The 72,089-nt window shown below is 47.5% G+C and overlaps 1 long non-coding RNA gene across 1 annotated transcript; it reads right to left on the minus strand.

Moving 5' to 3' along the window:
* Window positions 1-3,271: 3,271 nt before the first annotated feature.
* Window positions 3,272-31,223, minus strand: LOC147114116 (uncharacterized). Its single transcript, XR_015079357.1, has 3 exons — window positions 31,021-31,223; window positions 21,993-22,115; window positions 3,272-5,870 (listed from the first exon to the last, which is right to left on the minus strand). It is a non-coding gene; the product is annotated as an uncharacterized LOC147114116 (long non-coding RNA).
* Window positions 31,224-72,089: the final 40,866 nt, after the last annotated feature.

A 72,089-nucleotide genomic window follows, 5' to 3' on the forward strand; every position in this document is an offset into this window, starting at 1 on the left:
TTTACCTTGGCACAGACCGAGACCGGGGAGTATGGGATCTCATGACTCCCAGTCCCTCCCCCACCCGTCTTCCCTCGACTGGCTGCAGAAAATGATGGGTGCCTGTGTGGCGGCACTCTCTGGCCCCACACTGATCCGGCCACCCACTCATCCTTCCCAGCCACAACTTCTCTTCTTTGCCCGTGGGCCCCCGGGTGAGTTCCTCCCTCCCCCGACCGCACCCACGCGACTCTTGGGTCTCCCCCTCCTCTATACAATCATTCCCGGGCCATCACCACCCACCCCCGGGGAACGCGTCCCTATGACCAGGCGCCCGCGCTTCCCCATCGTGACTCCTCAACAGCGAGGTCTCCCGCACGTGAACTTCAGTCAGGATAGTGCTGGGTTGGGGGCCATGCCCCACCCAGCTGGGGCCATCTCCTCCCCGTAGGAGGAGTAGGCAAGTTCCTCCAGACTCTGTCCGGTTTCCCCGAAGATCGCTGCAGGGTCTCCTGGATTCGTCCAGTGGCGAGGTGATCCCCAACATTCCGTATCTTCATTCGATGTCCAGCTCGGGCTGGGCGAACATGGCTGCTTCATTTTCCCATCTCCTGCAAAAACTTAAAAGGGACATGCAGCCAGGTCTCACTGACCTGCTGCCTTAGGTAGAGACATGGTCGGGTCCCTCGACCTCGGACCAAAATACAAACATTCGGCACACATGTAAACTTAAACTCTTTAAACATACCTAATAAACTAGTTAAATCAACAAAACTTAAAATACACCTTAAAGCAAGCTATATACACACACATACCTATAATACAAATGCCGCCCGTCTCCGGACGGCCAGTCTAATCTCTGGCACTGTCGCAGATTGCTGCTGACTGCAGCGAAGCTGGACTGCCTCCTGTCTCTGGTCCCTCGCAGCTTATGGCTGTTGAGTGGGGGCCTCTGTTCTCTGGCTTTTCTCGGGAGACCGCCCTACTCCACTGTAAAGTGGGTGACCATGCTTTCTTAGGCTGGGGCACCCGCTGAGACCTTCTGAGGGGTGTCTCTCTGGGGGAAACTTTGGCTGGCAGACCCTGAGCTTGGGTCACAGCCCCAGCTGGCTGGGAACCTTCTCCCCCATGTCCAAATAGCCCGCACTGTATAATGTACCTGGCAACCTGCCGGTGCAAATCTCTCTCTGGGTTTGTCTGCTTTTCCCTGGAAACAAGTCACAGTTCCTGTTTTTGTAGGCTGTGAACTTGAACTTGCATGGACAACAAACTCATGTTCCCTCACCCAGGTGGCTTTAACTGGGGAATTTTGGACCTGCCTTTTTCCTGAGGCCAAAACTATCCCCTGCGTGCCTCCCTTGTCCTGGATTTCTGCTACTGGGCCTGCTCTACAGGGGTCCGAGAACTCTCCTCTCCTGTTCCCTGGCTTGAACAGGTTATAAGAACATAAGAACATAAGAAATAGGAGCAGGAGTAGGCCAATAGGCCCCTCGAGCCTGCTCCACCATTCAATAAGATCATGGCTGATCTGATCCTAACCTCAAATCTTCTATCACTCTGCATCCACCCGAACCCATGTGATCTCCCGGGAGAGGCGAAAAACCAGATAAAGACCCAATGGCCAATTTGGGAGAAAAAAATCTGGGAAATTCCTCTCCGACCCATCTAGGCGATCGAAATTCTTCCAGGAGATCACTCTGTCCCTATATTTTCTACAGTACTTACCTTCTGTAAAGGCGATCTCTACCCCAGCCAGGAACAGGAATAAAACCATCTCCTGAAATCTAACAGAATTAGAACACAGTAGGAGCAGAACAAGGCTACACGGCCCCTGGGCCCGCTCCACTACCCACAGGGCCATGACCATTCCGAACCCAGACTCATGTCCAATTTCCTGCCCGCTCCCCGTAACCCTTTATTCCCTTTACTTCTAGGAAACTATCTATTTCTGTTTTAAATTTATTTAATGATGTAGCTTCCACAGCTTTCTGGGGCAGCAAATTCCACAAACCTACCACCCTCTGAGTGAAGAAGTTTCTCCTCATCTCAGTTTTGAATGAGCAGCCCCTTATTTTAAGATTATGCCCCCTAGTTCTAGTTTCACCCATCATTGGGAACATCCTCACCGCATCCACCCGATCAAGCCCCTTCACAATCTTATATGTTTCAATAAGATCGCCTCTCATTCTTCTGAACTCCAATGAGTAGAGTCCCAATCTACTCAACCTCTCCTCATATGACCACCCCCTCATCCCCGGGATTAACCGAGTGAACCTTCTTTGTACTGACTCGAGAGCAAGTATGTCTTTTCTTAAGTATGGACACCAAAACTGTATGCAGTATTCCAGGTGCGGCCTCACCAATACCTTGTACAACTGCAGCAATACCTCCCTGTTTTTATATTCCAACCCCCCCCTAGCAATAAAAGCCAACATTCCATTGGCCTTCTTAATCACTTGCTGCACCTGCATACTAACTTTTTGAGTTTCGTGCACCAGGACCCCCAGATCCCTTTGTACTTCAGTACTTTCCAGTTTCTTGCCATTAAGATAATAACTTGCTCTATGATTTTTCCTGCCAAAGTGCATAACCTCACACTTTCCAGTATTGTATTCCATCTGCCAAATCTCTGCCCACTTACTTAGCCTGTCTATGTCCCTTTGCAGGTTTTTTATGTCCTCCTCACTCACTACTTTCCCTCCCATCTTTGTATCATCTGCAAACTTTGATATGTTACACTCGGTCCCCTCCTCCAAATCGTTAATATAGATTGTAAAGAGTTGGGGACCCAGCACTGACCCCTGCGGAACACCACTAGTTACTGGTTGCCAATCTGAGAACGAACCATTTATCCCAACTCTCTGCTTTCTGTTAGAGAGCCAATCCTCCACCCACGCCAGAATATTACCCCCAATCCCATGATTTTTTATCTTGAGCAATAATCTTTTGTGTGGCACCTTGTCAAATGCCTTTTGGAAGTCTAAATACACTACGTCCACTGGTTCCCCTTTATCCACCCTGTATGTTACTTCCTCAAAAAACTCAAGCAAATTTGTTAAACATGACTTCCCCTTCATGAAACCATGCTGAGTTTGCCCTATTAAATTATGTTTATCCAAATGTCCCGTTACTGTCTCCTTAATAATGGACTCTAACATTTTACCAACCACAGATGTTAGGCTAACAGGTCTATAGTTTCCAGCCTTCTGCCTACTACCCTTTTTAAATAAGGGTGTTACATTAGCAGTTTTCCAATCTGCTGGGACCTTTGCTGAGTCCAGTGAGTTTTGGAAAATTATTACCAATGCATCCACAATCCCTACCGCTACTTCCCTCAAGACCCTGGGATGCAAGCCATCAGGTCCAGGGGATTTATCCGCCTTGAGTCCCATTATTTTACCAAGTACCACTTCCTTAGTGATTTTAATCGTATTTAGTTCCTCCCCCCCTAGAGCCCCCTGTTTGTCCAGTGTTGGGATATTCTTAGTGTCCTCTACTGTAAAGACTGATACAAAATAATTGTTCAGTGTTTTTGCCATCTCCATGTTTCCCACCATTAATTTCCCGGTCTCATCCTCTAAGGGACCAACATTTACTTTAGCCACCCTTTTTCTTTTTATATAACTATAGAAACTTTTACTGTCTGTTTTTATATTTTTTGCTAATTTACTTTCATAATCTATCTTCCCTTTCTTAATCAATCTTTTTGTTATTTTTTGCTGTCTTTTAAAGACTTCCCAATCTTCCATCCTCCCACTAGATTTGGCTACCTTATATGCCCTTGTTTTTAGTCGGATACTATCCTTAATTACTTTACTTAGCCACGGATGGCTATCTTTTCTTTTACACCCTTTTTTCCTCAGTGGAATATATTTTTTTTGGAAGTTGTAAAATAACTCCTTAAATGTACACCACTGGTCATGTACCGTCTTACCCTTTAATCTATTTTCCCAGTCCACTCTAATTAATTCCGCTCTCATACCTTCATAGTCTCCTTTATTCAAGCTCAGCACACTTGTTTGAGATCCAACCTTCTCACCCTCTAATTGAATATGGAACTCAACCATGTTATGGTCACTCATTCCAAGGGGATCCTTTACTAGGACATTTTTAATTAATCCTGTCTCATTACACAGGACCAAATCTAAGGTTGCTTGCCCCCTGGTCGGTTCAGTTACATACTGCTCAAGAAACCCATCCCTAATACACTCAATGAACTCTTCCTCAAGGCTGCTCTGCCCAATTTGATTTGTCCAGTTAATATGATAATTAAAATCCCCCATAATTATAGCTGTTCCCTTATTACAAGCTTATTCTGAATATGAATGGCTCCTCCCCCCACACAAGCCACAGTGCTTGCCTGTGAACTCGAACTTGCTGTGGGCTGAGGATTCCTATTCTCAGGCTCACTCCTCACGGGCGGACCGTACCTCCGTTGTTGGAGGGGGTACACTGGTCCTGGTCCCCGCCTGCCTAGCGGGACCTGCTGGTGTTCTCCTACCACCCCATTGTCCACCTCTCCTCGCTGCCAGAGCTCCTCAAGACCCGGAGCTGTGGGCTGCTGTCTTGGGATCTCTAATTCCCTAGCCAGCCTTTCCCTGGGTGTTGCCTGTGGGGTGGTTTGATTTGGGCTGCTAGTAAAATCCAGCTGACCTGCCTTCGGGCTGATCAGACAAATCATCCCCCTTGATGCATTTAAAGCCATGTTAAGGCTTTCTATCTCTGCACTACAGGGGCCATGATTTGCTTCCTCATACCTTAGGGCACAGGCCAGCTTATAAGCTGCCTTTGCTTCCCTAAACCTTTCCTCCTGCTCTCTCTTCACAACCTTCCGAACCCAGCCACCTATACCCCGATAGGTCAGCCTACACGCTGCTGCTAACATCCGCAGGGCTACCCACGTACTGAAAACAACGAGAGAAACAAGAGCTGATGCTTTCTCCAGATCCAGACCACTTATTAAATCAAAAACTGCCTCCACTCCTGGCTGGCTCGCCATTGTAAGGATTTCGGGGGCTTCATTTAAACTGGTTTAAGGTAATTTACCTGGCCAGCAGTCTTTTTGCTGCTGCACTCTAAACCAATTTCGCTACCCCTCCTTTAGTTCTGAGTGGAGGAACTTATAATTAATGATATTAAAACAGAACACGTGGTTTGGATGAGAGAAAATTATCAAGCTTTATTAACTAAAAGAAACTACAATCACAATATCAAACTATCCCACACGAACACAGTAAAATTGTAAAACTATATATCAAGGGGGTACACACGGCAAAAACGAGGGGTACAATGGCTACAATGTTATTTAAACAATCTTAGCAATTCCCTTAAATCACCATCCCCCTTTAACTCCTGCTAGGTTGCCTTGTTGAGAGTCAGAAAATCTCTGCTCACATGGTCCAGTGAAGAGAGAGAGAGAGAGAGAGAGAGAGAGCTCACCTTATCGTCCCAGGAAGTCAAGAGTCAAGAGCCAAGAGCCAAGAGAGCGAGTTGGCTGCTCAGCCCTTTTTTTTATACCTGGTGAGCCCCTCACATCCGTGCCTTGCAAGGGCTGTGTGCAAAATTAACCCCAAAGCTGTGATAGGCTAACTCAAAGTGGTTAGATTGAGTTAATGTGATTTTCAGAGCTCCCTTTGCTGAAACAAAAGGGAGGTACATCTGCTCTATAGTCCAGTACTGGGTGATTGGAAACCCATTTAAAGTTAACGCTTCCCATTCAAGGTGCAAAGTCTCTTCTGCAGTTTCAGGTGTATCTAAACAAATGCTAATAGCATTCAGTTGCTTTGTAAACAAAGCATTGTCCTTTGTCTTCATCGAACCTTACTTCCAGACACAGAAAGCTGCATTCCAAGCCTTTTTGTCTCGGCCATGTGGTGACTGCCATTTTATCCCTGGAAATTTAAAAAGCACATTGCCCAAGAATACTTTAATCAAAAAACATGAATCTTCAGAACTGTAAATCATTGCGAATTCTTACACTATTGCAGTCCTACGGACCATTTTTGCCAGGAACGGCTTGCCAGAGCAGATTTGCTCTGATAACGGACCACAGTTTGTGTCCGAAGAGTTTCGAAGATTTATGAAAAGGAATGGGGTAAGGCATTACACATCCGCCCCGTATCTTCCAGCCACAAATGGATTGGCTGAGAGGTTCGTACAAACCTTTAAAAAAGCAGTAAAGGCCATGTGTGATGACGACATTCTACTGCAGCATAAGGTGGACAATTTTCTGTTAGCCTACAGAAATGCGACACATGCAGTCACCAACCAGGCCCCAGCCATGATGTTCTTTAACCGAAGGTTGAGATCTCGTCTGGATTTGCTCAGACCAAATGTATGAAGAGATGTTGAGAATAAGCAATTCCAGCACATCAATGAGAAGCCGACAAGGAGCTTCAATGTAGGGCAACCAGTCTTGGCCCGTGACTACCGAACAGAGAAATGGCAACCAGGAACGATATGCACACGGCAGGGGCCACTAATGTACACAGTGGATGTTGGGGAGAACATTGTGAGACGCCATGCTGACCAGATCCTAGAGTCACAGGAACGAGTCAACCCCATGTCTCGGCCATACGTACCTGGTGAGGAACCCAACGTACAGGTCGCATCTACCTCAGAAACAGTAGCATCGGAAGCAGATGAACCAACCGATGACAGGGGGCCAGAATCGCCTCCGCACCAAGAGCAAGACACTCGGGAAAGGCGCTATCCAGAAAGGATCAGGAAGCCTCCCCAAAGACTGAATTTATAAATAGACTATTTTCAGCTAATGTTGCTGATATACCTATCAATTCGTCCAATGAAAAGCGACGAGTTAGGAAAGTAACTATAGGTTTTTATTGACTAAATAACAGAGCCCACCCTCATGGGTGATCGGATCCAACAAGGAGGAATACCAGCCAGTCGACTACCTTTATACCTGGGCAGGTAGGTGGAGCCATGGGCGGAGTCAGTGGTGGTCAGCCCAGGTATAACAGCGTGACAAGAGGCGACCTCGTATAGTGATACAACAGTGAGAACAGTGATAACAATATAACAGTGATAACTATAGTGTAACGATAGTGAACGATAAAAGTGGTTTACCACATTCACCCCTTCTTTAGATTTGAGTCCGGCGGGGTGAAGTGTACTACCAGTTCTGGTATGTAAGTCTGTCCGGAGGCCTCGTAAGCCTCTCCGATCGTCGCAGCGGCGGTGTTGCATTATCCGGTGTTAATGCTGGTGTCTGCGTGGTCGGCGAAGGCTCGTGGGGTTCCGGCGAAGGCTCGTGGGGTTCCGGCATGCCGTCTACCTGGGCTGGGATTGGGGGGGTGGTGGGGGGGGGTGAAGGTGGTGCCTCTGGAGTGCCCGAGGGTGCGAGGTCTCGTAAGGAGACAGTATCCTCCCGCCCGTCTGGGTAGGCCACGTAGGCGTACTGGGGGTTGGCGTGCAGGAGGTTCACCCTCTCTACCAGGGGGTCCGCTTTATGGGCCCTCACATGCTTTCGCAGCAAGACGGGCCCCGGAGAGGTCAGCCAGGTTGGTAGAGTGGTTCCCGTAGTCGACTTCCTGGGGAAAACAAACATTCGTTCATGGGGGGTGGCGTTAATGGCAGTGTAAAGTAGTGACCGGGTGGAATGCAGCGCTGTCGGGAGGACTTCCTGCCAGCGGGAGGTTGGGAGGCCCTTAGACTTTAGGGCTAAGAGGACGGCCTTCCATACCGTCGCGTTCTCTCTTTCCACCTGGCCGTTCCCTCGGGGGTTGTAGCTGGTGGTCCTGCTTGCAGCAATACCTCTCGCTAGCAGGAACTGATGGAGTTCCTCGCTCATGAAGGAGGAGCCCCGGTCACTATGTATATAGTTTGGGAACCCAAACAAGGCGAAGAGGTCGTTCAGGCATTTGATGACCGTGGTACTGGTCATGTCTGGGCAGGGGAAGGCAAAGGGGAAACGGGTGTACTCATCAACGATGTTGAGGAAGTACACATTACGGTCAGAGGACGGGAGGGGCCCCTTAAAGTCGATGCTCAGGCGCTCGAAGGGGCGGGTGGCCTTGATCAGGCTTGCTCTGTCCGGCCTAAAGAAGTGCGGTTTGCACTCGGCACAGATCTGGCAGTTCCTGGTCATGGTCCTGACCTCCTCGATGGAGTATGGCAGGTTGCGGGCCTTAATGAAGTGGTAAAGTCTGGTGACCCCGGGGTGGCAGAGGTCGTTGTGGAGGGTCTGAAGTCTATCACTTTGCGCGCTGGCGCATGTAATTCGTGACAGAGCACCAGGGGGATCGTTCAGCTTACCTGGCCGGTACAAGATATCATAATCATAGGTGGATAGTTCGATTCTCCACCTCAATATCTTGTCATTCTTGATTTTGCCCCTCAGCTTGTTATTAAACATAAAAGCGACTGAACGCTGGTCGGTGAGGAGGGTAAATCGTTTGCCTGCCAGGTAATGCCTCCAGCGTCGTACCGCCTCCACAATCGCTTGGGCCTCCTTCTCGACCGACGAGTGTCGGATCTCAGGGCCCTGTAGGGTCCTTGAGAAGAAGGCCACTGGTCTCCCCTCCTGGTTAAGGGTAGCGGCTAGGGCGAAGTCGGATGCATCGCTCTCCACTTGGAAGGGGATGGACTCGTCCACTGCGTGCATTGTGGCCTTGGCGATGTCTCCCTTAATGAGGGAGAAGGCTGCGCACGCTTCCTCCGTAAGGGGGAAGGATGTGGACTTCATGAGGGGTCTGGCTTTGTCTGCATAATTGGGCACCCATTGGGCATAGTAGGCGAAGAGCCCCAGGGTTCTCTTCAGAGCCTTTGGACAGTGGGGGAGGGGTAGCTCCATGAGGGGACGCATTCTTTCGGGGTCGGGGCCGATGACTCCGTTCTCTACTACACAGCCGAGGATGGAAAGGCGCGAGGTGTTAAACACACATTTCTCCTTATTGTAGGTGAGGTTCAGCCATTGGGCCATACGGAGGAATCTCTCCAGATTAACGTCATGGTCCTGCCGGTCGCGGCCGCAGATGGTGACGTTATCTAGGTAGGGGAACGTGGCATGCAGCCCGTTCTGGTCAACCATCCGGTCCATCTCCCTTTGGAAGACCGAAACCCCGTTGGTGACGCAGAAGGGAACCCTAAGGAAGTGGTAGAGGCGGCCGTTCGCCTTGAAGGCTGTATACTGGCGGTCCTCAGGGCGGATAGGGAGTTGGTGGTAGGCCGACTTAAGGTCGATGGTCGAGAATACTCGGTATTGTGCAATCTGATTGACCATGTCAGATATGCGGGGAAGGGGGTATGCGTCCAGCTGGGTGTACCTGTTTATGGTCTGGCTGTAGTCGATGACCAGGCGATTTTTATCGCCGGCCTTAACGACCACGACCTGGGCACACCAGGGGCTGCTGCTCCCCTCGATAATGCCCTCTTTCAGGAGGCGCCGCACCTCATAGCTAATGAAGGCTCTGTCCCCGGCGCTGTACCACCTGCTCTTGGTAGCGACGGGTTTGCAGTCGGGGGTTAGGTTAGCGAACAGGGAAGGTGGCGGGACCTTGAGGGTGGATAGGCTGCAGGTGTTACGCGGTGGGCGGTTTAACATCCGCTGGTTGTCGACTGTGAGTGGGGGGAGGGGTCCACCTTATGCTAGGGTGACACTTTGGAGGTGGGATTGGAAGTCCAGCCCTAGTAGGACGGCAGCGCAGAGCTGGGGGAGGACGAGGAGTTTAAAGTTTTTATACTCCGTACCCTTAACCGACAGGGCCACCGCACAGTAGCCGCTGATGTCCGTGGCGTGGGACCTCGATGCCATCGAGATTCGGTTGCGCGTTGGCAGGACAGGGAGGGAGTAGTGGCTCACCGTGTCTGGGTGGATGAAGCTCTCCGTGCTTCCGCTGTCGAACAGGCAGGTCGTGGCATGGCCGTTTACTTTGATGTCCATCATCGACTTGGACAGGTGATGCGGGCGGGCTTGATCGAGAGTGACGGAGGCTAGTGTGTAGTTGAGCGAGTCGTTGTCGTCTGCGGGTGAGGCGGTCGTCGGGTCCAGAGGCACGGTGGCAGTCGAGCGTGGTGGGTAAAATGGCGTCTCCCACGAGGTTGGACAAAATGGCTGCCCCCATAACTCACATGAGGCACTATTGGTGTCGGTTGCCTTGATCAAAGATGGCCGCCCCCATGACTCACGTGTGGGGATGCTGGCCTCTGTTGCCTTGAAGGAAGATGGCCGCCCCCACAGTTCGCATGAGGCACTGCTGGCCTCTGAAGATCCACTCCTGCAGGCCTTAGCAAAATGGCCTTTCTCCCTGCAGGTTGAGCAGGTGGAGTTCCTAGCTGGGCAGCGCGGCCTCGGGTGTTTCTCCTGGCCGCAGAAAAAGCAGCAGCGGGGGTCCGATGTCGGAGCCGGTACCGGGGGTGCCGGTCCCGATCGGGTCCGGGACGCCGACGCTGAGGTAGGTCCCGGGGGCGGCGCGGTGAAGGGTATTGTGGTAGGGGTCGTGCCCGAGTCCCAGGGTCGTGAACAGTACCTGGAAAACGCCTCCTGGTCCCGATGGGCCACCTCCAGGGAGAGAGCGAGGGCTGCAGCTTTGTCCAGGTCGAGGTCCCTTGCTTCCAGTAATCGCTGCCGTGAGTAGTCGGACCGTAGGCCTTTCACGAAGGCATCGCGGACGTTGTCTTCCGTATTTTCTGCCGCCGTTACTGCTTTAAAGTTACAGTCTCTGCCGAGTGCTTGTAGCACCCATAAAAATTCCTCCACCGGCTCCCCTGGCAGTTGTGGGCGGGACCTTAGGAGGTGCCTGGTATACATGGGGTTTACCGGGGTTTGGTACTGTCTTTTCAGCCGGTTGATGGCGTCCTCGTATGTTTTAAGGTCCCGGATGAGCGCGAATACTTTAGGGCTCAGTTGGGCGTTCAGGACTCTTAGCTTGGATCTCTGAGGCACGCTGGACTCTTCCAGGTAGGCTTCAAAGCAGCCCAGCCAGTGATCGAAGTCGAGGGCTGAGTTCGCTGCCCGTGGATTTAGATCCAGGTACGGTGGTCTGAGGGCTCGCAGCCAAGCCGGCTGCTGTGACTGTTGTGGCTCGGCATCTGAAGGCTGCTGTGGCTGTTGTGGCTGGGCGTCTGGCTGGTCAAACATCTTAAAATTTAGTCAATAAAATTGATATACCTATCAATTCGTCCAATGAAAAGCGACGAGTTAGGAAAGTAACTATAGGTTTTTATTGACTAAATAACAGAGCCCACCCTCATGGGTGATCGGATCCAACAAGGAGGAATACCAGCCAGTCGACTACCTTTATACCTGGGCAGGTAGGTGGAGCCATGGGCGGAGTCAGTGGTGGTCAGCCCAGGTATAACAGCGTGACAAGAGGCGACCTCGTATAGTGATACAACAGTGAGAACAGTGATAACAATATAACAGTGATAACTATAGTGTAACGATAGTGAACGATAAAAGTGGTTTACCACAGTTGCATGTTAAAAGTGTTAATTGTAATTAGTTTGATATTTAATTGTTAAATGAGTGTTATGGTACTGTTAATCTAAAAGGGGAGGAATTGTAATGTATGTACCTTTAAGGGGAGAACTACTTTTTACAGCTCCTGTATACTGTAGTACCGGCAGTGACCTCACCTGTATGTAAACCCTGAGTAGTGATCTGTACAGTCAGTTGCAGTTTGAACCCTCATTCAGTAAACACCTGTTGATTGTTCCCTGCAGTATATTGTCTGATTATTGAAGGACACAACATTAAGAGACCCGGATCTAACACTTCTCAGCAATTGATCCTTGTGAAAGCAGGAAGCACCATCATTTGCGCCATCCCTTCCAAGCACCAGCAGAGATTGGTACATGGTTACGCATTCAACAACAATAACTTGTATTTATATAGCACCTTTACATAGAAAAACATCCCAAGGCACTTCACAGAAGCATAATTGGACAAAAATTGACACCGAACTAACAAAGAAGATATTAGGGGGGTGTCTAAAAGCTTGGTAAGTTTTAAGGAAGGTTTTAAAGGAGAAGTTTTTGAAAGTAAATTAGCAAGAGACATAAAACAGATGCTAAAAGCTTCTATAGGTATGTAAAAAGGAAGAGATTAGCATAAGTAAATAAAAACAGAAAATGCTGGAAATATTCAGTAGGTCAGGCAGCATCTGTGGAGAGAGAAACAGAGTTAAGGTTTCAGGTCAATGACCCTTCGTCAGAGCTGGAAAAAGCTGGAGATGGAAGAGGTTTCTAAGCAAGTGCAGGGGCAGGGAAAGGGGGGAGGGGAGGGAAGAACAAAAGGGAAGGTCTGTGATAGGATGGAAGGCAGGAGAGATTAAGAGACATTAAGAGAGATTGAGAGATGGTGCAAGGCAAAATGAGATGGTAATGGGACTAGTTAAGAAACAAAAGATGTTCTGAAGAGGATCGGGGGCGGGGACCAACAAGTTTGGGGGGGTCTGAAGTGATCGTGTGTAGGGAACAACATGGCGGGGATGGGGGGGGGAGTCGAAAGGGATTGAGGGCCGGGAGAAGCACGGTGGGGGTGGGAGTCTGAAGGGATCGGGGGGTGCTGGGAGCACCATAGGGGCTGGGGGGGAATCTGAAGAGATTGTGGGCCAGGAGGGGGACCAGAGAAGCGTGGCGGGGGGGGGTATGAATCGGCAGCCTCGTGGGGGGAATCAGAGGCCTGGGGCGGGGGATGATCAGAGGCCTCGTGGGAGGTCTCCAATTGCAGAGGGCAGGTTAGGCAGGGACGCGGGATCCAGGAGGTAAATGTAAAGACACTTGCCTCCTGGATTCTTCAATCCTCGCCTTGCATTAGCTAGGGTTTCATGAGACGTACAAAACCCGACCAGCTAAAGTTAAATTCAAAAGGGTGTTTAAAGTAGAGGCTTCCAGCCTCATTATAATATTTAAATAGACAACCCGCCTCCTGGCAGAGGATTGGCAGCCCATCCTCCCATCCCACGTCGGTTAAAACTGGAAGTGGACGGGTTGGAGGCGGGTTCTGGTTGGGATTCAGATTTTTAACACTTTAACTTCCCACACGCCATCAACCCACCCATTTTTTTTAGGTTAAAATTCCCCCCATTGTGTCCAATTCTGGGCACCACACTTTAGAAAGGATATCAAGGCCTTGGAGAAGGTGGAGAGGAGATTTACTAGAATGGTACCAAGGATGTGCGACTTCAGTTATATGAAGAGACTGGAGAAGCTGGGATTGTTTTCCTTCGAGCAGAGAAGGTTAAGAGGAGATTTAATAGTGGTGTTCAATATCATGCAGGGTTTTGATAGAGTAAATCAGGAGAAACTGTTTCCACTGGCAGAAGGGTTGGTATCCAAAGGACACAGATTTAAAGTAATGGGCAAAAGAACCAAAGTCAATGGCCTAGAAATTGAGTGGGGTTAGCGCCCAATTAGAGGCGCTAGAGGGCCTTGCGCCGGAATTATAGCCGCTTCGGAAATTGATTTGGGCCCTACCATCGGCGTTAGCCGATAGCGCTGCGCCGGCACCGATGACGTCATCGGTGTGCGCAGCGTCCCGGTTGCCGTGGTAACGCGGCCGGACGCCGAAATTCAGTTGGGGCCGCCTCGCCCGTGGCAGCCGCAACCAACGATTTTTCAAAAGTTTCTTGCTGGACTTAGCGCCGGCGCATTAAGGTGGCGCGGCGGCCGGCCGCTTTCCCGGCGGCCGCCTGCCCGCACCTCCCTCCCCGGACTCCTCCACCACCCCCCCCGCGGCACAGATGTGTGTGGGCCTCGAGCCCGGCACTTCTCCGAGGTGCCGGGCTCATTTTTCGTGCGATTCCACCGGCCAGCGGTCGGCTGCAGGCAGCTCCTCCTTAACAGAAGGAGGAGGCCTGCAGTACCCCAGCCTGCCGCACCGCATCGGGTGCCGCAGCGGGGGATTAGCGCCGCAATCCTGCATTCAGCGCCCATTGCGAGGCGCTGACACCCTCCATTAGCGCCCGCAGCCGTCTGGGCGCGGCGCAGCTGAATTTTTGGCGGGCGCAGCGGCAATTAACGCTGGCGCTAAATTTCGGGCGCTACAGCCCTGGCGGAGGCAAACTCAATTTCTAGGCCAATATTTTTATGCAGTGAGTTGTTATGATCGAGAATGTACTGTCTGAATGGATGGTGGAAACAGACTCAATAGTAACTTTCAAAAAGGGAATTGGATAAATTTGCAGGACTATGGGGAAAGAGCAGGGGAGTGGGACTAATTGGATAGCTCTTTCAAAGAGCCAACACAGGCTAACATATAATTTGCTTTCCTAATTGCTTGCTGTACCCATATGTTAACTTTCTGTGATTCATGTACAAAGTCACCGAGGTCCCTCTGAATATCAACATTTTCCAATCTCTCAACATTTAAAAAATATTCTGCATTTTTGATTTTCCTACCAAAGTGGATAACTCCACATTTCTCCATGTTATATTCCACCTGCCATGTTGTTGCCCACTTGCTTAACATGTCTATATACCTTTTGTGGTAAACCACTGTTATCGTTTTCATTGTTGTTCACTACTGCTATCGTTATTACACATTGTTACCTCTTGCTACTCACTGTGTACCTATGCATGCCTCAGCTGGCTCCACCCATGGCTCCGCCTACATGACCTGGTATAAAGGTGGCTGCTCGGCAACCCACTTCCTTCCTGGAACCAGTCATCCACGAGAGGCATGCTCTGTTCTTTAGTTAATAAAAACCTTTTCATTACCATCCTAATTCATTGCTTTTTATGGATTAATTGATAAGCGTATCAATTTTATTAACTAAATTAAAATGTCGGGACCTGAGCAGCAGCAACAGCAACAACAGCAGGCGTTGCTGCGAGCCCTTAGACCAGCATGCCTGGACCTCGACCCTCAAGCGGCGGGTTCAGCTACCAATTTCGAACACTGGCTGAGCTGTTTTGAATCCTTCCTAGAAGCCTCCGCCGTGATAACGGAGGAGAACAAATTAAAAGTTCTGACCGCCCAGGTGAGCCCTCAAGTATATACACTCATCCGGGACGCTACTACGTACACGGCGGCTCTCGACCTGCTAAAAGGGCAATACACGCGCCCAGTGAATACGATTTACGCCAGACACCTCCTGGGATCCCGCAGGCAGCAACCGGGGGAATCGGTAGAGGCATTTTTACGGGTGTTACAGACACTCTACAGGGACTGCGACTGTAAGGCGGTATCGGCTGCGGCGCACGCGGAGGGACTTATCTGTGATGCCTTCGTTAAGGGCCTCCAGTCCGACTACTCCCGGCAGAGACTGCTCGAAAGCAAGGAGCTCGACCTGAAGACGGCCGTAGCCCTCGCACTCTCATTAGATGCGGCCCACCGAAACCTCGAAGCATACTCACGTAACGGTGCCGCGCCATGGTCATCGCAACCTTGGGACATGGGACCGCCGCCCCTGGTACCAACTACTGCAGCGATGTCCCGAAATCAACTGGGGCCGCCGCCCCCGGTACCAACTACTGCAGCGATGTCCCGTAACCAGGCCCAAAAATGCTATTTCTGTGGCCAGTTAAAACACCCTAGAGCGCGCTGCCCGGCGAAGACCGCTACCTGCTCTGGCTGCGGGAAGAAAGGCCATTACGCCAACGCCTGCAGAGGGAAACCCGCGAACGCCAGCAGCGCCGCGTGTGAACCATGGGGGTAGCCATCTTATCCGCCATTTTGTGCACCTCCGGCCGCGTGGGGCTCGGAATCATGGCCGCCGCCATTTTGCCCGCCGCACTCAACCGCCATTTTGTCTCCGGACTCGACCACCGTCTCGTCTGACGACCACATCGGCTCACTCAGCCATACACTGGCCTCCGTTACGCTGGATCAAGCTCTCCCTCATCATCTGTCCAGGTCCATGATGGACATTACGGTAAACGGCCGCGCCACTACTTGCCTGTTTGACAGCGGGAGCACGGAGAGTTTTATTCACCCCGACACGGTGCGTAGCCACTCCCTCACGGTCCTGCCAACGCGCCATCGGATTTCTATGGCGTCCAAGTCCCATTCAACGGACGTCGGCGGCTACTGTGTGGTGACCCTTTCGGTTAGGGGCACGGAATATAAATTTTTTTAACTTCTTGTCCTGCCCCGTCTTTGCGCTGCCGTTCTGCTAGGGTTGGATTTTCAGTGCCACCTTAAAAGTGTCACATTGGCATACGGTGGACCCCTCCCCCCACTCACAGTCTGCAAGCAACAGCTTTTAAATCACCCGCCGCGCACCATTTGCAGTCTTTCCACACTCAAAGTCTCCCCCCCCCTTGTTCGCTAACCTCACCCGCGACTGTAAACCCATCGCTACCAAGAGCAGGCGGTACAGCGCCGGGAACGGAGCTTTTATTAGCTCTGAGGTGGAGTGGCTCCTGAAGGAGGGCATTATCGAAGGGAGCACCAGCCCCTGGCGAGCCCAGGTTGTAGTCGTTAAGACCGGCAATAAAAACTGCCTGGTCATTGACTACAGCCAAACCATAAACCGGTACACTCAGCTGGACGCGTACCCCCTTCCCCACATATCTGATATGGTCAATCAGATTGCGCAATACAGGGTATTCTCCACCATCGACCTTAAGTCAGCATACCACCAACTCCCTATCTGCCCTGAGGACCGCCAGTATACTGCCTTCGAGGCAAACGGCCGCCTCTTAGGGTTCCCTTCGGCATCACCAACGGGGTTTCGGTCTTCCAAAGGGAGATGGACCGGATGGTTGACCAGAACGCGCTGCAGGCCACCTTCCCCTATCTGGATAACGTCACCATCTGCGGCCACGACCAGCAGGACCATGACGTTAATCTAGAGAAATTCCTCCGTACGGCCCAGCTGCTGAATTTAACATACAATAAGGAGAAATGTATGTTTCGCACCATGCGCCTTGCCATTCTCGGCTGCGTAGTGGAGAACGGAGTCATCGACCCCGACCCTGACAGAATGCGCCCCCTTATGGAGCTCCCCCTCCCCCACTGCCAAAAAGCACTGAAGAGATGCCTGGGGTTTTTCTCTTACTATGCTCAGTGGGTGCCCAACTATGCGGACAAAGCCAGACCCCTCATCAAGTCCACCTCCTTCCCCCTGACATCTGAGGCGTGTGCAGCCTTCAGTCTTATTAAGAGTGATATTGCGAAGGCCACAATGCACGCAGTGGATGAGTCCATCCCTTTCCAAGTGGAGAGCGATGCATCCGACTTCGCCCTAGCTGCAACCCTTAACCAGGCGGGGAGACCCGTGGCCTTTTTCTCAAGGACCCTCCAGGGCCCTGAGATTCGACACTCCTCTGTCGAAAAGGAGGCCCAGGCTATTGTGGAAGCGGTGCAACACTGGAGGCATTACCTGGCCGGAAAACGATTTACCCTTCTCACTGACCAGCGTTCAGTTGCTTTTATGTTCAATAATAAGCAGAGGGGCAAAATCAAGAACGACAAGATCTTGAGGTGGAGAATTGAACTCTCCGCCTACAAGTACGATATCTTGTACCGGCCCGGGAAACTCAATGAGCCCCCAGATGCTCTATCACGAGGTACATGCGCCAACGCGCAAGTTGATAGACTGCAGACCCTCCACAATGACCTCTGCCACCCCGGGGTCACCAGATTCTGCCATTTCATTAAGGCCCGCAACCTGCCCTACTCCATCGAGGAGGTCAGGACTATAACCAGGAACTGCCAAATCTGTGCCGACTGCAAACTGCAATTTTATAGGCCAGACAGAGCACGCCTGATCAAGGCCACTCGCCCCTTCGAGCGCTTGAGCATCGACTTTAAGGGGCCTCTCCCTTCCTCTGACCGCAACGTGTACTTCCTCAACATAGTTGATGAGTACTCCCATTTCCCTTTTGCCATCCCTTGCCCAGACATGACCAGTACCACGGTCATCAAATGTCTGAATGACCTCTTCGCCTTGTTTGGGTTCCCTAGCTATATACATAGCGACCGGGGCTCATCTTTCATGAGCGACGAACTTCATCAGTACCTGCTCGCGAGAGGTATTGCTATGAGCAGGACCACCAGCTACAACCCCCGGGGGAACGGCCAGGTGGAAAGAGAGAACGCGACGGTTTGGAACGCCGTCCTCTTAGCCTTAAAATCTAAGGGCCTTCCGACCTCTCGCTGGCAGGAGGTCCTCCCTGCGGCGCTCCACTCCATCCGGTCACTGCTTTGTACTGCCACTAATGCCACCCCTCATGAGCAAATGTTCGTTTTCCCCAGGAAGTCCACATCGGGAACCTCGCTACCGACATGGCTGACTTCTCCTGGGCCCGTCCTACTGCGGAGGCACGTGAGGACCCATAAAATGGACCCCCTGGTCGAGAGGGTGAACCTCCTACATGCCAACCCCCAGTATGCCTACGTGGCATACCCAGACGGGCGGGAGGACACGGTCTCCATACGAGACCTCGCACCCTCGGGCGCCCCTGAATCACCACCATTACTCTCCACAACTACTCCCAACCCAACCCCTGTAGACGGCATGCTGGAGCCCCAGGACCCTTCGTTGACCACTCAGACACCAGATTCGACGTTGGATACTGCACCACCGCCGCCGCTGCTACGACGATCAGGACGGCATACAAGGCCTCCTGATAGACTTACCTACACAAACTTTTAGTACACTTCACCCCGCCGGACTCAATTTTAAACAAGGGGTGAATGTGGTAAACCACTGTTATCATTTTCATTGTTGTTCACTACTGTTATCGTTATTACACATTGTTACCTCTTGCTACTCACTGTGTACCTATGCATGCCTCAGCTGGCTCCACCCATGGCTCCGCCTACATGACCTGGTATAAAGGTGGCTGCTCGGCAACCCACTTCCTTCCTGGAACCAGTCATCCACGAGAGGCATGCTCTGTTTTTTAATTAATAAAAACCTTTTCATTACCATCCTAATTCATCGCTTTTTATGGATTAATTGATAAGCGTATCACCTTTGCAGCCTCTTTGCATCCTCCTCAACTTAATTTCCCACCTAGCTTTGCATCATCAGCAAACTTGAATACATTGCACTCGGTCCCCTCATCTAGGTCATTAATATAGACTGTAAATAGCTGAGGCGCAAGCACTGATCCTTGCGGTACCCTACTTTTTACAGCCTAACAACCCAAAAATGACCCATTTATTCCTACTCTCTGTTTTCTGTCCATTAACCAATCCTCAATTCATGCTAATATATTACCCCAATTCCATGAGCCTTAGTTTTGTGTAATAACCTCTTGTGTGGCACCTTATCGAATGCTTTTTGAAAATCTAAATACACTACATTCACTGGTTCCCCTTATCGACCCTGTTAGTTACAACCTCAAAAAACTCTAATAGATTTGTCAAACATGATTTCCATTTCATAAATTCATAGTGTTGACTCTGCCCAATCATATTATGATTTTCTAAGTGCCCTGTTACCACGTCCCTAATAATATATTCTAGCATTTTCCCTACTACTGATGTCAATCTAACTGGTCTATAGTTTCATGTTTTCTCTCTACCTCCTTTCTTGAATAGCAGGGTTACATTTGCTACCTTCCAATCCAAGGGGACCGTTGTTGGGGATTTGTTGACTTTTTGTCCCATTAATTTCTCCAGTACTATTTCTTTAATAATACTAATTTCTTTAAGTTCCTCATTCTCACTAGATCCTTGGTTCCCCACTATTTCCAGGAAGTTTTTGTGTCTTCTTCCACAAAGACAGATACAAAAGTATTTGTTTAATATCTCCTCCATTTCCTTATTCCCCATTATAATTTCTCCTGTCTCTGCCTGTAAGAGACCCAAGTTTACTTTTGCTAATACAAAAGCAAAATACTGCGGATGCTGGAAATCTGAAATAAAAACAGAAAGTGCTGGAAATACTCAGCAGGTCAAGCAGCATCTGTGGAGAAAGAAACAGAGTTAATATTACAGGTTGATGACCCTTCGGACAACCCTCCGCCCCCCCCCCCCCCCACATGCTCCTCCGGCCAACCCCCGGCTCCCACACCACCTCTCAATCTGGCTGACTGCAGGTGGGAAACAGAGTCTTCCCATGCAAATCAGACCCAGCCGTTAAATTTGGCAGGGCCTGTGGGAAGCTCGTTCTCCCGGGCTTCCCGCTTGTTTCGGAGCCCCCCCCCACCCGCCCCCCCGCACAACGCTCCCAACCTGCCTTCCCCATTAAAATTCAGCCCAATACTACAGCGGGGGCCTAACCAGTGTTTAATAAATGTTTAGCATAACTTCCTTTCTCTTGTACGCTATTCCCCTATTTACAAAGCTAAGGAACCTGTATGCTTTTTTTAACAGCCTTCTGAACCTGCCCTGCCACCCTCAAAGATTTGTGTACATACACCCCCAGTTCTCTCTGTTAAAATTGTACCATTTAGTTTATATTGGCCCTCCTCATTCTTCCTACTAAAATAAATCACTTCACACTTCCCTGCGTTAAATTTTGTCTGTCATGTGCCTGCCCATTTCACCAGTCTGACTATGTCCTCCTGAAGTCTGTTACTATCCTCCTCACTGTTTTACTATATTTCCAAGTTTTGTGTTATCTGCAAACTTTGAAATTATGCCCTGTATTCCCAAATCTAGGTCATTAATATATATCAAAAAGAGCAGTGGTCTGAATACTGACCCCCTGGTGGACACCATTGTATATACTACCCTCCAGTCTGAAAAATGACTGTTCATCACTGCCCTCTGCATTCTGTCCCTTAGACCATTTCGTATCCAGACAGCCACTGCCCCTTTAATCGCATGGGCTTCAATTACCTCCTCCTGCTCCTACTTCAGCTCTTGCTCCTGACGCAATTGTTGCTGCCCAAGTGGTGGTCGGGCTGATCATTCATTATGGCAATGTTGTAGAGCATGCATTAGACATATCTGGCTATCTGTTCAGGGGTGTACTGCAAAGCTCCTCCTTAACAGTACAGGTAGTGAAAGCGTTGCTTGAGCACTGCAGTTGTCTGTGCGGTGACGTTTCTGGTGCCGGCATGGCTCTATTTTCCGATGAAGGGTCATCGACCTGAAGCATTAACTCTGTTTCTCTCTCCACAGATGCTGCCTGACCTGCTGAGTATTTCCAGCAGTTTCTGTTTTAATTTCAGATTTCCAGCTTCTGCAGTATTTTGCTTTTGCTCCAGTTTTAGGCCAGCTCTGCAGCTGTTCCCCAGTTCCTGACAGGAGTCATGACCTATGTCTGGAGGGGATAGCCCTTGTCGCCCAATAGCCAGCCTTAACCTGACAGCCTGGCTGGAATAAAGGCAGCACAGAGGACTGGCACAGCATGAATGATTCATGACTGATGCCAGGAAACCAGGCACAGACCTGCATGGCGCAGTGCCTGTGGTCGCAAATCAGCTAGACGTTGAGGGAGTGGATTCACTTTCTATTGATAAAAGTGCTTGGTTAGTTATAGGGAGCATGCAAGGAAATGTGGGTGCAGTCTTTACCTGATACCCTGGAGAAGCCTGCCATGCGGGCAAAGCCTAGTGCTCTCTCACACTGCTTCGCTCTGTTCATGAGGGACGATATGTAGGTGTTCCTCCTGGTGTAGAGAGCCTCAGTGACCTCCCTGGTACAGCAGTGGACAATGAACTGTAATATGTCACCGATGTCACCTGCTGCAGCCTGAAAGGAGCCCATGGCATAAAAGTTAAGGGCCCTGGTGACCTTGACAGCACAGACAGTGCTGTCCATAGCCTGGTTCAAGGTTCGAGTTGTGGCTGCAGCAGGTGACATCAGCCTCCTTTGTGAAGCAAAAGCACCTCATACACTCCTTCTCCAAAATGTTCATGTAGGAGAAATGGTCCCTGAATACCCGCTGTGGGTATGGCCTCATGTGCAGTGCCCTCCTCCTCGCTCTTGTCGCAGCTTCTCCTGCTCGCTTCCTTGCTGGTTCCCCTCATCATCCAGCCCCAAAAGGCAGCCCGACCAGACCACCCATAACTGCAGTCAAACTGTTTTGAAGGCAACCAGCAAAATCTTCTCAACAGTCAAAATTAAGTTTCTGGAGTCAGAAAACAGGCCAAACATAATGCCCACAAGATGACCCACAGCCTCAAATGACAAACCAACAACTAACCTGTAAGTAGCGGATGATCCCTTTAAATAGTGCTGGTGAAGGTGTCCTTCCTGCCTGTTAGCGCCATGAGTTGATGGGCGAGTTAATCATGTGGCGAGGCAGACTCTGGAGCAGTCAGAGAGCCTGAAAAACAGGCATGGCACCTTTGAATTTTGAGCTCCATATGTACCTGGAGGCATCGAATACCATAAATATTTGAAGAGAGACCCTCTATAGTCCTGATTTAGCAGGTCACCAGATGAATGGTTAAGTATTCACCTCCTTCTTCCCCACCATACATTATGTATCCCATATAAATAATATTTCAATACATTTGATATTTAACAGTGAAATTATATACATACTTAACATGGCTACTCCATTAGAAAGCAATTCCAATTTAAGTGCTATATTGCTCCATATAAAACATATACACACACATACAAATATATAATGTTAACTAATAACAATAATAAATACATACGATATTTATTATTGTTATTATTATTAGTTGACATTAACCAAGAACACAAGCAGCCATTCTGAAGCTATCACTTACAAACACAAAGCTGCTCTGCAACATGACCAATCTGTCGATCTGTTGCCTGATACTAAGTACCAAACGTACCAGTGAAAAGCATAGGATGGGAGAGATATAACAAGACACAGTAGCTCATTGGCATGGCATTCATTAACAATATATCAAGAGATTTGTATCAATGCAGTGCATTGTTGCAAGTACAGTGCAGTGTGGCACAGTAAATAACGAGTACTGATGCCTACTGCCAGAGTAAATAAACGAGTTTACATTTAACATGAGAAGCTGGTACATCTTTCCTTTTTTTGATTTATGGATGCCTTATAATAAGAATCTCAGCCTTTCCGTTGTCTTTCTGTTACCACAGTAATATTATTCCATACATCATTTCAAAAGGATGAACAATACCAGTTGCTTCAGCTTGTCTACTATTTGCTCATGTACTGTGAAAATGAGAAGCACTTAGCTAGAATTTGACAGCTGAGGGTTTTAATGTTGAATTGTTATTCAGTTGTCATTTTGTAAAGAAGTGTGCATACAAATAACTAAATATACGGAAGATCTACAAAGCCTTTGCCTCAACATTGAAAAATGCATCACTGCTAAAATTAGAATGATTAACTTCATGCCAGAGGAACATGAGAAGAATCCAGTCACCCCAGTACTGAATAACCTTATATAATTCAGCCGTTGCTCCCTGGAGCTCCCTCTCTAAATCTCTTTGCCCTGCAACATTTCTGCCCATCTTTAACAGCCTCTACAACACCTATCTTTTTGGCTGGGGATTTGATCACTGTTGTGTATGTAACCTGTTCCACCTTAAGAGAGCTTAAGCCTGTTCCACCTTAAGAGATGTACTACTTTCTCGGGCTGCTGTAGACGTAATACCGGGGGTGAACACACCGGTATATAAGCACTGTGCAGTAATCTTGTATTCAGTATAGTCCCTACCTCCAACCAGTAAAGACCTGTTTTTATTGTTACTCATTAGTCTGTGTTTTAATTAACTAAATAATTCACAGACTTAACACTGGCGACGAGTCAGGTTCTTACCCTGCGGCAGTTATTCCACGGCGGTTGAAGAGAGGTTTCAAACCTCACCACTCACCACCCCACTGGAAGCGACAGGCATTAGGACCCTGAAGCCTCCATCAGCTTGTGAACCGGAGTAGAAGACAGGACTGGGGAAGAGAGAGGTACAGGGCGATAGCGATCGGCAGATAAGGGCCGGGCCGCTTTGAAGTGAGGGGCGTAGCCGGGCCATCGATCGCAAGCACTGATAAGGGCCGGGCCGCTTTCAAGTACGAGGCGCAGCCGGGCCATCGATCGCATCCGCTGATAAGGGCCGCACTCGGGGGCTGAAGGGAGACGGCGTCGGGGGACAGGTGAAGACCGCCAAGCGCGGGAAAACCGCCATTTTGTGGGCGGAGGACGACGGCAAGAGCGGGAAGCCGCCATCTTTGATAACAAGTAAAGAAAATAAAATCTGAGAAATTGCAAATCTACACTGCCTAAACACGGGAATATTAGCACCTTTGATAGTGACCTCGAAGATTGGGCCATATATGTTGAAAGAGTAAAAAATTATTGTAAGGCCAATAAAATTCGTGACCAAGATAAAGCTCTAACATTATTAAATTTAATGGGTGCGAAGACATACGGGCAATTGAAACACCTGTTATCACCAGATGAACCGGCGGATAAGACGTTCGATGAGATTGTTACTGTCCTGAAAGATCATCTAAACCCCACGCCGCTGATGCTAGCGGAACGATTTAAATTTTATGACAGAAGGCAGCTACAGCATGAAAGCAATGCTGAATATTTGCTGGAATTGCGTAAATTAGCTAAATATTGTCAGTTTGGAACGGGACTGACAGATGCACTACGAGACAAATTTGTATGTGGTTTATTTAAACAAGATACACAAAAGCGACTGCTCAAGGAGAATGAGCTGACGCTTGAGAAGGCGGTCACTATGGCAGCAGCACACGAAGCCGCAGCGAGAGGCACGGCAGTAATGCAGCTACGGTCACCGGAGCTCAGTGCACACAAATTGGGTGTGAGTTCTGGCAAATGTTATCGTTGTGGAAAGACAACGTATGATCAGAACCAGTGTTGGTTTAAAAACCAAGAATGTAGAACTTGTGGTAGGCTTGGACATATAGCTAGAGTATGCAGGTCAGCGAAGAAGACCAGCAACAAGAAGTCACCGCAAGGGAAATACGCAAAGGTACACAAGGTGGCCGAACAGGAGTCCGATTCAGACGCAAGCAGTATTGAACTGGCTAGCTTAAGGGTACTCAACGTTGGTAAGGGTGCAGACCTCCAGACAATTTGGGTTACTCTTCAGATAGAAGGAGTCCAAGTAAAAATGGAATTGGACACTGGATCGGCATTGTCGGTCATGAATAAGAAAGATTACAGAAGGTTATTCCAACATATTCCCCTACAGGATACGGAGATTATATTGACAACCTACACGGGGCAGAGAGTGTACCCCATCGGGACAATAAAGGTTGCAGTGGCCAACAAGGGCGAAGGAAGTCAAATAATGGACTTATATGTGCTACCGGAGGGAGGTCCACCACTACTAGGCCGGGAGTGGTTTAGAAACATAAATATGGACTGGCATTCGCTAAAAGCCATAAAGAATGAGAACTCGGTGCAGATAATCAGCCCAGACTCTAGAACTGATGATGGTAAGACCAACCCATGTGCAAAAGACAAAGTTTCAGCACAGAATTCCACTGAGCAACAACAACATAGTTTAACAGAGAATTCTGAGTCTGTCAAGTCTACTGATATGCACATTTTTGAGGGACACTGGGCTCGAACTCAACTCCATTTCAAACTACAACAGCAATTAGAACAAATGATTTGCCGTTTTGAGCAAGAGATGAATGAAATAAAAAAGTTCTTTGTTACAGAGTGGGAGAATCTGGAAAGGCAACAGAAGCAACTGATGGAGAAAATGGAGCAGGAGCACACCAACCATCTGCGCGAGGAGGCCGAACGAATCAAAGCTGATTCAGGTTCTGAAGGTGCATGCCATAATCTGGTGTCAGAAGAGTTAACGGTCAGCCAACTCCTTCATATGCTGAGGGACAAGACTCTGAAATGGGAAAAACTTGAACACGAGCTGCGATCTTCAAAGGAAAAGGGTTCGGAGCTCTCAAAAGTCATTGAGATGGCTGATGTGATGACACAGACTGAAACGACTGCAACAGAGCAGCCATTGGATGCCAAAAGTACGCTGACTCACGTCAATGTAGAACAACAGACCGCTGAAACAGCTGCTCCGGTAGAGGGATTGCATAGTCCGAGCAATCAATCGCCAAAGGAAGTTGAAGTATTAAAATCACAAATGAGGTCACTAGTAAACGACTTGCTGAAAGCCCAGAAAAAGCTGGATGCAGAGGTACACATGAAGAAGTCTCTTCAGGAAAGATGTCTGGATTTGGAACAAGAGCTGGCTAATGTCCAGCTGGGTATGGAGGAAATAGACGACCCTCTCACTGGTCTAGCTCAGGACGACACTGAATATTACTATGACCTGGTGGATGACACCGAATATTACGATGTCCTGTCCTGCCCAGCTTGTAACTTCGACTCCCAAAGTGCAGAAATCATGGAGGAGCACCAAAAGTCTACGGAACATCGGGAGAAGCTGGCTCTACGACGGAAACAGGAGGAAGAGAAGGAGGAACTGCGCATGCAGCTGGCAGCTGTGGCAGTTGACAATGGAGCCCAGAGAGTCTCCAAGAAGCAGAAAAGGAAAAGTAAAAACAAAGATGACCCATCTGAACCATTATCACCTCCACCAGATCACACACGTGGTCCCTCCGAACGGAGCCAAATCAGTTCGGAAGTTCAAGCTGTTAAATCCATGAAAGGACTATTGAATGAGTAACGTGAACCGACTACACCACAGAGATTGAATCTGTGAACTGTTTTCCGCAGAGACTGAATCTGTGATATGTTACGTTAAACATGAAGTTATATATGTATATATGTTATTACGTTATGTTAAATGGGGGATGACTATAAAGCTAAGAAGGGAGGAGTGTTGTGTATGTAACCTGTTCCACCTTAAGAGAGCTTAAGCCTGTTCCACCTTAAGAGATGTACTACTTTCTCGGGCTGCTGTAGACGTAATACCGGGGGTGAACACACCGGTATATAAGCACTGTGCAGTAATCTTGTATTCAGTATAGTCCCTACCTCCAACCAGTAAAGACCTGTTTTTATTGTTACTCATTAGTCTGTGTTTTAATTAACTAAATAATTCACAGACTTAACAATCACGTTCCTATTTTTCTCCTGCTTGCCATCCATTCTCTCCTACATGAAGCATTTTGGGACATTTTATTAAGTGAAAGGTGCTGTATAAGTGCAAGATGTTATTATCAACAAGTGTTGTAGATCTGCACCAAATTGCCACAATAATCTTTCTCTGTAACCCTCTCGGGTATATCAACATGCCAAAACCTCCAGCACCTCTGACACACCAGCACCTCCGACACGCCAGCACCTCTGACACGCCAGCACCTCTGACACGCCAGCACCTCTGACACGCCAGCACCTCCGACACGCCAGCACCTCTGACACGCCAGCACCTCTGACACGCCAGCACCTCCGACACGCCAGCACCTCTGACACGCCAGCACCTCTGACATGCCAGCACCTCTGACACGCCAGCACCTCTGACACGCCAGCACCTCCAACACGCCAGCACCTCCGACACGCCAGCACCTCTGACACGCCAGCACCTCTGATACGCCAAAACCTCCAATATGCATTGCTTATGACAACCTTATTAAAGGTAAGAATAATTATTGGAGTAAATGCTCTGAATGGTATGTATCATAGAGAGGGTGTTATATATATGTTTGTTATTAGAGAGGGATCCATAAGCAATACTTATTATATCAGCAGCTGTGTTATATTATAATATATGATTTTGAGCAGCAAATTGCAAAATGGGTGTTTTATATCAATCCCAATTTTAACTTAACCCACCCGGTGGGAATGGGATGGGATCAGGCAGGATGCCTGTTATACACCCCACCCAATTTAATCCTTCATTGACTTCAATGGGGCATAAAATTAGATGGCACCCGACCCAAACCCACCCTGTTCCCATCAGGCAGATTAGGTTAAAATTGAGGCTATGGTTCCTGTTTGAATGAGGAACCATTCACAGCACTGATTGTCAGAAATGTCCTCCCTTTTTCTTCAGCAGAACCATTCTTTCTGTCCCACTGCATTAGTGACAAAGTTATATAATCTGAATTCTCTATAACACACCCATTACAAAAAGTAATAACTGCTTATTCTATAACATGCCTCTGAGAAAAATTCGGAAGCTATCTGAAAGCCCATCTCAATACCACACCACTGATAGAGAGAAAAAATACTGCATATACTCACACATAAGAGCAGGAATGTGTGTCCCTGTTTGGAACTAAAAATAGGGAGTCACCTTGTAGGTGGGCCATACCGTTCTTTGTAGAGACAGCATAGATAGTGGATGTGAAAGTGAAGTGAAAAAGGAGAGGAGAAAGAAGCGTAGGAGAGACGCTTTTGCTCACTTACTAGTATCAGTTGCAAGAGGAGCATGGGAGGCTGAGAGCTTTTCAATAGGTATTGACCCAAATAAGTTTGACAACTACTGAATTAAATATTTGTTGGTGATATTTATTGTCAAAGATATACACATTGTGTGAACAAACCATGAGTGCAGGCAGCTTGAAAAATAGTAAAGTAAAATATGGAGAGAACAGACAAGTTGATGTTTCAGGAGTGGACCCTTCATCATGCTCTGATGAAGGGTCGCTCCTGGGTTGGCAGCTCCCTAGGGAGCTCCTTTGCTGTGCAACTTTACCCTTGGCCATCCATTGCCATCCTTTGCTCTTTCTCCCCCAGTCTCCTCTCTTCTGCTGTTTAAGTTCCCCTGGCTCTAATAGTGGGTGCATTTTAGCCCACTGCCCAACCCCCCCGACCATGCCTGTTCTTTGTTTTCAAGGGCCAACAGCGAGGCCAGGAGGACCACAATGCATCTTACGAAGCCCAGGCAGAGAGGACCTGCGGGCAGGAGGGAGGAGAACAGTATGTTTGTGTGTGTGTGTGCTAGGCCATTGTAGCAGAGCCTGGTCTCCAATAATCTTGGATTCCCTTGCCATTGGACCAAGACCTTGCTCTGTCAGGCCCGTGTGGTAGCTGGTGTGCAATGGCCACCCCACATTAAAAGAATTCATGCACAGGCATCTTTCACCCTTTAAAATGAAGTTCAGGACCTGGAATAAGCCATATAAACTATTCAGAAAAATACACCATCTTATGAAAGAATTCTGGCCTTATTAAAACAGGACAAACTGGGTTTGGAAATTTAGAAACCTAACGATGAAATAGCTGTGAAAGCATTCTGGCTATTGAGATAAGAAAGTTGTTGACCCTGAATAAATAACCTTATTGAAACAGAAGGTGAAGGGCTCCGAAAGGCTAAACTTTTGGGAATGAAACAATGGTTCACCCTGGATAAGGTGTTCTAATTTACACTTCGTAAATAAGCACATAAGATAAGGAACATCTGCCCTCATAAAGATGACATAAAGTAAGGAACACCTGCCGTCACACCATTTTTATATGGTAAACTTAGAACACCTAGAGATGAGACACGTGTCTGGCTGAGGTGGCAGTAAGAGTTGCAGAGGTCGGCAGACAAATGACAAAAAATAATTAGCTTGCATCAGCAGAAAACCTTAAAAGAAATACCACTGGAAAAGGGTATAAATATTGAACTCTCAAATGGGATAACAGGCTCGCTTTAATTGGGCAAAGCGATTCTCGGCTTCAGAGGCGGCTCTGTAGGTCGCCAACTCTTTGTACCTCAGGGATCAAAGGTATTTGATATTGGTGGATATCCTGTAGAACACTTTAAAGAACTGTAATACTGTCGTGAAGTTAAGATTTAAAAGTAAGATTCTCTGTGATGTAAGAAAACTACTAGGCACTTGGTCTAAGCATTAAACAAAGCTTTAATCAATTGTTTTACAACATGGAGGTCTAGTTGTGTCCTTCACTGTTTCCTGTTAAGAATGTCCTGCGCAAGCTGGGCCCGTGCCCGAGTATTTATACTCTCCCTGGACAGCACCACCCGCAGGCCGCTCAGTTGATTCATGTCACTTTGTTAATAATAAGATAGCATTTTTTCTCTTTTTAAAATTGTTAATGTTGCGATTGACTGATTCACCAACTCTAAATTGCATTAAATCTATATATTTTTAGAATTATCTCACATAAGACTTCTGTATCAGAAACTCTCAAACTCAATCTCTGTACAATCTTTGGTGAGGAGTTGCAGAATTCTGAGGGAGTTTTCTGGACCCTCATAATATCCAGAACATTACAGTCTAGCTAAACTTATTAAAAGTGCTATCTGGAGGATGGTAACATTTTCAGGTTGTTCCTTTCCTTTAGGGAGAGATAGTCCGGACCTTTAGACCCAATTAAGCGTCTTTAGGATTTGGCTACCTCAAACTTTAGTTGAAAGTGAATGTCTGAGAAATACGCCTGATCCGGGCTAGCCCTAAAGGGACTAGGACTAGTAATGATCCCTTCAGTACATCAGGACCCTCATGGACAGAGACTGTAGGTCCCGCATTGGACTTATCAGACACCTGAGAACTCATTTTTAATGCGGAAGCAGGTCATCCTCTTTTTTGAGGGACTGCCTAAGAAGAAGAAGAAGAAAGAAGGAACTTTAAATTGGCTGTCCTTTCCACAGATAATGTTAGATTGCTGAGTGCTTCCAGTATTTTCTGTTTAAGTTTCAGATTTCCGGCTTCCATAGTATTTTGCTTTAGTTCTTAAAATAAAACATGGTGCCCTGCAGTGTGAGGACTTTGCTCACACAATAGGAGGTGTGCCCACCCCGGATCTCCCAAGAGACGTGAGGGCAGATTTTATTCTTCAGTGTCCAATCACTCCACCTCCTCTATTTCTGTTTCTCTTTATCATTTACTGTTGTTTCTTTTGTTTCTCCTGCTTCCTTTCTTTCTCCCTTGCTTTCCTGCTTCACTTCTCACCAAAGCCAGAACATTAGGAGCCCCTCGCATCCCCCACACAACCACCTCCCCCGCACCCTGAATAATTAATGACAAATGTGTAGTAAAATGCAAAAAGAAACAGGCCTGTAGAATATTTACACACTACATTAATAAAAGAACAAATTACATCAAAATATACTGTGCATAAATTAAATTAATCCATCTGCTGTAGGCAGTTTTTCCGCATTATCATGAACTTTGCCAGGGGCCCTATACTTGGCTGGGGCCTATGCATTATTCCACCCCTGCTTCAACTCTCTTTTGCTCTTCCCCTTCACTTAAACACAGCAATGGGCTGGATTTTTCTCCAATTGGCAGGTTAGCGATGGTGCGGGACTTCTACCTGCACACCTGACTCAGTCGCCACACCCGTAACATTTCCTAGATTAGTTGTTATTACTTCTACATGCCGGAGTTCCATCTTCTGTGAAGCCTCACTCTAATTTCCTCAAATCTGGTGTCTTCGATTTCCTTATCTTCCTTTTCATAGCACCGGAAGAGACAGATTCCCATTGGCTTAAATGGAAGAACTGTTTTGTGAACCTGAAAAAAGGAGAAATCACTTTTTTTTAAGATATATTTTAGAATGCTGCAGAAATTTGATCAAAGGTGGCTTCCTCTATATGATATATATACTGTGTTTAGATGAAACTAATCCATCTGTAGTATGCAGTTTTTCTGCATCCTAGTAAACTTTACCAGGGCCCTATATTTGGCTGGGGTCTGTGCACTAATCCACCCCTGCTTTGACTCTCTTTGTCTGTAACCTCCTCCAACCCTCCAATCTGTGCTCCTCCATAATTATAAATTATATAATGGCCCAGAAATTCGGGTCTCCACGGGTGAGTACGCGCTTGCTACTCACCCGTGGGCCCGATGGAAGTGCCGGTTTCCTGCATGAACTGCGCATGCGCGGGAAACCGGCACTTCCGTTCCTCTGAACGAAGAGGTTCAGAGGTCGAATGCGTGCGCGGGCAAGGCTGCGCGTGCGCATCAAACTTAGTTTTTTTTTACAGGTTTTCCCGTGAGGGTAAGCCTGCAGAATTTACACATTTGAAAAGCAGGCGTAAGGCCTGCTTTTTACAAGGTAAGTGGTGAATTAATTAAAATTAAAACATTTTTTCCCACAGGTTTATTATTTTTAAATACTTTAAAGCAAGGTAAGTTTATTTTTAGCCCCGTTAGATTATAAAATTATTTTTTTCAAAAATTTAAATTATTGTTTAAAATAGTTATTTAATGTAATTTATAGTTTATTTTAAAAATGTGATTTAAAAAAAAAATTATTTGACGGTTTAGTGCTATTTTGGGGCCGTAGTATTTATAAGTCTTGACAGCACGTCCTGTCTGACTTATGAATGGAGCATTCCCTGCTCCGATTGGCTGCCCATGGCCCACGTGATCCCAGGGGACACATCGAACTAACTGCATCCCTGGGATATGCAAGCACTGCGCGCCGGCAGCTGGACCAGGCCCCGGATCAGAATTCCACGGGGCCCTACAGCACAACGGCCGGCGTGCAAGGTAAGTGCAGGTCGGGGGCATGCACCCGCGGGAAGCCCCCAACCCGAATTTCTGGGCCAACGTATTTGTGTTACGGGTACTAATTAGGAGAAATTGTAGGAGAGCTTGGCCACACCCATCAACCTGCTCTCATTTACATGCAGCTGTGAGGTTCATGGTAGCTTGTAATGGCAACTGGTTAATGGAAACTGATTAATTAAAAATGTCCTAGTAAAGGATCCCCTTGGAATGAGTGACCATAACATGGTTGAATTCCATATTCAATTAGAGGGTGAGAAGGTTGGATCTCAAACAAGCATGCTAAGCTTGAATAAAGGAGACTATGAAGGTATGAGAGCGGAATTGAGTAGAGTGGATTGGAAAAATACATTAAAGGGTAAGACGATACATGATCAGTGGTGTACATTTAAGGAGTTATTTTACAACTTCCAAAAAAATATATTCCACTGAGAAGAAAAGGGTGTAAAAGAAAAGACAGCCATCCGTGGCTAAGTAAAGAAATTAAGGATAGTATTCGACTAAAAAGAAGGGCATATAAGGTAGCCAAATCTAGTGGGAGGATAGAGGATTGGGAAAACTTTAAAAGACAGCAAAAAGTAACAAAAAGATTGATTAAGAAAGGGAAGATAGATTATGAAAGTAAATTAGCAAAAAATATAAAAACAGATAGTAAGAGTTTTTACAGTTATATAAAAAGAAAAAGTGTGGCTAAAGTAAATGTTGGTCCCTTAGAGGATGAGACCAGGAAATTAATGGTGGGAAATATGGAGATGGCAAAAACACTGAATGAATATTTTGTATCAGTCTTTACGGTAGAAGACACTAAGAATATCCCAACACTGGACAAACAGGGGGCTATAGGGGGGGAGGAGCTAAACACGATCAAAATCACTAAGGAAGTGGTACTCGGTAAAATAATGGGACTCAAGGCGGATAAATCACCTGGACCTGATGGCTTACATCCTAGGGTCTTGAGGGAAGTGGCGGTAGGGATTGTGGATGCATTGGTAATAATTTTCCAAAACTCCCTGGAATCAGCAAAGGTCCCGGCAGACTGGAAAACTACTAATGTAACGCCCTTATTTAAAAAGGGCAGTAGACAGAAGGCTGGAAACTATAGACCGGTTAGCCTAACATCTGTGGTAGGTAAAATATTGGAGTCCATTATTAAGGAGACAGTAACAGGACATTTGGATAATCATAATTTAATAGGACAAAGTCAGCATGGTTTTATGAAGGGGAAGTCATGTTTGACAAATTTGCTGGAGTTCTTTGAGGAAGTAACATATAGGGTGGATAAAGGGGAACCAGTGGACGTAGTGTATTTAGACTTCCAAAAGGCATTTGACAAGGTGCCACACAAAAGATTATTGCTTAAGATAAAAAATCACGGGACTGGGGGTAATATTCTGGCATGGATAGAGGATTGGCTATCTAACAGAAAGCAGAGAGTTGGGATAAATGGTTCATTCTCGGACTGGCAATCAGTAACTAGTGGTGTTCCACAGGGGTCAGTGCTGGGTCCCCAACTCTTTACAATCTATATTAACGATTTGGAGGAGGGGACCGAGTGTAACATATCAAAGTTTGCAGATGATACTAAGATGGGAGGGAAAGTAGTGAGTGAGGAGGACATAAAAAACCTGCAAGGGGACATAGACAGGCTAAGTAAGTGGGCAGAGATTTGGCAGATGGAATATAATACTGGAAAGTGTGAGGTTATGCACTTTGGCAGGAAAAATCGTAGAGCAAGTTATTATCTTAATGGCAAGAAACTGGAAAGTACTGAAGTACAAAGGGATCTGGGGGTCCTGGTGCACGAAACTCAAAAGGTTAGTATGCAGGTGCAGCAAGTGATTAAGAAGGCCAATGGAATGTTGGCTTTCATTGCTAGGGGGATAGAATATAAAAATAGGGAGGTATTGCTTCAGTTGTACAAGGTATTGGTGAGACCGCACCTGGAATACTGCATACAGTTTTGGTGTCCATACTTAAGAAAAGACATACTTGCTCTCGAGTCAGTACAAAGAAGGTTCACTCGGTTAATCCCGGGGATGAGGGGATGGACATATGAGGAGAGGTTGAGTAGATTGGGACTCTACTCATTGGAGTTCAGAAGAATGAGAAGCGATCTTAGTGAAACATATAAGATTGTAAAGGGGTTGGATCGGGTGGATGCGGGGAGGATGTTCCCGATGATGGGTGAAACTAGAACTAGGGGGCATAGTCTTAGAATAAGGGGCTGCTCTTTCAAAACTGAGATGAGGAGGAACTACTTCACTCAGAGGGTGGTAGGTCCATGGAATATGCTGCCCCAAAAAGCTGTAGAAGCTACATCATTACATAAATTTAAAACAGAAATAGACAGTTTCCTACAAGTAAAGGGAATAAAGGGCTATGGGGAACGGGCAGGAATTTGGACATGAGTCTAGGTTCGGATCGGTCATGGCCCTGTGGGTAGCGGAGCGGGCCTAGGGGCCATGTAGCCTGATCCTGCTCCTGTTTCGTGTGTCTAATTCTGTTAGATTCAGGAGATGGTTCAGTGATAGTAGATTGGCGGTTAGGATCAGATCAGCCATGATCTTATTGAATGGCGGAGCAGGCTCGAGAGGCCGATTGGCCTACTCCTGCTCCTATTTCTTATGTTCTTATGTAACTGGTGAATTCTCCTGAACAAATTGTTGGTGGCCATTTTTTGGGATGGGTTTGTGAATATTGGCTACAGTGTGCCATTTTATTCTGTTTACTGCCTCAAAACCACTCAAAAGTGGAAAAGCCAGTGACTATAAATCTTGCAGCAGTTGCCTGTGCTCTGTTTCAGCATCTGGCCAGTGGCCACTCCGATATTTGGGCCAATACTCAGATGCTGCCTTGTGTCCTCGACTGCTTCCAGCCACATATCCTCAGTGTTTCTTTCCTGCCTGACTTCTCTCAATGGTGCCAGAACCTACCTTTCTTTCCTCAATGTTCTTAAACCCTCCCCCAATGTTTCCAGTCTCCATTTCCCCCATTAGCGCTTTCTATCGTTACTCACTGCTTTCAGAACACAGATTGATCATGTTGCGCCTACCCCTCGCACTTGCACACCCCAGCCCACTCCACACCCTCACTGGTCCTACATCACAAGTTGCTCTAGTCCTCCCAGCATGTAGTGCTCAGCAATTAACTGCTCCCCCCACCCCCCACACCCCCACCTCACCCAGTAACTGCAAAATATTTGAATATACGACAAAGTCAGGATTCAACGTGGCTTGCATATCTATTGGATATTCTTTGGATCAAATTAACAAACAACTCTTGGATAGCACTTATTTCTAAACATAATGGCCCAGAAATTTGGGTCTCCACGGGTGAGTACGCGCTGGGTACTCACCCGTAGGCCCAATGGAAGTGCCGGTTTCCTGCATGCACTGCGCATGCGCGGGAAACCAGCACTTCCGTTCCCCTGAAAGGAGGGGTTAAGAGGTCGAACGCGTGCGCAGTAGAGGCTGCGCGTGCGCATCGAACTTCGTTTTTTTTTCCAGGTTTTCCTGGGAGTGTAAGCCTGCAGAAGTTAGTAATGTAAAAAGCAGGCGTAAGGCCCGCTTTTTACAAGGTAAGTGGTGAATTAATTAAAATTAAAACATTTTTTCCACAGGTTTATTATTTTTAAATACTTTAAAGCAAGGTAAGTTTATTTTTAGTCCTGTTAGAAAATAAAAATATTTTTTTCAAGAATTTAAATTATTGTTTAAAATAGTTATTTAATGTAATTTATAGTTTATTTTAAAAATGTGATGTTTTAAAAAAAATTATTTGAAGATTTAGTGCTGCTTTGGGGCCGTAGTATTTATAAGTCTTGACAGCACTTCCTGTCAGACTTAGGAATGGAGCATTCCCTGCTCCGATTGGCTCCTCATGACCCACGTGATTCCAGGGGATGCATCGAACTAACTGCGCCCCTAGGATACGCAAGCACTACACGCCGGCAGCTGGACCAGGCCCCGGATCGGAATTCCACGGGGGCCCACAGCTCAACGGCCGGCGCGCAAGGTAAGTGCAGGTCGGGGGCTTCCACCCGCGGGAAGCCCCCGACCCGAATTTCTGGGCCAATAACATTTATGCATAAACTGTCTCTGAATATTAAAGATTTCAGATTTACAGAAGGTCAGATTAACATATTGCTGAAAGTGCATTGGGCACATTAGTAGGTCAGATAACAACATGGAAAAAATAATTATTTTGGTTTGGAATGACACCTTATAGATTTTCTGAACATATGCAAATCAAGATGTGAGATTTAGGGCAGTCTTAAAGTGTGAGGTATTAGTTTAACTGACACCAAATTATAAGATAACATTTTCTGTTAGAAGTTTTACGCAGCTGGGAGTTGAATTTAGAATAAAATATGTCCATGCATAACTTTGGTAGTAAAAGTTACTGAGTTGAGCAAAGTTGTTTTCTTATCAGAGGTTCACCGTGACATGGCTGGAGTTCATCTGCCAACTATAATACAGCTTTTGTTGCAATAGGGAAAAATATCTGGCAGAAGAATGTGAAGCGATAGGAATGGAAAAAAAACCAGCCCATCTAGTTTGTAGTATTCACTACCACTTTAAGAAATAAATATAACGGGGGTGATTTTGCCAATGGGGGTGTGTTGGAGGCGGGACTGCTGCTTGTCGGTTTTTAGTCCTGCCTCCATTGACTTGTGGCCAACCCACACTATTTTCCCTTGATTGACCTTATTAAGCCCGCCCAACGGGCTTAGCAGGCCAATTAAGGGAAAGCTGGCGACAAAGAACATCAGCGTATGACGTTTCATCTGTCAAAAATTTTTGACAAATGAATTGTCATCGTTTGACAGCTTTGAGAAGCTGTCAAACATTGACATTCTCTGTTGTTTGGTGAGTTCTTGTACTCAAAGCTCACCAAACCTATTTCCTGAGCAGAAAGCAGATGGCTGTTGCATCGGAGAATGCAGCAGCCATTCTGTCATCACTGCTGTGGAGATGCTGGAATCTCCGGATCCCCAACGATTGAAGCCTGCAGCAAGAAACAAAGGTAAGGAAACTTTTTCTAAGACTTTTCACTCACCTCACATACTTACCTCTCCACACTTGCACCCATCACTCACCTCCACAGCGCACTTTTGGACCCCTCTCACCACCGCAGACCCACTGCTCGCCTCGCTGACCCTGGCGGGGTTTCCCGACTCCGGGAAGCCCACACCTCTGTTGGAAAAATGGGGATAATCCTCTTAGTGGCTGTAATCCCCTTCCCACCTCGAGGATGCAGGGCCCGGCGCGGGTCGGGTACCCACCTCCTGGGAAGATGGCACGGAGACAGGTTGGGGGCGGGATAGTTGCCCGCCCCCAGATTCTGCCATTTTCCCGGCAGTCCTGCCTCCAAACCGGCTCCCTAGGATTGGCAAAATCGCCCCCAACCTTCCTGTTAAAACATGAGGCAGAAATGCTTATGTAGTCAGGACTGGGTTCAGAATGCTCTGAGTTCTTGGTCATTCATCATAAATCTATTGAACTGAAGAAAAAGAATTTGTCTAAAGACCAGAAATTCCTGGAGCTCCACTCCGCCACCAGAAATGTGCTGGAATGGGATTTATGGCCACCAGTCTGACCCAGAATTGAGCCAATCTCAGATCCCAGGGACAGGGGCATTTGCATAAAGGGGATGGGCACTCATTTTATTTATTTATTTATTTTTCCATCGATATTTTTATTACAGCATGTCAACAGAATGCAACAGAAAGGAATACAAAATAAATTCAACTAGGACAGTACCTGCAATGACAGTACTTCAACGTACAAAAAAACAGAGATTAGTCTCTATTATCCTCCTGAGGCATCTGCTCCACAGAGGGCCCTTAAGAATGTTGAAGTTGTATTTTTTTTAAATGGCACTGAAACAATGCTGACATAAATGGATGTTTTCAGCCTGCCATTATGTTGCAGAACTATGTTGAGCTATTCAGATCAAAATTGACGAAACCCTGCTGTGTGTTCATCGTGGTTTTATGTTGAGAATCACTGTGGAGCGGAATGGATTTTTCAGTGTGGTGCCTTTGCAGAGGAAGTTGTGCACTGCAGCCTTTGCTCATGCCTACTCTCTGTATGCCCATTTGTGCCCATACCTCTGGATTCCTTTCATTAGTTGCACATTGCTGGCTTGAATTGCACCTACTGCTGGGACTCATGGTGGGAAGAGGGGATCAGGACTTTGTGTGCTCTGTTGCAGCAACATGAAGGACTGTAGCAGCCATTTAACGGGAAGTGGCCACTTAAATGTAAGTGACTAAAGGTTGTAAATTAAAATAATTGAATGACTCCAAATCATTTAATGGAAAAATTATTGGATTGAGACAAGGGGCCAGTTTTCTGAATGCATCATTCCAATGCAGAGCCTCGACCAACTGGAAGTGCATATTGGGAAACATAGTTGAGTGATAGGGCTCGATTTTACCAAGCCCGAGGAGGCGGGTTTGGAGGCGTATGAGTTGTCAAAATTGCAAAAAATGGTGGGCGGGCCCGATCCCATCTCCATCCCACCTCCGAGCAATTTTCCCACATTTCTGTTTTCAAACCCCGTTTCCATCCTGCCTCCAAGAGGTGGGATAGGCCCTTAAGGCCCTTAACAACTAGTTAATTGCCTCTATAATCCCATTTTAAGAGGCCTTTCTGAATTTTACCACTTTTCCCCCATCCTGCACGCCTCCTCTGGAACATGCCAGGTAATCTTGGTGGCCTCACAAGTGGATTGCTTACCAACAGCTGCAGCTCCACCATTAAAAAGGAGTTTGCACCAATGATCACTTGCAGGTGGCAGAAATTTGTTGTCTCAGGTCTGGGGGAACGTTTAGCAGGCCTACTCATTGTTGTGGAAGTTTGGAGCCTGACACCCATCTCCAGTGTGACCTCCTGGGAAACCCTTCTCCCCACCTTGACTGAGCACTTCCTCAACTGAGGCATATACCAGAAGCATGGCGAACATTTATTTCCTTTCCTCCTGGACATCAGATTCGGACGAAGACCAGCCGTGGCAGCAGCAGAACCATGAGCAACAGCAGCACCAACAGTAGCAGCAACAACAGGATTGCCAAGCTGCTACTCACCCACCTGAAGCTGCACAGGCTAGAAGGCGCCAGCGCGCGACCACATTGTTGGCCAGGATGCAAGGGAAGCACTCATGTTGGCCAGATTTGCTTAGCCTGCACAATCAAACACTTTTGCCTCGCACCTTCTTACAAGACCATCGACAATGGACGAGAACCTGCGGATTCCTATTACTCTGACCACCATACTGACAATTGCAAGTCGCCCTAAGCCCTCAATGTGGAAGTCCCATTTGCGAAATGACACGGCACTACTTCAACAGTTTGCCATCAAATCTGTTTATGATACCATGACAAGGATGACTGGTCAAAAAACAATACTTCACAACTCCCAAGTGACTACCCTTGTGACTACTTGTGCTTTATCTTCCTCTTACGCATGGTCTTACGTGGTGCTTCACCTGTGGCTTCAGCAGATGTGGTGGCCCCTTGCTCACTTTCTTGCTGCTCCTGTCTCGACACCTTTGGTGAGCAACCTCTGGGGTTGCGAGCCTGTGATGGCTCACCAACAGTCTGCCGCTCCTGCGGCTGTGCAGGGGCTGAGAAGCTGATCTCAGTTGGGTAAAGACTCTGGTGTGGCTCTGACCGAGGGCTTTGCAGTGCCATGGTCATGTGAGCAATTGGAGAGGAGCCCCCACTTCCTTGTTGTCTGCCACCAACATTCCTCTCATGGGTCAGCCCCACTTCAGAGCTAGCAAGTGGCTTGACAGCACCTTGCTGCACTGCAGGAGGGCCATGAGGACCCGTTTCTGCACTGGAAGTTCTACTCCAGAGGACTTCCAAGGAGGTCTGGTTTCTCTGCTCAATAGCTGACCATTGCTCCTCAAGAGATGTCATTCCATTCTGAACAATGACCATGTTTTCAGGACCCTGGCGACTAAGCTCCTCCATGGCCATGGCCATCCTCTCCTCTACCATAGCCATTCTCTCCTCTACGGTAGCCAGCCTTACCATGGAGGTAGCCATCCTTTCCACGTAGGTTGCCATCCTTGCCGCGGTGATGCGTTCATGTGCCAATGCCTCCACAAAGGCTCTGCTCATGTTCGCGATGGACTCCTCCATTCTCTCCACACTCGCAGCGACCCTGGAGACAAAACCTGCCAGAGACTCCTGCACCTGTTCCTGGAGTTCCAGCACCGCTCTCCTTCTGGATGGACCTGGAGGCACAGGGTCGACATGCAGCTGAGCCGAGCTGGCAGAGTCCTGCGCCCTCCAATGAAGACTCTCCGCTGATGTCCCTGCCTCCACCATCTGCTGATGCTCACTTCTGAGCTGTGATACACCAGGTGACAACACTACTCTATCTCGCGAAGGTCCCACCAATGTGTGAGTGTCTGCGCTGATGCTGGGTGCGCTGAATTCTGCTGACGCTGTGCCCTCAGATGTTGCAGCTTCCTCTGAGGAGTCTTCAGGCTCAGGCTATTCCACCTGGACAGTGGGGACAGGGGCTGTCAATGGTCCTGTGGGGGAGTAAAGGAAAGAGTTAGAGATTTGAGGTCAAGGTTACATGCACATTGAATAGTGCAGATGTTCATAAGCCAATCTGTTAGAGCATCAGATTTATTATCAGTGACTCATGCAATGTCAGTGAGAGGGATGCCAAACTATTCTGTCACCAGCTTGCTGTGATGCGGCTGTCTGTCCGTCCCCCACTTGGGAATCGTCCTCGATCCCGGCAATTTCCAGGGCTGCCTCCTGCCAGGCACTGAGCTGGGCTACTGAGGGTGATCCTCCTCCTGTCATGGCTCTTTCCCTCTTATTGTGGGCTCTCTTTTCCTGCAATGAGGGACACTAGTGGAGTTTGAGTGAGAATGAAGGAGTGAGTGTAGAGAATCCATAGCATAGATGTTTAGAAGGTGACAAAGGGCCCTCCCTGTGTGTTGTAAGTTGTTATTGTTGCATCACAGTGATAGTGAGTGTGAGGGCTGCATGGTTGAATAGTTAAGTGAATGTGACCATAGCGAGAGAGGAAATGGGTAAGGGTGCAGGGATGTAAGTGTCAAGTGGGGTGTGGAGGAAGAGGTTGGCAAAGCAGAATGCTGGTGAGGAGAGGTGATGGGGATCAGATTGAGGGTGATGGGAAAGTCATACTCACTTTTCCTGTGCGGAGAAGGTCATGAAACCTCTTCCTGCACTGCAGCCAGGTTCTGTGGCACATAGAGATTGAGTTGACCTCCTGGGCCACTTGCAGCCACACAGCTTTAGTTTGCTGGGGTGGCTTTTTTCTCCCTGAGGAAGGGAAGAGCACCTCCATATTGGATCTTGCTCCCTCCACCAGAGCTTGGAGTGGGGGCTCATCGAAGCGTGGAGCACACTTTGGCCTACTCGTGAACATAGTCAATCAATGAAGTGCTTACTACAATGGCCATAAAGTTTGCAGTCTCCAGAAGAAACAAGGCTGCTTGCAGGCTTTAAATCCAATAGCATTGATGACGTCATCGGAGGCGACTTTCTGTATGAAAAGACTCATTGGGCCAGGGGTTCCCACACGCTGGAAACCAATTGCCCAATTAGGGGAAAATAGTACTTTTTCCCCACTTCACTTTGGAGTCGGGGTCCTGACACGAATACACCTGACACGGCCCAGCCCGCCCACACTGACAAAATCAAACCCATAGTCGCTTTTGTGAAACAAAGGTACCTGAGACATTGCTCCTCAGTGAAGCACAGCTAGGATGCATGCTCCCTGAAGACCTGCTGTGGATAAGGCCTTCTGTGTAGTGCCCTCCTCCTCCCTCTTGTCCCAGCTGCTCCTGCTTGCTCCTGTCTTCTTGACTGCTCCCTCTCATCTTCCAGCCCCAATGTCAGCCCTAACAGATCACCCAAGACTACAGTGAAACTGTGTTGTAATCAGCCAAAAGCAGTGCAGCACCAGCAAAAACTATTTGTCAGATCAGAAATCAGTCGAAGTGGGAAAATTGGCCAAAAACACCCCAAAGTTAACCAGCAGCCTAAAAGGACAAACCAGCAATTAGATAGGATTACATAGGATATATGGCACAGAAACAGGGCTTTCAGCCCAACCAGTCCAGGCCAGCATTTATACTCCACTCCAGCCTCCTCCCGTCTTTCCTCATCTAAATCTGTCAGCATAATCCTCTATTCCCTTTTCCCTCATGTGCTTGTCTAGCCTCCGCTTAAATGCTTCTATACTTTTTGCTTCGACTACTCCCTGTGGTAGCGAGTTCCACATTCTCACCACTCTTTGGGTAAAGAAGTTTCTTCTGAATTCTCTATTGGATTTCTTGGTGACTATCTTATATTGATGTCCTCTTAGTTATGCTCTTCCCCACAAGTGGAAACATTCTCTCTGTATCCACTCTATCAAAACCTTTAATAATTTTAAAGACCTCTATTAGGTCACCCCTCAGCCTTTTTTCAAGAGAAAAGAGACCCAGCCTGTTCATGCTTTCCTGATATGTATTCCCTTGCATTTCTGGTATCATCGTTGTAAATCTTCTCTGCACCCTCTCCAGTGCTTCTATATCCTTTTTATAATATGGCGACCAGAACAGTATGCAGTACTCTAAGTGTGGTCTAACCAAGGTTCGATACAGGTTTAGCATAACTTCTCTACTTTTCAATTCTATACCTCTAGAAATAAACCCTAGTGCTTGGTTTGCTTTTTTTATGGCCTTGCTAACCTGTGTCGCAACTTTTAGTGATTTGTGCATTTGTACTCCTAGATCAGTTTGTACCTCTACCCCACCTAGACTCGCACCCTCCAAGTGGTAAATGACCTCCCTATTCTTCCTACCAAAATGTAATACCTCACATTTATCTGTGTTGAACTTCATTTGCCAATTATATGCCCATTCTGCAAGTTTATTAATGTCCTCCTGTAATTTGTTGCAGTCCTCCTCAGTATTGACTGTCACCCCCAATTTGGTGTCATCTGCAAATTTAGAAATTGTGTTTTTGATTCCAAAGTCTAAATCATTAATATAAATTGTGAATAACAGTGGTCCCAGCACTGATCCTTGTGGAACACCACTATCCACCTTCTGCCACTGTGAATACCTACCCTTTACCCCTACTCTCTGCTTTCTCTCTTGAAGCCAGCTAGCTATCCATTCTGCTACTTGTCCCCTGACTCTGCATTCTCTGCCCTTGTTCATCAGTCTATTATGGGGTACCTTATCAAAGGCCTTTTGAAAATCTAGATAAATTATATCTACTGCATTAACCTGTGGATGAGCCCTTTAAATAATGCTGTTGAAGGGTCCTTGCTGCCTATTAGTGCCATAAGTTACTGAGTGTGTTTCCGACCGCGCGAATTAGGCACTTGGGCAGCTTAACTTCACAATGAGCACAGAACCCTTGTTTATATATTTTAATTACTGTTTTGAATATTTCCACCACGTGCTCTGAACGCCTACAGAGGAGCCCGATCCAATATGGCAGCAGCACACTTCTGGCGGAAGTGCTAAGGTGCCTGTTTCATGCCTGTAAAACGGGTGCCAACAAACTTCTATGTCACTAATTCTTCCATCAGACTTCTACCTTTCTTTTCCAAATGCTCCTCTTTCTTTGTGAAATTTAGGCAAAAACCTCTTCTAAACATACTTTAGCTTATCAAAATTATAGAGTTACTTCAGGCAGTTTTAATAATCATTGCTCTTCATCAAAGTTGGAGATCCCAGTAAATCAATGCAAACACATCTCTCTAACTAACTATTTTTTGGCAAGGTTTTTCCTTTCTGCATTAAATCTAAAGCTATCAATTTGCATATCTATATATATAAAACAGTATGTCTCTCGGTCTCTCTGTCTGTCTCTCTGTCTCTCTGTCTGTCCGGCTATACAATCAAAAGTTATAGAGCGTACCTACACATATGTTATATCAAAAGAAAGCTCATCATTAGGGGACTCTTGTAGGTGTATTTACTTTTTGGTCGGACAAAAATTGTGCCGACGGTATCCAAAAAACGTTCAAAATTCCGCTCATTATCCGCTCATTTGCATCGAGTGGGGGCGGGTTCATTGTGTGTGTGGGCGGGCCATCCTACAGTTGAGTGATGTGATGATTGACCAATCCTACAGTTCAGTGACCTGACGGTTGACCAATCGGTGCATGTGTGGGCGGGCCTTATCGTTCTGAAATTAGGTGAGTGGCCGCCATCTTGATTCCAAACTCTTCATTTCTTTTTCCCACTTTCTGCATGTTTCTTTTCAAATCTACATTTCCAGCAAAAAAAAAGTTGCTTTTAAAACACAAAGGCCTAGAAATTCATTGTAGCCACTTTTGGGGTGTTAAAGTTGGGCGGCCGCTAAAGTTTGCGCCCGCCGCCAAATCGAGGCCACTTCTGCGATATTCATTAGCTTCGCCCTAAGAGTTTGCTCGAGCGCTAAAACTGGTGCTGGACGCCTCTCTTTAGGCGCTAAGCCGGAGGTGCTGAGCGAGAGCGCCCAGGCCGGGCGCAGCGCAGGTGCGGCCATCTCGTGATTGACAGCAGACACCCTGGCGCCGGCCAGCTCTTAAGGGGGAAGGGTCGACTTTGTCTGCTGCCACGCCCTGGATAGTGGAGCCCTTCAGCTAGGCCTGAACACTGCTGCTGGACCCAAATAGCGCCTGAAGCCATACAGAGGGCCCGTGAACGAGCGCAGCGCTTCTCAGAGCGTGATCTGAGTGTGCTGGTTGGTGGTGTGGAGAAGAGGCGCCATATTTTGTACCCGGACAATGGCAGGAAGGCGCCACTCCGCGCCTACCGGAGAGCCTGGAGGCATGTCGCCAGCAAGGTGTCAGCCAACAGCGAGGTCCCCAGGACCGGTGTCCAATGCCGCAAAAAGTTTAATGACCTCACGCGGATTGTCAGGGTGAGTACCCTTTCCAGTGACCTCCTCATCCTTGCATGTGCACCTCACATTATGGGCAAAGGGACCTGAAAGCCCTAATGGCCAGCCCTCATCCAGCAGCTATGGAAAAGGCATGAACATCAATTGCACATTCTGCACTTAACACACTGGCCAAGCTATTCCACCATGGGAGGCAGTGCACACAAGATCAGGGTGACACACTGGCCAGGCTCTTCCACCATGGGAGGCAGTGCACAAAAGATCAGGGTGACACACTGGCCAGGCTCTTCCACCATGGGAGGCAGTGCACACAAGATCAGGGCGACACACTGTACTTAGAGGCCGTCCTTTCTCTTGCAGGCCAAGCTGGCTAATAATCGGAAGAGCCGGACTGCGACCGGGGGAGGCCGACCCCAGATCCAGCCGCTCACCGAGCTTCAACATCGCGTGGAGCGCATCATGGGTGCCCGGGTGATTGGCCCCGTTGCATGTGGAGATGCCGACCCTGTTCTGGGCACCAATGGTAAGGACATCCACGTTTGGACCTCTCTCGTCCCACTTGTGCATCAGATCTACATCCTTTGCCACTGTCCGACCAATGCGCTGAATGCCACCACTCATGCATCCCTCGCTGACGCCCTCTCCTCACTCTAAAGCTACTCTTGTGCCTTCCTGGTTTCAGATGGTGAGGTGGAGGTCCCTGAACTTGCCAGTGACAGCCCCTCAGAGGAGGAGGAGGAGGAGGAGCAAGAGGAAGGCGGCCCATCAGGGGAACCCTCAGCCGTGGCAGCCCATGCCAATGTAGGGGACACGTCTTCCCTGGAGGGGAGCATCGCGGAAGTGTCGGAGGGGAGGGGAGCTCATGGGACCTGCGGCTTGCAGAAACGCGGGAGGGGGGTGCCAGGTCGGCGGCCTTCTCCCCAGAGGGGGGAAGGGTCGGAGGGGAGTCCAATTGCTGGGCCCAGCGGCCTCCAGCAACGCAGGAAGGGTCGGCCAGCTCGGCGGCCTTCTCCCCAGAGGGAGAGTCCGGCCTCCAGTCCGGAGATGGTCTTCGCCGAGGAGATGGAACGCCTCGAGGACTTGTCCGCGGACTCGGAGCGCCGGCACACGGAGCTCATGGGGGTAGTGGCACGGTTGCCTGAGGCCATCGAGTCCCTCTCTCGGAGTGTCACCGACGTCAGGGCCTCACAGGCCATCAGTTTGGTGGAATTCGGGGCAGAGCAGGCAGCGAGTCGGGCGGCATTCGGGGCAGATCAGGCAGCGAGTCGGGCGGCATTCGGGGCAGCTCAGGCAGCGAGTGGGCAGCTGATCAGTGGTGCCGTGCAGTCACTGGGTGCTCTGATGAGGTCACTGAACAGGTCAACACGGGCACTCACTGCTGCCACACTCGCAGTGTCAGCCAGGCATCGCCAGGGCACCCGGCGCGCTGCAGCAGCACAGCGGTCTGTCCCTCGGCAGATTGCTGCGCATGCTGCAGTGCTGGCCCGGGCGAGTGCCAGTGTCTCAGGCGACCAGCGAGCGCCTGCCATCCGCCAGCTTGCCCACATTCCTCCAGCTGCCACTGCCACTCCCCCAGTGGAGCTGCCAGGAGCTGCTGCAGCGACTGATGCTGGCCAGCCACAGCTGCAGCATTCAACAGCCGCCCGCTCGACGGCCAGGCCACGACTAGGCCGACCCCCAAGGGCATCTGCCGTCATGACATGGGCCCCTCTGGAGCCTGCCCCCAGCCTTGCAGCAGCCAATGGCCTTACTTTGAGGAGGAGCAGCAGGGCGGGCAGGGGCCACACAAAGATGGCCAAGGCATCGACCTAATGGGCCAAAAAGTCGAATGTGTGGCCAGTTGTGTTTGTTTTTTGAGGCCGAGAATTGGATGTTTGTTTTTTGAAGGCCGAGGATGTGATGTTTGTTTTTTACGAAGGCCGAGGATGATGGCCATTTTAGTTGCACTGTTTTGTTAATCCTCTCCAGGTTGTGGGAGCGAGTAATGTGTTTGAGTGTTTTTTGGGGGTTTCGTCTGTTTTTGGTTTTCATGTGGGAGGGGCCCTGAGTTTGTACAATAAAGCATTTTATTTATTAACATTGTCCATGTTTGATCTTTGAAGTGTTTGTTGCCTTAACCGGCTGAGGGCTTGCGGAGCGGCTGCAATCATGTTCTTTCATTGGCACAAGCCATTGCCTGACAGGGGGCCTAGAAGTGACGTTCAATAAGCCGCCGACGGGCGGCCCTTGGACCTTGTGCCTCCCTCCTGGGCTGGTACTCCTCGTCCTCCTCCTCCTCATGCTCCTCCTGCTCCTCCTCCTGAGATGGGGGTCCAACGTGAGGTGGCAGTGACTGAGTACTGCGGATAGCCAGGTTGTGCAGCATGCAGCAAACGACGACGAATTGGGAGACTCGGTCCTGCGAATACTGGAGGGCTCCCCCGGAGCAATCGAGACAGCGGAACCGTTGCTTGAGGACGCCGATTGTTTGTTCTATGATGTTCCAAGTCGCTTGATGGCTCTCGTTGTATGCCTCTTCAGCAGGGGTCGTGGGTGCGCGGAGCGGGGTCATGAGCCAGGTACACAAAGGATAGCCTTTGCCCCCGATAAGCCATCCTCTTGGGGGAGGCTGTGCCTGGAACATGTCAGCCACAGTTGTCTGTCGCAGGATAAAGGCATCGTGGCTGCTGCCTGGAAAGCGGGCATTGACAGCTAGGATGCGCTGCCTGTGGTCACACACCAGCTGTACGTTGAGGGAATGGTAGCCCTTCCGGTTGCGGTAATCCTCGGCATGCTCCAGAGGTGCCCGCAAAGCCACATGCGTGCAGTCAATGGCACCCTGCACCATGGGGAAGCCTGCTATTCTTGCAAATCCCACTGCACGCTGCTGCTGCTTGTCCAGGGTCATGGGGAAGGAGATGAATTGATGTCTCCTTGTGAAAAGGGCTTCGGTCACCTGGCGGATACAGCAATGCACGGCGAACTGGGAGATGTTAGCGATGTCCCCAGCAGCGGATTGGAAGGAGCCGGTGGCATAGAAGTTGAGAGCCACCGTCACCTTCACTGCCACCGACAGAGACGTCCTGCGCATCAGCTGTGGCTGCAGATCTCCCTGAAGCAGCTGGCAGATGTCTGCAACCACCTCCCTTCTGAATCGCAGCCTCCTTACACACATCGCGGCAGACATGGTCAGATAGGAGGACTGCTGGCGGTATACCCTGGGTGGGTAAGGCCTCAGTTGGCGACGCCTGTTGCCCCCTCTGCGTCTAGCCAGGGCTGCCACTCTCTCACGGCGTCTGTAAGCCCATCTGGCATAAGGCTGAAAGTCAGCGTTGGCACCCAATGCAGCCCCCATTATATGCTGGGAAACAATGAGCTCTCAATGAAGGCAAAGATAATTGCTAAGCTCTGGCCTGAGCCAAAAATACCTGTCCTAGTGTTGGTCCAAACCAGTAAGCTCTCCTCCTTGGTCTCTCTCCAAAAAACCGTTGCACAAGAGTGAATGCTGCAAAATGGCTGCCCTTTATAGTGCAGGGTAAGTGCCCTTTAATTAGCGCTCCCTGCGGCCCGCCTCGGCTGTGTACCGTTCCACTTCACAGTCGTTCGGGCCGCCCGGCGCACAATGGGGCGGCACGAGTGAAGTTCCGGTTCGGGGCGCACAAAGGGCGTTGCACTAGTAAATGACGTCATGATCTGCGCGCGCAGCAGGGCGCGCGCTAAGACTTTGCACCGGCGCTAAATGTGTACTGAAGTTGGGGCGAGGCGCAGATCGCGCTGCGCCCGTGCGCTAAGTGCCTAGCGCTCGAGATCTACTCCTCCTAAGGCGCTAACGGCTGGCGCGCCCAACTGAATTTCTAGGCCAAATTGTTTTTAAAAAAAGTTAATTAAGTTGTAAATCTTTTCTCTAACCTCTATAATTTTCCTACCTTTCACCGTTTTTCCAGGCCTCGAAGCCTGGGCCTCTGTTGCCCAGCCACGCCCGAGCTAGGCACCTCCCATCGCGATCAACAAAAGGCACGCGATCGCTGCCATCTTTGTGAAGGCTGGAGGGGGCGGGCCTGAGCCGAGCGTCGCCATCTTAGTAAAGTCGGGCGGGGCGGGAGTCAGCGCGCACGTCAACTTCCGCCCGGAGCGCGACTTGAGTCCGGCCAGGCCTCACGCAGTTGGTTGCGTGGCGGCGTCACACTCTCTGCTCTTGAAGCCGGCTCGGGCGGGGGGCGGGGCTCGGGAGGGCGGTGCTCGGGACAGCGGGAGCGCGGGGCTCGGGAGAGCGGGAGCGCGGGGCTCGGGGAGGCGGGGCTCGGGGGGTGGGGCTCAGGAGAGCGCGGGGCTTGGGAGAGGGCGAGGCTCGGGGGGGCGGGGCTCGGGAGCGCGGGGCTCGGGAGAGCGCGGGGCTTGGGAGAGCGCGGGGCTCGGGGGGGCGGGGCTCGGGAGAGCGGGAGCGCGGGGCTTGGGAGCGCAGGAGCGGCCACTCGCCCTCTATCTCTCCTTCCCTCTGTCTCTCTCCCCTCCCTCCCCCTCCCTCCTCCCTCCCCCCTCCCCTCCCTCCTCCCTCCCCCCTCCCCTCCCTCCCCCTCTCCCTCCCTCTCCCCCTCCCCCTCTCCCTCCCTCCTCCCTCCCCCTCCCCCTCCTCCCCCTCCCCCCACCCCCCCTTCCCCTCCCCCCTCCTACCCGCCCTTCCCCCCCTTCCCCCCACCCCCCTTCCGCCTTCCCCCCAGGCGCTCTCTCTCTTCCCCCCAGGCGCTCTCTCTCTTCCCCCCAGTCGCTCTCTCTCTTCCCCCCAGTCGCTCTCTCTCTTTCCCCCAGTCGCTCTCTCTCTTCCCCCCAGTCGCTCTCTCCCTTCCCCCCAGTCGCACTCTCCCTTCCCCCCAGTCGCTCTCTCTCTTCCGCCCAGTCGCTCTCTCTCTTCCCCCCAGTCGCTCTCTCTCTTCCCCCCAGTCGCTCACTCTCTTCCCCCCAGTCGCTCTCTCTCTTCCCCCCAGTCGCTCTCTCTCTCTCTTCCAACAACATGCACTCAAAAATCCCTCGGCACCGCCGGGCACTTCAGCTAGTTATTAATATAACAGTCTATCGATAAGGTCCCGCATAAGAGATTAGCGTGCAAAATTAAGGCACATGGGATTGGGGGCAAGGATTGACTTGGATAGAGAACTGGTTGGCAGATAGAAAGCAAAGAGTTGGAATAAACGGGTCGTTTCCCGAGTGGCAGGCAGTGACTAGTGGGGTACCGCAAGGTTCGGTCCTAGGACCCCAGCTGTTCACAATATATATTAATGATCTGGACGAGGGAATTGGATGTAATATCTCCAAATTTGCAGACGACACAAAGCTGGGTGAGAGGGTATGCTGTGAGGAGGATGTCGTGAAACTCCAATACGATTTGGACAGGTTGGGGGATTGGGCAGAAACATGGCAAATGCACTATAATGTGAATAAATGTGAGGTTATCCACTTTGGTGGCAAAAACAGGAAGGCAGATTATTAGTTGAATGGCAATAGATTGAGAGAAGGGGAAGTGCAAAGAGACCTGGGTGGTGTTGTGCACCAGTCGCTGAAGGTAAGCATGCAGGTGCAGCAGGCGGTTAAGAAGGCAAATGGTATGTTGGCCTTCGTAGCAAAAGGGTTCGAGTACAGGAACAAGGATGTCTTGCTGCAGTTGTACAGGGCCTTGGTGAGACTGCACCTTGAGTATTGTGTGCAGTTTTGGTCGCCTGATCTGAGGAAGGATGTGCTTGCCATGGAGGGAGTGCAGCGAAGATTCACCAGGCTGATACCTGGGATGGCAGGAATGACGTATGAGGAGAGATTGTGTCGATTGGGCTTATACTCACTGGAGTTTAGAAGATTGAGAGGGGATCTCATCGAAACCTATAAAATTCTGTCAGGCCTGGACAGACTAGATGCAGGAAGGATGTTTCCGATGGCTGGGGAGTCCAGAAACAGGGGTCATAATCTAAGGATAAGGGGTATGTCATTTAGGACTGAGATGAGGAGGAATTTCTTCACCCAGAGAGTGGTGAACCTGTGGAATTCTCTGCCATAGAGGGCGGTGGAGGCCAGTTCATTAAATATATTCAAGAAGGAGTTGGATATATTTCTTAAGGCTAAACATAGAAACATAGAAACATAGAAGATAGGAGCAGGAGTAGGCCATTTGGCCCTTCGAGCCTGCTCCGCCATTCAATGAGATCATGGCTGATCATTCAAATTCAGTACCCTGTCCCTGCCTTCTCCCCATATCCCTTGATCCCTTTAGCCTTAAGAAATATATCCAACTCTTTTTTGAATATATTTAATGAACTGGCCTCCATCGCCCTCTGTGGCAGAGAATTCCACAGGTTCACCACTCACTGGGTGCAGAAATTCCTCCTCATTTCAGTCCTAAATGGCTTACCCCTTATCCTTAGACTATGACCCCTGGTTCTGGACTCCCCGGCCATCATAAACATCCTTCCTGCATCTAGTCTGTCCAGGCCTGACAGAATTTTATAGGTTTCAATGAGATCCCCTCTCAATCTTCTAAACTCCAGTGAGTATAAGCCCAATCGACACAATCTCTCCTCACACGTCATTCCTGCCATCCCAGGTATCAGCCTGGTGAATCTTCGCCACACTCCTTCCATGGCAAGAACGTCCTTCCTCAGGTAAGGCGACCAAAACTGCACACAATACTCAAGGTGTGGTCTCACCAAGGCCCTGTACAACTGCAGCAAGACATCCTTGTTCCTGTACTCGAACCCTCTTGCTACGAAGGCCAACATACCATTTGCCTTCTTAACCGCTTGCTGCACCTGCATGCTTACCTTCAGCGACTGGTGCACAAGAACACCCAGGTCTCTTTGCACTTCCCCTTCTCCCAATCTATTGCTATTCAAATAATAATCTGCCTTCCTGTTTTTGCCAAGAAAGTGGATAACCTCACATTTATCCACATTATAGTGCATTTGCCATGTTTCTGCCCAATCACCCAATCTGTCCAAATCGTACTGGAGTTTCACGACATCCTCCTCACAGCTTACCCTCCTACCCAGCTTTGTGTCGTCTGCAAATTTGGAGATTTTACATCCAATTCCCTCGTCCAGATCATTAATATATATTGTGAACAGCTGGGGTCCTAGGAACGATCCTTGCGGTACCCCACTAGTCACTGCCTGCCACTCAGAAAACGACCCGTTTATTCCAACTCTTTGCTTTCTGTCCGCCAACCATTTTTCTATCCAAGTCAATTCCTTGCCCCCAATCCCATGCGCCTTAATTTTGCACGCTAATCTCTTATGCGGGACCTTATCGAAAGCCTTCTGAAAGTCCAAATACGCCACATCCACTGGTTCTCCCTTATCTATTTTACCAGTTACATCCTCAAAAAATTCCAGTAGATTAGTCAAGCATGATTTACCTTTTGTAAATCCATGTTGACTTTGTCCGTTCCTGTCACTGCTTACCAAGTGCTCTGCTATTACATCTTTTATAATAGATTCTAGCATTTTCCCCACTACCGATGTCAGGCTTACCGGTCTATAATTCCCCACTTTTTCTCTACCACCTTTTTTGAATAGTGGGGTAACATTAGCTACCCTCCAATCCATGGGTACTGTTCCAGAGTCTATCGAGTTCTGGAAGATGACCAGCAATGCATCTGCTATTTCTGGGGCCACTTCCTTAAGTACCCTGGGATGTAGATTATCAGGCCCTGGGGATTTATCGGCCTTCCGTCCCATCAATTTTCCTAACACCATTTCCCTACAAATACTTATTTCTTTCAGTTCCACCCTTTCATCGGGCCCTATGTTCCGCGGCATCTGTGGGAGGTTATTTGTGTCCTCCTTTGAGAAGACAGAACCAAAGTATGAATTTAGTTGGTCTGCCATTTCTTTGTTTCCCATTATAAATTCCCCTGATTCTGACTGTAAGGGACCTACGCTTGACTTAACCAAACTTTTTCTCTTCACATATCTATAAAAGCTTTTACAGTCAGTTTTTATGTTTGCAGCTAGCTTACTCTCATATTCTAGTTTCCCTTTCTTAATTAATCCCTTTGTCCTCCTTTGTTGAATCCTAAACTGCTCCCAATCCTCAGGATTATTGCTTTTTCTGGCCAATTTATATGTCGTCTCCTTGGATCTTATGCTATCCCTAATTTCCCTTGTTAGCCACGGTTGAGTCACCTTTTTTGTTTTATTTTTATGCCAAACTGGGATGAACAAATTCTGTAGCTCATCCATTCGGTCTTTGAATGTTTGCCATTGCCTATCCACTGTCAACCTTTTGAGTGCCATTCCCCAATCAATCCTACCCAACTCGCTCCTCAGACCATCGTAGTTTCCTTTATTTAAATTGAGGACCCTAGTCTCTGAGTCAACTACTTCATTCTCCATCTTAATGAAGAATTCGATCATATTATGATCGCTCCGACCCAAGGGGCCTCGTACAACAAGATTGCTAATTAATCCTTTCTCGTTACATAATACCCAATCTAAGATGGCCTGATCTCTGGTTGGTTCCTCGACATATTGGTCCAGGAAACCATCCCGTACACACTCCAGGAATTCCTCCTCCACAGTGTTGTTACTAATTTGGTTGGCCCAATCTATATGTAGATTAAAGTCACCCATGATGACTGCTGTGCCCTTATTGCACGCTTCTTTAATTTCCCTTTTAATGCCATCCCCAACCTCCGCCTTACTGTTGGGAGGTCTATATACCACTCCCACTAATGTTTTTTTCCCCTTAGTATTTCTCAATTCTACCCATACAGATTCCACATCATCAGAGCTAATATCCTTCATTACAATTGTATTAATCCCTTCTTTAACCAGTAATGCTACCCCACCTCCCTTTCCTTTTTGCCTATCTTTCCTGAATATCGAATATCCCTGGATGTTGAGTTCCCAGTCTTGGCCATCCTTGAGCCACGTTTCCGTAATCCCAACCAAATCATATTCGTTTACCTCTATTTGCGCAGCCAATTCGTCCACCTTATTGCAAATGCTCCTCGCATTAAGACACAAAGCCTTCAGGGTTGTTTTTTTAATGCTCTTAGACCTATTAGAATTATTATTTACTGTGGCCATGTTTGATTTAAACCGTTGATTTCTCTGACTGCCGCTTTTGTTTTTCTCCTTCCTATCTTTTGCTTTTATCCCTGTTTCCCTTTCCTCTGTCTCCCTGCTCAGGTTCCCAACCCCCTGCCATTTTTGTTTAAACCCCCCCAAACAGTGCTAGCAAACCTCCCCGCAAGGATATTTGTCCCACTCTGGTTCAGGTGCAACCCGTCCGACTTGTACAAGTCCCACCTTCCCCAGAAGCCGGCCCAGTGATCCAGGAAACTAAAGCCCTCCCTCCTGCACCAACTCTTTAGCCACGCATTCATCTGCTCTATCCTCCTATTCCTATACTCACTAGCACGTGGCACCGGGAGTAATCCAGAGATTACAACCTTTGAGGTCCTGCTCTTTAATCTGCTACCTAGCTCCCTAAATTCTTGCTGCAGGACCTCATCCCTCTTCCTACCCATGTCATTGGTCCCAATGTGAACCACGACCTCTGACTGTTCATCCTCCCCCTTCAGAATGCCCTGCAGCCATTCAGTGACATCCTTGACCCTGGCACCAGGGAGGCAACAAACCATCCTGGAGTCATGTCTACGGCCACAGAAACGCCTATCTGTTCTCCTTACGATAGAATCCCCTACCACTATTGCTCTCCCAATCTTTTTCCTCCCTTCCTGAGCAGCAGAAGCACCCCTGGTGCTGGGAAGTTGGCTGCTGCTGCCTTCCTCTGGTGCTGCTGCTGTCATCCCCCTCAACAGTATCCAAATCGGTATACCTGTTTGAGAGGGGGATGGCCACAGGGGTCCCCTGCACTACCTGCCTGCCTCTACTGCTCTGCCTGATGGTCACCCATTTCCCTTCTGCCTGTGCAGCCCTTACCTGCGGTGTGACCACCTCATCAAACGTGTTATCCACGACCCTCTCAGCATCGTGAATGCTCCAAAGCCCATCCATCCGCAGCTCCAGCACCGCAATGTGGTCTGCTAGTAGCCGCAGCTGGATGCATTTCTGGCACACGTGGTCATCAGGGACACCGGCAGTGTCCCTGAATTCCCACATAGAGCAAGAGGAGCATAACACAGGGCTGGCCTCTCCTGGCATGACTTACCCTTTAATTAATTTAAATTAATTCACTATCACCAATTAAAGATAAACTCTAAGGCGCTTGTATGGTTTACCAACAGTCCCCGCTACACCAGAAAGACCTTAGCAACTATAAACCACAGAGTTAAAGTTTAAAAAAGAGAAATACTCACCAACCAATCACTTACCTGCTCCCTGGTGACGTCACACTCTGATTACTTTTTACCTCTCTCCCCGCTGCTGAGTTGGTAAGCCTCACCTCTCTCCCTGGTCCAAACTGGTCGGGCCTCGGTGCTCGCGCCGGTTTTTATACCGGGCTCCGCCTTACCTCGCTCCCTGGTCTGAACTGGTCGGGCCTCGGTGCTCCCGCTGGTTTTTATACCGGGCTCCGCCTCACCTCACTCCCTGGTCCGAACTGGTCGGGCCTCGGTGCTCGCGCCAGTTTTTATACCGGGCTCCGCCTCACCTCGCTCCCTGGTCCAAACTGGTCGGGCCTCGGTGCTCGCGCCGGTTTTTATACCGGGCTCCGCCTCACCTTGCTCCCTGGTCCGAAAGGGATCAAGGGATATGGGGAGAAGGCAGGAACAGGGTACTGAATTTGGATGATCAGCCATGATCTCATTGAATGGCAGAGCAGGCTCGAGGGGCCGTATGGCCTACTCCTGCTCCTATCTTCTATGTTTCTATCTCACAGTTGTCTTAAAAGGTGATGAATGTCTGGTTCAAGCTCTTTATTTATTGTTTCATTATGAACAAAGCAATGCTTTACATTTTAATCAACAGCCTGACTAAAAGAGAATCTATGGCAGACAAAAATGCATTTCAGGAAGAGATCAACTTATATTTGGATACCGCAAACTCCCTGCTGCATGGTAGCAGCTTTAAAAAATAAGACACCACCATGAAAGGATGGACGGATATTACAAAAAGAATGGCTAGAAATATCAAGGCTCTGAGAGTCTGTAAGGAAGTACCAGGAGAACTGACAATTCTCACATTCACAAGATAATTATGGATAAGGAAGGCCATTTGCCCATCTTAATTCATCCTTCCAGAAAGGCACTACAGTTCCCCCATTTCAGCATCTAATTGTTTCTTAAATGATTCCAAGGTTTTCAATTCTACTACTCTATCTGGAAATCCACTCGTGTAAAGAAGAGCTTCCTGATGCTAGTCTTAAATTTACCTTTTACTAATTTGAAACTGTGTCCCCTTGTCCTATTCTCAATATTTAATGTAACAGTAATATTTTGGAGTTACCTTTTTCCATTTCCTTAGTTAAATTTGATACCTCCATAAGATCACCTTAGATGCCTCCTTTCTAGGCTGAAAAGCCCAAGTTTCTCCAGTCATTCCTCGTTTGTCTGCTCTCTGCTACTAGGGATTAGCCCCTGTAGGGGGTGGTATGGGTTGGCGTGTGCGCCCAGTCAGTTATGCTGTTCGAATCACCCCCACGCCCCTGGGTTCTAGACACCGGACTTAGGTACAGGCGGCGGTACAGAAAAGACTCGAGTAGACAGGTGGTTTGGATGTGAGAAAACCAAGATTTTATTAAAATAGAAATTAACTCACTCTTACGAGAAGTTACTAGTATAAAAATTACATGCAAATACAAATAACTATACTTATACAGGGAATGGGAAACACACAGCACATTGAGGGAAAACAAACTATCTTAACAATCCCCTTATCCTTATCCCACCCCTTATACCTAATTAGATTGAGCTATGAGGGGCCAGAATTCATGCTCACCAATCCATAGATAAAAGCCAACTGTTAACGAGTGCGAGTTTTGAAGTCTGGTTTCTGGTCCTTCTAGGTACCCCGTCGCCACGTAGTCTTCAGGGGCACGGTGTTGGGTCTGCTACTGCGACACACCTTCTCCCCTCCGCTGCCGTCGTCGTCTCGTCGCGATGGGTTCTGCTCTTCTTCTCCCTCGGGCGGTCGTCGGCAGCACTGTTGTGCCTACAGGGCAGTTGGCAGTTTTAACTGCCTAGATTTTCCTACCCAAGCTTAAGAACGCCAGTCTATTCGTCGTGGCGTGGCCACCTGAGTTTTCGCAGTGCTCAACGAGATACTTGTCTTCCCAAGCGGCAGCTTATAACTAGGCGCTTGGTTTACTTATCGATATGTTTTTCGCTGCCCTGCTCTGCCCTTATCGAGTTATTATCGTCTTCTTCGTCTCCACTCGTCTCATCTCGCCGGACTGCTATACAAGTCCTGGGCTACCTGCTCGACTTCGTCTCGCCCCTTTCTACGGCCTGGGCATCCTGGATGGCTATGGACTTGGGTCTCGTTCCCCTTCCTTGCAGTTGGCATGAAACATAGAAACATAGAAGATAGGAGCAGGAGTAGGCCATTCGGCCCTTCGAGCCTGCTCCGCCATTCAATGAGATCATGGCTGATCATTCAAATTCAATACCCTGTCCCTGCCTTCTCCCCATATCCCTTGATCCCTTTAGCCTTAAGAAATATATCCAACTCTTTCTTGAATATATTTAATGAACTGGCCTCCACCACCCTCTGTGGCAGAGAATTCCACAGGTTGACCACTCTCTGGGTGAAGAAATTCCTCCTCATTTCAGTCCTAAATTTCCTACCCCTTATCCTTAGACTATGACCCCTGGTTCTGGACTCCCCGACCATCGGGAACATCCTTCCAGCATCTAGTCTGTCCAGGCCTGACAGAATTTTATAGGTTTCGATGAGATCCCCTCTCAATCTTCTAAACTCCAGTGAGTATAAGCCCAATCGACACAATGTCTCCTCATATGTCATTCCTGCCATCCCAGGTATCAGCCTGGTGAATCTTCGCTGCACTCCCTCCATGGCAAGAACGTCCTTCCTCAGGTAAGGCGATCAAAACTGCACACAATACTCAAGGTGTGGTCTCACCAAGGCCCTGTACAACTGCAGCAAGACATCCTTGTTCCTGTACTCGAACCCTTTTGCTACGAAGGCCAACATACAATTTGCCTTCTTAACCGCCTGCTGCACCTGCATGCTTACCTTCAGCGACTGGTGCACAAGAACACCCAGGTCTCTTTGCACTTCCCCTTCTCCCAATCTATTGCCATTCAAATAATAATGTGCCTTCCTGTTTTTGCCACCAAAGTGGATAACCTCACATTTATCCACATTATAGTGCATTTGCTATGTTTCTGCCCAATCACCTAACCTGTCAAATCATACTGGAGTTTCATGACATCCTCCTCGCAGCATACCCTCCCACCCAGCTTTGTGTCATCTGCAAATTTGGAGATATTACATCCAATTCCTTCGTCCAGATCATTAATATACATTGTGAACAGCTGCGGTCCTAGGACTGATCCTTGCGGTACCCCACTAGTCACTGCCTGCCACTCAGAAAACGACCCGTTTATTCCAACTCTTTGCTTTCTGTCCACCAACCAATTCTCTATCCAAGTCAATACCTTGCCCCCAATCCCATGTGCCTTAATTTTGCACGCTAATCTCTTATGCGGGACCTTATCGAAAGCCTTCTGAAAGACCAAATACACCAGATCCACTGGTTCTCCCTTATCTATTTTACCAGTTACATCCTCAAAAAATTCCAGTAGATTAGTCAAGCATGATTTACCTTTTGTAAATCCATGTTGACTTTGTCTGATCCTGTTACTGCTTTCCAAGTGCTCTGCTATTACATCTTTTATAATAGAGTCTAGCATTTTCCCCACTACCGATGTCAGGCTTACCGGTGTATAATTCCCCGCTTTTTCTCTGCCACCTTTTTTGAATAGTGGGGTAACATTAGCTACCCTCCAATCCATGGGTACTGTTCCAGAGTCTGTTGAGTTCTGGAAGATGACCAGCAATGCATCTACTATTTCTAGAGCCACTTCCTTAAGTACCCTGGGATGTAGATTATCAGGCCCTGGGGATTTATCGGCCTTCAGTCCCATCAATTTTCCTAACACCATTTCCCTACAAATACTGATTTCTTTCAGTTCCACCCTTTCATCAGACCCTATGTTCCCCGGTATTCCTGGGAGGTTATTTGTGTCCTCCTTTGTGAAGACAGAACCAAAATATGTATTTAGTTGGTTTGCCATTTCTTTGTTCCCCATTATAAATTCCCCCGATTCTGACTGCAAGGGACCTACGCTTGACTTCACCAATCTTTTCCTCTTCACATATTGATAAAAGCTTTTACAGTCAGTTTTTATGTTCCCAGCAAGCTTACTCTCATATTCTATTTTCCCTTTCTTAATTAATCCCTTTGTCCTCCTTTGTTGAATCCTGAACTGCTCCCAATCCTCAGGATTATTGCTTTTTCTGGCCAATTTGTTTGTCCTCTTCTTGGATCGTATGCTATCCCTAATTTCCCTTGTTACCCACGGTTGAGTCACCGTTTTTGTTTTATTTTTATGCCAAACTGGGATGAACAACTTCTGTAGTTCATCCATTCGGTCTTTGAATGTTTGCCATTTCCTATCCACTGTCACCCCTTTGAGTGCATTCCCCAATCAATCCTACCCAACTCGCTCCTCAGACCATCGTAGTTTCCTTTATTTAAATTGAGGACCCTTGTTTCTGAGTCAACTACTTCATTATCCATCTTAATGAAGAATTCGATCATATTATGATCGCTCCGACCCAAGGGACCTCGTACAACAAGATTGCTAACTAATTCTTTCTCATAACATAAAACCCAGTCTAAGATGGCCTGATCTCTGGTTGTGTAACTGGCTACTGAAAATCTGCTCCGGGGAGAGATCCCACCAAAAGGCCAGGGCACGAGTACGAGCGGCAGCCCACAAGGCCAGAGCCACGAGAGCAGAGAGCAGAGTCAAGGGCAAGAGCAAGAGAGAGAGATTGCTACCCGGGGCCTTCAGTTATACTCCTTATGAAAACCCTTATCTGCGCGCGAAATCAGGTTAGTTCATTGTTCCAATCTTGGCGGGCTAGTTTAAATAATTGTAGCAATCTCAACTAACCGTTTTTAGATGGCCGGTGATCGCACCTACTGGCCTGATGTCTGAGCTGTATTGTAATTAATACATCTTAATCGGCCTGACCAGCCTCGATGGCTTCCTTAAGCTGTTTCCGATTATTTATGCAAACAACTTGATGGCCTCAAGTCTAGGCCTAACTGGTTTTGGTCTGTCTGCGATTTGGCTTAATGCATAATTCAGAGTCCTGCTGTCTACTTTTCAAAATACAAAATTCCTCCTTCACAGAAACTGCAGCTTAGGTTTCGATTTCCCCAAAAGCTGCTTGTGCCACAGAGTCCAAGCTTTTAAAATCTTGCAGGCTTTTGGCCACGAGGTGCGGACGCCATCTTTGGGTACCCTTTTTAAAATGTCTGTGCAGGGTCCTTTTTATTAAAAATAACCTTGGGGAAATGTGGAAATTTTGCGAATCTTACACCCCGTATCACTGCCTCTGGTGCCAACACATCTCCCTTGTCTCTGAACAACCCAAACTAGACACAATGGGAACAGTAACATAGTGGTAATGTCACTGGGCTAATCCAGAGGTCTGGATTAATGATCCAGGGACATGAGTTCAAACCACACCACGACAGTTGGGGAATTTAAATAAATTAAATAAACTGTATAAAAACCCATCTGGTTCACTAATGTCCTCTAGGGAAGGAAATCTACCGTCCTTACATGGTCTGGCCTATACGTGACTCCAGACCCACAGCAATGTGGTTGAGTCTTAACTGTCCTCTGAAATGGCCTAGCAAGCCACTCAGTTGTAACAAACCGCTACGAAACACAATAATAAGAATGAAACCGGATGGACCACCCGGCATCGACCTCGGCAATGGCTATGGACATGACAACAGCAACAGCACAGCCAGCACAGTTGACCCTGCAAAATCCTCCTCACTAACATCTGGGGACTTGTGCCAAAATTGGGAGAGCTGTCCCACAGACTCACTGAATCATACCTTTCAGCCAACTCCTCCATCACCATTTCTGGGTATGTCCTGTCCCACCAGCAGGACAGACCCACCAGGGGTGGCGGCACAGTCGGGAAGGAGTGGCCCGGGGACTCTTCAACTTTGACTCCGGACCCCATGAAGTCTCATGGTTTCAGGTCAAGCATAGGCAAGGAAACCTCCTGCTGATTACCACCTACCTCCATGTTGAACACCACTTGGAAGAAGCACTGAGAGTAGCAAGGGCACAGAATGTACTCTGGGTGGGGGACTTCAAGGTCCATCACTAAGAGTGGCTCGGTAGCACCACTACTAACTGAGCTGGCTGAGTCCTGAAGGACATAACTGCTAGTCTGGGCCTGCGACAGGTGGTGAGAGAGCCAACATGATGGAAAAACCTACTTGACCTCATCCTCGCCAATCTACCTGTCGCAGATGCATCTGTCCGTGACAGTATTGGAGCAGTGGCCACCATACAGTCATTGTGGAGACGAAGTCCCGTCTTCACACTGAGGACACCCTCCATCGTGTTGTGTGGCACTACCACCGTGCTAAATGGGATAGATTCAGAACAGATCAAGCAGCTCAAAACTGGGCATCCATGAGGTGCTGCAGGCCATCAGCAGCAGTAGAATTGCATTCCACCATAATCTGTAACCTCATGGCCCAGCATATCCATCAAGCCGGGGGACCAAACCTGGTTCAATAAGGAGTGTAGAAGAGCATGCCAGGGGCAGCACCAGGCATACCTAAAAATGAGGTGCCAACTTGGGGAATCTGCAACACAGGACTACATGCATGCTTAAAAAGTGGAAGCAGCATGCTATAGACAGGGCTAAGCTATCCCGCAATCAACAGATCAGATCAAAGCTTTGCAGTCCTGCCTGGAATGGTGGTGGACCATTAAACAACTAACAGGAGGAGGCTCCATGAATATCCCCATCCTCAATGATGGTGGAGCCCAGCACATGAGCAAAAGACAAGGCTGAAGCATTTGCAACCATCTTCAGCCAGAAGTGCCGAGTGGATGATCCATATCAGCCTACTCCTGAGGTCCCCAACATCACAGAAGCCAGTCTTCAGCCAATTCGTTTCACTCCACGTGATATCAAGGAACAGCTGCGCGCACTGGATACAACAAAGGCTGTGGGCCCAGACAACATCCCGGCTATCGTGCTGAAGACTTCTGCTCCAGAACTAGCCATGCCACTAGCCAAGCTGTTCCAGTACAGCTAAAACACTGGCATTTATCTGACAATGTGGAAAACTGCCCAGGTATGTCCTGTCCACAAAAAACAGGACAAATCCAACCCGGCCAATTACCGCCCCATCAGTCTACTCTCAATCATCAGCAAAGTGATGGAAGGTGTCATTGACAGTGCTATCAAACGGCACTTACTCACCAATAACCTGCACACTGATGACCAGTTTGGGTTCCACCAAGACCACTCAGCTCCCGACCTCATTACAAACATGGACAAAGGAGCTAAATTCCAGAGATGAGGTGAGAGTGACTGTCCTTGACATCAAGGCAGCATTTGGCTGAGTGTGGCATCAAGGAGCCCTAGGAAAACTGAAGTAAATGGGAATTGGGGGGGAAATGCTCCACTGGCTGGAGTCATACCTAGCACAAAGGAAGATGGTTGTGGTGGTTGAAGGTCAATCATCACAGCCCCAGGACATCGCTGCAGGAGTTCCTCAGGGCAGTATCCTAGGCCCAACCAGCTTCAGCAATGACCTTCCCTCCAACATAAGGTCAGAAATGGAGATGTTCGCTGATGACTGCACAGTGTTCAGCGCCATTCACAACTCCACAGATAATGAAGCAGTCTATGCCCGCATGCAACAAGACCTGGACGACGTTCAGGCTTGGGCTGATAAGTGGCAGGTAACATTTGCGCCACAGAAGTGCCAGGCAATGACGATCTCCAACAAGCGAGAGTCTAACCACCTCCCCTTGACATTCAACGGCATTACCGTTGCCGAGTCCCCCACCATCAACATCCTGGGGACCACCATTGACCAGAAACTTAACTGGACCAGCCACATAAATACGGTGGCAGCAAGAGCAGGTCAGAGGCTAGATATTCTGTGGCAGATCCTCTTGACAGATCATCCGCATCCCCGGGAACAGGGCATCCGTGGGTGGAGAGTTATTGCCAGCGAATGCCCGTGAATTCTTACTACTGGTAAGCTTTTACCAGCATAAGTGTTTGAATGAACATTAAAAAAACCTGTACAATAAGTTAAGTTTATTTTTAGCCCCATTAAAACATTTAAATTTATTTTTCAAAAACATATTTTTTGTTTTAAATATTTAATTAAATGGCCTTTTAATTCATTTTAAATATGTAATTTTTTTAAATTTATTTGATGTGTAGATGTATTTTTTGGGGTATTCCCATTCATGCTTATGGGGATTCTGTACATAAAAAATCTCCATAAGCATGAATGGGGATTCCCTTCTTTCATTGGTTGGGCCGGCTCATGTGATGCCAGGGGCGCTTGCAAACCACCTGCGCCCCTGGGATACGTGGACCTCTACCTGCGGGTGCCCGGAGAGGCCCAGGATCACGATTCTCCATACCTCCCGGACCACCAGGTTCGCGGACATTTTATTTGCGAATCGGAGGCATTTCCCCACGGGAAGCCTCCGACCACAAATTCAGGGCCATTAATAAACTTGCAGAATGCGCATTTAATTGGCAAATGAACTTCAACATAGATAAGTGTGAGGTGGTACATTTTAGTAGGAAGAATAAGGAGGCCACATATTCCTTGGAAAATAAGTGTCTAAATGGGGCAGAGGGATCTGGGGGTGCAGATACACAAATGATTAAAAGTAGTGACATAAGAACATAAGAACATAAGAAATAGGAGCAGGAGTAGGCCAATCGGCCCCTCGAGCCTGCTCCGCCATCCAATAAGATCATGGCTGATCTGATCCTAACCGCCAATCTACTATCACAGAACCATCTCCTGAATCTAACAGAATTAGACACACGAAATAGGAGCAGGATCAGGCTACACGGCCCCTGGGCCCACTCCGCTACCCACAGGGCCATGTCCGATCCGAACCTAGACTCATGTCCAAATTCCTGCCCGCTCCCCGTAACCCTTAATTCCCTTTACTTCTAGGAAACTGTCTATTTCTGTTTTAAATTTATGTAATGATGTAGCTTCTACAGCTTTTTGGGGCAGCATATTCCATGGACCTATCACCCTCTGAGTGAAGTAGTTCCTCCTCATCTCAGTTTTGAAAGAGCAGCCCCTTATTCTAAGACTATGCCCCCTAGTTCTAGTTTCACCCATCATCGGGAACATCCTCCCCGCATCCACCCGATCCAACCCCTTCACAATCTTATATGTTTCAATAAGATCGCCTTTCATTCTTCTGAACTCCAATGAGTAGAGTCCCAATCTACTCACCCTCTCCTCATATGTCCATCCCCTCATCCCCGGGATTAACCGAGTGAACCTTCTTTGTACTGACTTGAGAGCAATATGTCTTTTCTTAAGTATGGACACCAAAACTGTATGCAGTATTCCAGGTGCGGTCTCACCAATACCTTGTACAACTGAAGCAATACCTCCCTATTTTTATATTCTATCCCCCTAGCAATGAAAGCCAACATTCCATTGGCCTTCTTAATCACTTGCTGCACCTGCATACTAACCTTTTGAGTTTCGTGCACCAGGACCCCCAGGTCCCTTTGTACTTCAGTACTTTCCAGTTTCTTGCCATTAAGATAATAACTTGCTCTACGATTTTTCCTGCCAAAGTGCATAACCTCACACTTTCCAGTATTGTATTCCATCTGCCAAATCTCTGCCCACTTACTTAGCCTGTCTATGTCCCCTTGCAGGTTTTTTATGTCCTCCTAACTCACTACTTTCCCTCCCATCTTAGTATCATCTGCAAACTTTGATATGTTACACTCGGTCCCCTCCTCCAAATCGTTAATATAGATTGTAAAGAGTTGGGGACACAGCACTGACCCCTGCGGAACACCACTAGTTACTGATTGCCAGTCCGAGAATGAACCATTTATCCCAACTCTCTGCCTTCTGTTAGATAGCCAATCCTCTATCCATGCCAGAATATTACCCCAATCCCGTGATTTTTTATCTTAAGCAATAATCTTTTGTGTGGCACCTTGTCAAATGCCTTTTGGAAGTCTAAATACACTACGTCCACTGGTTCCCCTTTATCCACCCTATATGTTACTTCCTCAAAGAACTCCAGCAAATTTGTCAAACATGACTTCCCCTTCATAAAACCATGCTGACTTTGTCCTATTAAATTATGATTATCCAAATGTCCTGTTACTGTCTCCTTAATAATGGACTCCAAAATTTTACCTACCACAGATGTTAAGCTAACCGTTCTATAGTTTCCAGCCTTCTGTCTACTGCCCTTTTTAAATAAGGGTGTTACATTAGCAGTTTTCCAGTCTGCCGGGACCTTTGCTGAGTCCAGGGAGTTTTGGAAAATCATTACCAATGCATCCACACTTCCTACCGCCACTTCCCTCAAGACCCTAGGATGTAAGCCATCAGGTCCAGGTGATTTATTTGCCTTGAGTCCCATTATTTTACCGAGTACCACTTCCTTAGTGATTTTGATTGTGTTTAGCTCCTCCCCCCCTTTAGCCCCCTGTTTGTCCAGTGTTGGGATATTCTTAGTGTCATCTACTGTGAAGACTGATACAAAATATTCATTCAGTGATTTTGCCACCTCCATATTTCCCACCATTAATTTCCCGGTCTCATCCTCTAAGGGACCAACATTTACTTTAGCCACCCTTTTTCTTTTTATATAACTATAAAAACTCTTACTATCTGTTTTTATATTTTTTGCTAATTTACTTTCTTAATCTATCTTCCCTTTCTTAATCAATCTTTTTGTTATTTCTTGCTGTCTTTTAAAGTTTTCCCAATCCTCTATCCTCCCACTAGATTTGGCTACCTTATATGCCCTTATTTTTAGTCAAAAACTATCCTTAATTTCTTTACTTAGCCACGGATGGCTGTCTTTTCTTTTACACCCTTTTCTTCTCAGTGGAATATTTTTTTTTGGAAGTTGTAAAATAACTCCTTAAATGTACACCACTGATCATGTATCGTCTTACCCTTTAATCTATTTTCCCAATCCACTCTACTCAATTCCGCTCTCATACCTTCATAGTCTCCTTTATTCAAGCTTAGCACGCTTGTTTGAGATCCAACCTTTTCACCCTCTAATTGAATATGGAATTCAACCATGTTATGGTCACTCATTCCAAGGGGATCCTTTACTAGGACATTTTTAATTAATCCTGTCTCGTTACACAGAACCAGATCTAAGGTTGCTTGCTCCCTGGTCGGTTCAGTTACATACTGCTCAAGAACCCCATCCCTAATACACTCAATGAACTCATCCTCAAGGCAGCCCTGCCCAATTTGATTTGTCCAATTAATATGATAGTTAAAATCCCCCATAATTATAGATGTTCCCTTATTACAAGCCTCAACTATTTCCTGATTGATACTCCGTCCAACAGAGTTGCGACTGTTCGGAGGTCTATAGACTACGCCCACGAGTGTTTTTTTCCCCTTATTATTCCTTACCTCCACCCAAACTGTTTCATTATCCTGATCTTTTGACCCAATATCATTTCTCTGTATTACAGTGATTCCTTCCTTTATTAACATAGCCACCCCACCTCCCCTTCCTTCCTGCCTGTCCTTCCTGATCGTTAAATAACCTGGTATGTTTAATTCCCAGGCATTGTCACCCTGCAGCCATGTTTCTGTAATGGCCACAAGATCATACCCATATGTAGTTATTTGTGCCATTAACTCGTCTATTTTTGTTATGAATGCTACGTGCATTCAGATAGAGAACTTTCAAATATGTTTTGTGACACTTAGTTCCTGCTTTTGCCCTTTTTATTACTTTACCTTTTACTCCATACCTTCTGCCCCTTCCTGACATGCTCTGGTTTTTAATTTCTCCACTGCTACCTAAGTCTATGACCTTCTCTGTTGTCATTTTTATTATTTGCTCTCTAGGTGCCTCCCCCCAACTAGTTAGTTTAAAGCCCTCTCTACAGCCCTAGTTATATGACCCGCCAGGACTCTAGTCCCAGCACTGGCCAAGTGAAGCCTGTCCCAACGGAACAGCTCCCTCCTGCCCCAGTACTGGTGCCAGTGTCCCAGGAAGCAAAACTCATTTCTCCCACACCAGTCTTTGAGCCACGCGTTTAACTCTCTAATTTTATTTCTCCTAGCCAAATTCGCTCGTGGCTCAGGTAATAATCCAGAGATTATTACCCTAGAGGTTCTGTTTTATAATTTGACCCCTAGCTGCTCATACTCCTTTAACAGAACCGACTTCCTAGCCCTATCTACGTCGCTTGTACCAACATGGACCACGACAACTGGATCCACCCCCTCCCGCTGCAAGTTTCTTTCCAGCCCAGAGGAGATGTCCTTAACCCTGGCACCGGGTAGGCAACACAGCCTTCGGGACTCTCGCTCTCAGCTGCAGAGAACTTTATCTATCCCCCTAATAATACTATCCCCTACCACGACAACATTTCAATTTGCTCCCCCCTCTTGAATGGTCCCCTGTTCCACGGTGCTGTGGCCAGGTTGCTCATCCTCCCTGCAGTCCCTGCTCCTGTCCCCACAGGGAGTAAGAGCCTCAAACCTGTTGGACAAGAGCAAGGGCTGTGGCTCCTTCAGCTCTACCTCCTGGATCCCCGTACCTGCCTCACTCGTAGTCACACCGTCCTGTCCCTGACCATGGGCTACATCTGAATTAATTAACTTCATAGGTGTGACCACCTCCTGATACACATAGTCCAGGTACTTCTCCCCTTCCCTGGTGTGTCACAGTGTCTGAAGCTGAGACTCCAGCTCATCAACATGGAGCTGGAGTTCCTGTAGCAGCAGACACTTGTCACAGATGTAATCACCGTGAGCCTCAATGGGGTTCACCGGCTCCCACATCTCGCAACAGTAACACATCACCTACTCCATTCTATGTAATTAATTAAATTTTTTATTGTTAGTTATGGACACCCTCTGCCCAATTTTAGATGCCTGTATCCCCTTTAATTAACTGGATTTAAATTAAATCAATCCCTCTGGTTACACCAGTTCAATGGTTTACCAACAGTCACTCTGCACCAGAAAGGCCTTATTAACTACAACCCACAGAGTTAAAGTTTGAAAAGAGCACCTAACACCCCACTTACCCTAACTCACACTTACCCAAACTCACAGCACTCTTTGATGACTCGCACTGAGGGCTTGCTAGCATGAGGACTGGTCTTTTTATACTGTTTGTTTGTTTACAGCCAAATGAGTCACTCCTGCTGATTGGTTAGAAAACTGGATTCCACTGCCTGCTGTGCCAATTTACTCCTACTGCAGTGTAACCTTGTTTTACTCTTCTTAAACCAACAGAATCCCAAATATTTAACTTTTCCCCTTTACTTAAACTGCTTAAGTAATCTTATCAAGAATGATTTAAAGAGAAATAACAATTAAAGAACTCTCACAAATACCCAAACTCACAGCACTCTTTGATGACTCACACTCAGTGCTTGCTCGCACTAGGACACAGGTTAATAAGTCCATAAAATAGCAAACAAAGCATTTGGGTTCATTTCTAGAGAGATACAATTGAAAAGCAGAGAAGTTATGTTAAATTTGTATAGAACCTTAGTTAGCCCACATTTGGAGTACTGTGAAAAGTTCTGGTCTGCATATTATAAAAATGACATAGAGGCATTGGAGAAGGTGCAATAAAGATTTATTAGAATGATAGTAGAACTGAGAGGTTATACCTATCAGGAAAGATTTTAACAGGCTGGGGCTCTTTTCTCTAGAAAAGAAGAGACTGAGGGGTGACCTGATAGAGGTTTTTAAGATTATGAAAGGGTTTGATAGGGTAGACGTAGAGAAGATGTTTTCACTTGCAGGGAGACCAGAACTAGGGGCCATAAATATAAGATAGTCACTAATAATTCCAATAGGGAATTCAGGAGAAACGTGTATACCCAGAGAGTGGTTAGAATGTGGAACTCAATACCACAAGGAGTAGTTGAGGCAATTAGCATAGAGGGTAAGCTACGTAAACACATGAAGGAGAAGGAAATAGGAAGAATATGTTGATGGGATTAGATGAAGAAGGGTGGGAGTAGGCTCGTGTGGAGCATAAACACCGTCATGAACCTGTTGGGCTGAATGGCCTGATTCTGTGCTGTAAATGCTATGTAATACTATGTAAAATTTTCAACTTTATAGTAACAGTAAAGATTCTAGAGTCTGCATCCTTATAGAATGATTCCAAGTAGCAAGTGCAATTGCCCCATAAAAATTAGAATAGTGGTCTTTGAAAGCTTAAAAACATTGGGCATCTTTGCCCTTCAAAGAGGTTATCATAATAATGAAATCCGTCCTCTTGAGCACACCACAAGATCTCTCTTCAATTAAGAAAGAACTTACATTTATATAACGCCTTTTACGACCTCAGAACGTCCCAAAGCACTTTACAGCCAATGAAGTACTTTTGAAGTGTAGTTACTGTTGCAATGTAGGAACTGCAATGTCAGGGGAAAATGAAGAGGCAAACAAATTATATATATATTGATTATTGAATAAAATATATTTTTTAGTTTTTAAATTACTCCCATATACAGGAAACTTTGGTTTATCCGAAGGTTATATGTCCGGAATACTCGATCTAACGGCAAACATCAGGAGCCGTTTTCTATATGTTTTTTTAGTTCTCGTTGCTTTTTTTTCCCCCAGTCAAGCACTGCAAGGTCTGTAGCAATAATCTGATAATTAGCAACAATCACCAGGCAGGAGTGTTCCCTCCCAGTTGGGGAACACTTCAGCAGTCAAGGACATTCAGCCTCCGATCTTCGGGTAAGCATTCTCCAAGGCGGCCGTCGAGACACACAACAACGCAAAATCATCGAGCAGAAACTGATAGCCAAGTTCCGCACCCATGAGGATGGCCTGAACCGGGATCTTGGGTTCATGTCACGCTACATGTAACCGCACCTGATGTAGGGTCATCCAGACTCGAGTCGTCGTTGGCTTGCTCTCTCCACACAGATGCGGCCGGACCTGCTGTGATTTCCAGCAAAAAAAATGTTTTTTGTCTGTTTTTGTTTTTCATACAGACCCCAGCATCTGCAACATTTGACCCCTTGTGACCCCACCTCATTGCTCTTTGATGTAATGTTTTCCTGACTGACCTGTTTGGACACCATTTACACCTTTGATTGCTGTGATTATCTCTCTGCCGAGGTGTGATAAATGGCAGTTAGAAAGATTACCTGTAAACATCTGACATTATTCTCTGACTATATAAGTTGTGTTTTTATGCATCTCTCCACTTCACCTGACGAAGGAGCAGCGCTCCGAAAGCTTGTGATTTCAAAGAAAGCTGTTGGACTATAACCTGGTGTTGTGTGATTTCTTACATTTGTCCACCCCAGTCCAACACCGGCATCTCCACACTGTAGCTATAGCAACAGCTTCAGCTACAGACGCTTGCAGCTGCAACCGACTGTTTTGAAACTGTTGCTAAGCAACAGGGTTTGTTGATTCACACGGAGCTTCTCAGTTCCGTATGTTTAAACATTAACTCTGGTATGGCCGGCACTTTTGATGTTACGGCACCAGCTCGATCCCGTCAGTGCCGGATATCAGAAAGTTTCCTGTATTTAGAGGAAATCAAGATCGTTGCGAAGGTACAGCTTATATACCACATTTATTTTAATTATAGTATTTATTGCACAATAATTAGTACCAGATTGAAATGAAATAATGAAAAGTTTCTGGAAATCTGCTAATTATTTGTGTTAATTATTTAATTTAGTTGTACTACAGAAAGATCATCACCTGAAGACTGAGCTGTGATCTCCCAAGGGAATTAGTATTCTTAATCCTGAAAAGGCAACTATTTTTAAAACCGATTAATCAAGTACATGACTGAAAAATAGAAGTATGCATGCACAGAGCTTGCTCCTGGATCTGACAGCCCCAATCATAGCAGGAAGTGTAAGCAAGATATTGTCAACTGAGAATGAGTACTGTAACTACAGATCTTAGATCTTACAATGTCACTCAATGCGGCAGAGAAATTTTGCAGTGTTGCAGGAGAGGGTGCTCAGCTATTCATAACATTCTGCTTTACAATGGTTACAATGAAGTAAATTAATAACCATACTATAAGAATACAAATCACAACTGCATTTACAGAGAAGCAATAGACAAACAGAACTGAAGCTCCACATGAACAATTTGGTGAACTCAAGATGAATGAGTTACACGTTTTATAACACTGTGATAGCCAATTACAGCAATTTTATAATGTTACCAGCAACCTAACTGCACTAGTATCACACATCATGGATTTAGCAGTACAGATAAAAATTTAATTCAATTAAATTAATGTTGTGCCCTCTGTAAATAAAGGAGGAAGGAGAGTTATTAAAATATACCACATTGTTTATAAAGGCACTCAAAAGAAATGTATTGTTTTGGCTAAATGAAAGGGTCAGTCCATATTTACAATGACCAGAACAGCAAATCAGCCCTCTGCTATCTCACCTGAGTGGGAGGAAGGGAGGAAGGGAGTGGTTCATTGCTCAGGTTGACCCTGTCCTGTATATGCCAATCTAGAAAAGTAGCAAAACTTGATCAGCAAGGAAGCTAACAGCTCAAAAACAGCCCTAAATATAAACCTTTTGGCACACAAGGGGAAATTTTGTGATGAATGATCTTTTCATGTTAGGGTTATTTTAAGGTAGATATTAACCTGTTTAAAAGGATGCTGGTAGGCATGTGATGCAAAAGCCTTCAGTGCCTGTGCCAAAAGTCCAGTCATGAGAAAGTCACTCCTTTGAATATAATGATCTAGAAGTTTGTTTGCACCAGTCTGCCGGCGTGGACTGAGTGCAAGTCAAAATCTCTGCATCTGAAGGGGTGAACAAAGGGCACACCGAAAT

Source organism: Somniosus microcephalus, chromosome 8 (assembly GCF_052327205.1).
Source record: "Somniosus microcephalus isolate GS21.2 chromosome 8, FLI_Smic_1.0, whole genome shotgun sequence".
Lineage (NCBI taxonomy): Eukaryota > Metazoa > Chordata > Chondrichthyes > Squaliformes > Somniosidae > Somniosus > Somniosus microcephalus.